The following is a 70634-nucleotide window of genomic DNA, read 5'->3' as shown; positions in this document are numbered from 1 at the left end:
AATATCAAAACTATGTCATTTTGGGATGCTTAACTGCAAATCCTCTAATGAGAAGTGGACGGAATGACCACATTTAAACAAATAGAAGTTATTGGGTTGAAAAATGAAATGAACAAATTAAAAGTTATATGAATGACTTGAATTTTGGGTAAAATTAGACATTGCAATTTATAATTTAACCAGATTTGTACTACTAATTCATAATTAAAAATAAGGGGCTTTTATATGTGGTATGCATGTATAGCACCCCAATTATTTTCTCTTGGAAATATTTAAATATTATTACATAATTACCCAACCCCTCCCCTTGGGGTTTGAACCAAAACCATCAATCCATTCCACCAAACTCACCTAGGGTGGGTACCTGGGGAGGAGTGTGGGAATCCTCTTGCAACTAGCCCCTAGCCGCCAGCTCTCTCGTGGTACTAGGGTAAGGTTTGTGGTCACCTCAGATCATAGTAGTTATGACTCAATCTAACATTCTCTAGCGGGGGGTGCCTCTATGATCATGCCCAAGGGGGTGTGTCACAATGATCGCCCCCACCCCCCCTTTTTATTCAACAAAAAAATAACTCACCTAGGGCTACCACCTTAACTATTGAACTTTCAATTTTAAATATTTAACCTTTTATTTTTGTTTTGTGATAAATAAAATATTTTGTTCTTATTATTTTTTTGGATAAACAATTAACATTTTTTATCATATATTATATACTATATACTTTTTATCATATAATAAAAATTAGGCTCAGAAGTCGCGATTGTGTAAATTCCAGCAATTTTTTTAACTAAAAAAAATTACAATAAATTTTTAGATAAAAATAATATCTTATTTGTTTTTATCAACTTTTTATTTATTCCTTTATTACTTATTTGGATAACTTTAAATTCCTATGTTGATTATAACTTAAATAAATAAATAAAGTCTATCATACATTACGTTGATGCCAATATTTTTTATTTCATTCTATCTCTATGGACATTTTTGTTTTGTTTATTGTTTTGGATAAACTTGCATCCTAAGTGAAGTAATTTTTACGTTTTGTTATTTGTTTAAATGTGACAGTTTTTTTCTCATACATATCTGTAGGGGCGGTTTTTGGGGCTCAGGCCCAACAAGCGGGTGGTTCTGGCCCAAAAGTCCCTCAACAATGAATTTGTAGAGAGTAGGTTACAGAACTAGGTCTTTGACAGATGAAACGTAGTTATGAACAAGCCATGCAACCAGTTGGACGTAGGGATATTCCTCCAAGCTTTTGGAATAACAGTCCCTGGGGCTGTATCTTCTGCTTTTTGTCTCTAACTCCTTTCTCTTTCTTCTATCTTTTTCTTCTTCCTTTTTGCGATCCCTTGGCCATGGGGATCTCCTTCTCTTATATAGCATCCTTCTTAAGGTCACGACCCTACACTTGTTAATCATCTGGGCCTCTACTTGAGTGCCTGTCCCATAGGACATCCTCCCTCTTTTCTGTGAGTTGCACTGGCCAAGATAATTCTGTGCGCCTGTCCCTTCCACATTAATGCGGCTGGAAAAGTAGCTCCTTGGCATTTAATGCGGCAATCGTGGTTGCCCCCCTCCCTGAACGTCATGCACTGTTCCTTCGTATTGGATGACTTTTCGCCATGCATAGGGTGTGAATCGGACACACACTTGGCGAGTCCGAGGAGGTACTACTCCTCGGACGCCCCTAAGCAGGCCCGGCCCAACATGGTTGGGCCGGGGTATCCTATGCCCATACCCTTTTCTTCTTGTCGTGGTTGGGCTTAGTATATGTACTATGGCCCAACGTCGGCTGACGGATTTTACCCCCATAATAGCCCCTCAAAATTCCTGCCTTTTTTCTGGGTCCGAGGAGAAAAGGCGGGATTTTGATACTCACTAGACAGTTCGTGGTGAATCACTGCTTCACACGTGTAGGGGGGGAAGCATGCCTTCACGTGCCTCATTAATGTTGAGGGCATTTAATGACCCAGGGGAAAGTAACCGCAGCTTTCGAGGTTTTACACTCGTCCAATCCAACGGTTGAAGGCCGGATCTACGGTGGACAGCGTTTCACTCGCCTTAGACGTAAGTGCGTCTGTTCAACTTCTTTCGAGTATAATAGGTTTTGAGGGCGGTTGTCCCTCACTTTTGACGAGCATTCCAATATTCAGAACGTCTCAGAGCTTTCTCCCTCAGTCCGTTCTCACTTCCGCTGCCATTCTCTTGAAGACTCCTTCGAGCTTCTTACCCGTAAGTGCGCGCTTCTTCTCCGTTATTCTTCATTAATCATACTGCCTTCAAGTTGTTTTTAGGATTAGAGGGGATGGGTAGGCTTCAGAAAATGGTAGATTCTCCGGCCGGTATGGCGGGCTTCAGGGCGAAGTATCGTATCCCACCGGAGGTAGGTTTAGAGTACTGTCATCTGGAGGACATTTTGTTCAAGCGGAGTACAGGGGAAGTCGCAATTCCAATGATAGCCTTCGTGGAAGGAGGAATGACTATTCCAATGGGGAGAATAACTAGGGATTACATACGTGGTCATAGATTGGCCCCCCATCAATGCACCGCTAATCTATTCCGGATCCTGGGGTGTGTCGAAACCCTGAACAATCAGATGAACCTCGGCCTCTCATGGCATGACGTGGTTCATCTTTATGAATGCCATAGGCTCGGCGACTCGTGCTATCTAAAGTCCAGGACTGACGAAGTGAGGTTGATATCCTACCTTCCAAAGTCCAGCAAAGGCTTGAAGGACGACCATTTGATCATCTCCGGACCATGGTATGACGGCCCTCACTGTCCGACTAGGGTGGGAACGCCAGGTGGGGTGTCGTAGAATTAGATTCCGTGGGGAGGGCTTTAGTTTCAAGCTCCTCCCCCTCCTTTTTCTTTTATTTTAAACTTGTTGTCTTGGTTGCATGTCTCCTCGGACTAACATAAACCTTTTAACGGCCTTCGCAGACAAGGAGCGAACGTCTCCTCAGCTGAGCTTGGTCAATATCCCGGCCCTAAATTACCTCCTGAGGTCCGAGATCTTCGTTAGCGAGGACGGACAACTACGGTCGGCTCCTTTGATTTTGGACTTCACTCCACTCACTCGAGCCCAGGTGGAAGCCGGACAAGCTATAAAGGCTGGCAGTCCGAGGTTGGCACGCATTGACGTTTCCATACCAGGGTTTCTCGCTGCCACAGACTTGCCTCCTATTCAGTTACCTCCCCAACGTGCCTTTCCCCCAGTAGTTATTCCAGAGGAGGAGGCTAGCTCTTCACATTCATCCTTAGAGGATCAGATAGACCAGTTTCAATTTACTGAGGAAGGGGAGGCTTCGGTCAGGGTAGTAGAGCTCTCCGACTCTGACGCTGATTTAGACCGCGCCTCAGCGGCTCCTGGTACTGGTTTGGTCATCGCCCAACCTGATATCAGCGAAGACACAGAAGAAGAAGAAGGAATGGATCTCCAGCCGAGGACTGGCCTTAGAGGTCTTCTATCTAACAGGTCCAAGGGGCAAACCTCCAAAGAAGTCTCAAAAGGACAGACCGTCCCCAAAGCTCCCGTTCCTCCTCCCCCTCCCTCACCGGATACGGCGCTGCTGCCTATGCCTAACTTAAGGCGAAAAAGGCCTGTAGAAGAGACGGAGGAGGGAGAAGTTGCCCGTGAGAAGGCCGGGCCTAAAAAGAAGGGCAAGGAAACGAAAGAGCCCCGAGAGAAAAGGACCAGGTCCACTGAAAGCCGAGATGAGGCGGCCATTCCGAGGGTACCACGAACGTGGTCTCTTCGGATCGAGTTAGACGGCGCTCCAGTCCTCTGGGATGCGACCCTATGGGAATCCCAGCGAGAGCAGGCTTCGTTCTTGGCCGAGGCGCTGCAGCAGCCTCTTCTCCTGCCCCGTGACATGGAGGGTCTCAGAAAGATTCGTCAGCCAGAACTTTTCATGTCACTGAAGAGGGACATGGCCGTGGTAAGTGGAATCTTCTATCTTGTCTTTGTACTGAGTACCCTCTTATCGTCTTGTTTTGATATCGTCTTCATTTCCGTCCGAGCGCAGGTCACTCAACAAATTTATATTGCTGAGGAGTGGGCCAGGAAGGCCTGTGAGGATATGCATAAGGAGGCTCAGTCCCGTTCTGCAGCTGAGAGGGCCGCTGGCGATCTCAAACGAGATTTTGATCGTCAGGGTAATGAACTAAAGGAGGTGAAGAAGGCCAATGCGAGTGCAGAGGCTGGCCTGAAAAATGCTGAAAAGCAAGCTGACGAGCTGCGCAAGCAGCTCCGTCACTCTGAGGAGAGACTGGCAGCGGAGCAACAGGTGGTTTCGGAGCTTAAGGCTGAGCTTGCAAGGACCAAGGAGGAAGCTCGCTTGTCCAGGGAGGTTGCCGAGAAGGCTGTGGCGGCTTCATATGAACGTGGAGTTCACGATACTGAGGAGAGATTGGCCGAGGAAGTCGCCACCGTCTGCAGGGAATACGTCACTTCGACCTGGGGAGTGGCCATGGATCGGGCAGCCGTCCCCGCAGATTCTGATCTCAGGAAAGCTGAGAACATCTTTTTCCCTGCTAAAATACGTGAGATTCCTGGCGAGGTCGCCTCCACTGAGCCTCTTCCAGCAGATTCCTCTGTTCCCGAGACTGGGGGCACGGAGCAAGCTACGCAGGGCCAGTCACCCGAGGACAGTCTTCGCATCAGCGAGATCCTTGCCCAGGCTCAGGAAATCGCCCCGGAGAACCCAGCAGCGGATGACCAGCCTGCCCCGACTCAGGGCCCTTAGGGACGTAGTATAAGAATTCGTTTGTTTTGCTTTTGTGTCTCGTTTTGTTTGATCCTCACTAATGTTTGTGAACTGAGTTACTTTGAACATTATAGGATAAAAGTTATTTCATTCCATATATCGTGGCTTTATTCTATTTTGTTTTCATCATGAATGGATATTGGTTTTGCCATTTTACTGCTCAAAATCAAGCAATAATGAATGAATACGTTAGAATGGCGATACTTTATAATTGGGCAAAAACGATTACAATGCTGACTTCTCCCAAGTCCGTGGCTTAGAATCCGCGCAGGACTTGGGCTCCCTTTAACGCTTATTGAGAATCACAATGGTTAATTTCCCCCAAGTCTGTGGTCCGAGGAGCCATACAGGACTTGGGTTCTGTTTAACACTTATGGAGAATCGTTGCGTGGTTAATTTCCCCCAGGTCTGTGGTCCGAGAAGCCATGCAGGACTTAGGTTCTGTTTAACACTTATGGAGATTCGTTGCGTGGTTAATTTCCCCCAAGTCTGTGGTCCGAGGAGCCATGCAGGACTTGGGTTTTGTTTAACACTTATGGAGAATCGTTGCGTGGTTAATTTCCCCCAAGTCTGTGGTCCGAGGAGCCATGCAGGACTTGGGTTCTGTTTAACACGTATGGAGATTCGTTGCGTGGTTAATTTCCCCCAAGTCTGTGGTCCGAGGAGCCATGCAGGACTTGGGTTCTGTTTAACACTTATGGAGATTCGTTGCGTGGATAATTTCCCCCAAGTCTGTGGTCCGAGGAGCCATACAGGACTTGGGTTCTGTTTAACACTTATGGAGAATCGTTGCGTGGTTAATTTCCCCCAAGTCTGTGGTCCGAGGAGCCATGCAGGACTTGGGTTCTGTTTAACACTTATGGAGATTCGTTGCGTGGTTAATTTCCCCAAGTCTGTGGTCCGAGGAGCCATGCAAGACTTGGGTTCTGTTTAACACTTATTGAGAATCGTTGCGTGGTTAATTTCCCCCAAGTCTGTGGTCCGAGGAGCCATGCAGGACTTGGGTTCTGTTTAACACTTATGGAGATTCGTTGCGTGGTTAATTTCCCCCAAGTCTGTGGTCCGAGGAGCCATGCAAGACTTGGGTTCTGTTTAACACTTATTGAGAATCGTTGCGTGGTTAATTTCCCCCAAGTCTGTGGTCCGAGGAGCCATGCAGGACTTGGGTTCTGTTTAACACTTATGGAGATTCGTTGCGTGGTTAATTTCCCCCAAGTTTGTGGTCCGAGGAGCCATGCAAGACTTGGGTTCTGTTTAACACTTATGGAGATTCGTTGCGTGGTTAATTTCCCCAAAGTCTGTGGTCCGAGGAGCCATGCAGGACTTGGGTTCTGTTTAACACTTATGGAGAATCGTTGCGTGGTTAATTTCCTCCAAGTCTGTGGTCCGAGGAGCCATGCAGGACTTGGGTTCTGTTTAACACTTATGGAGATTCGTTGCGTGGTTAATTTCCCCCAAGTCTGTGGTCCGAGGAGCCATGCAGGACTTGGGTTCTGTTTAACACTTATGGAGATTCGTTGCGTGGTTAATTTCCCCCAAGTTTGTGGTTCGAGGAGCCATGCAGGACTTGGGTTCTATTTAACACTTATGGAGAATCGTTGCGTGGTTAATTTCCCCCAAGTCTGTGGTCCAAGGAGCCATGCAGGACTTAGGTTCTGTTTAACACTTATGGAGATTCGTTGCGTGGTTAATTTCCCCCAAGTCTGTGGTCCGAGGAGCCATGCAGGACTTGGGTTCTGTTTAACACTTATTGCAAATAATTGTACAGTAAAACGGTATCAAGTATAGTGTTTTTCATTAATAAAAGTACCTTTTCAGGTTATTTACATTCCACGGACGTGGCACTACACGTTCGTCCAAGTCTTCCAAAAAGTACGCTCCAATGCCGGCCACCGATGTGATACGGTATGGGCCCTCCCAGTTTGGTCCAAGCTTTCCCCATGCAGGGTTCCTCGCATTGCCCAGGACTTTCCTCAGCACTAGGTCCCTGGGCGTCAAGGGTCTCGACTTCACCTTGGCGTCATAGCCCTGCTTGAGCTTTTGTTGATACTGAGCTAGATGCACCATCGCGCATTCCCTTCTCTCTTCGATGAGATCCAGGCTTTTTTCTAGAAGCCCGTTGTTAGCAATGGGGTCGAATGTAGCAGTCCTCTGGGAGGGAAAGTTTATCTCTAATGGGATGACGGCCTCGGCCCCGTAGGTCAACGAAAAGGGGGTTTCTCCCGTGGATCGGCGGGGCGTGGTGCGGTACGTCCACAAGACATGGGCGAGTTCTTCAACCCATCTCCCTTTCGCGTTGTCCAACCTCCTCTTCAGTCCATTCACTATGGTTTTGTTGATGGCCTCTGCTTGTCCGTTACTCTGCGGGTAGGCAGGTGTAGAGTATCGGTTGACAATCCCCAGTTCACTGCAATATTCCCTAAAGGCCTTGCTATCAAATTGGAGGCCATTGTCCGAGATTAGGGTGTGTGGGGTACCGAACCTGGTGACGATATTTTTCCAAATGAACTTCTTGACATCAACATCCCTAATGTTTGCCAGCGCTTCAGCCTCGACCCATTTTGTGAAGTAATCGGTGCCGACGAGAAGAAACTTCTTGTTCCCGACAGCTTTAGGGAACGGACCTACTATGTCTAGGCCCCATTGTGCGAATGGCCAAGGGTTGGACAATGGGTTAAGTACCCCACCCGGCTGATGTATATTTGGAGCAAACCTTTGGCATTGGTCACACTTCTTCACATATTCCAGAGCATCCTTATGCATGCTCGGCCACCAGTAACCCAGCGTCATAGCCCTGTGGGAGAGGGACCGGCCCCCCGTATGGCTTCCGCAAATCCCCTCATGCAACTCCTCCAGAATGAGTTCAGTAGCCCCTGGGTGTACACACAGCAATTAGGGCCCTGAGAATGAACGTCTGTAAAGCTTGGAGTCCTCGGACAACTAGAATCGAGGAGCTCTCCTCCTGATTTTGTCAGCCTCGGCTTTGTCGTCCGGTAAGGAGTCGTACTTCAAGAACCGGACAAGAGGGTCCATCCAGCTTGGTCCCTCACCGACGTTGTGTACCCGAATACCGTTAGCCTCCTCTTCCGTGGGGCGGCAAAGGTCTTCGACCAAAATAACCCGCGGAAGGGGCTGAGCCGAGGAGGTGGCCAGTGTTGCCAGAGAATCGGCGTGGGAATTCCCACTTCTGGGTATATGCGTTAAACGGAAGTCGTCGAAGTGGGCTTGTAGGCGTTTAGCTCGGGCAAGGTACCGTTGCATTCTTTCATCTTTCGCCTCCAATTCCCCGCTTACTTGCCCCACTATGAGTCTCGAATCCGAGAATATGCTCGCGCATTTCCCACCCAACCTCCGGATCATGGACATCCCCTCCAGCAGTGCCTCATACTCGGCTTCGTTATTCGTTGCTGGGAATCCCAGTCTCAACGACTTTTCCAAGGTTATACCTTCGGGAGAGATTAGAACGAGCCCCATTCCGGAGCCCTTTTGGTTTGCTGCACCATCGATGTATGCTCTCCACTTACCGTGTTCTTGCAGAGAAATCGTGCTAACCAATCTCCTATCGTCACTCGGTGATCCCGACACTTCCACCCCATCCAAGGTAGGCTCCGCAAATTCAGCTACCAGATCAGCGAGGAATTGACCCTTTATGGCGGTGCAAGGCATGTATCTAATGTCGAAGGCGCTCAAGATGGTTCCCCATTTGGCTATTCTCCCCGTGTAGTCGGCGCTACGGAGGACTGATTTCAACGGAAGCTGGGTTAGCACAACCACTGTATGTGCCTGAAAATAGTGGAGGAGCTTCTTTGTAGCTTGCACGACAGCCAATATTGCCTTTTCGAGGGGGAGGTACCGGGTCTCCGCCTCCTGTAGTGACTTGCTTACGTAATACACGGGCCGCTGCGTGCCGTTGTCCTCTCGGATTAGTACTAGGCTCACCGCATGATCGGCGACTGCGATGTATGCATACAACACCTCATCGGCCTCGGGACTGGACATGATCGGTGGTCGGGCGAGGTATTCCTTGAGCTGTTGGAATGCTAAATCACACTCTTCAGTCCACTCGAAACCCTTCCACTTGTGCAATAGGAGGAAAAAAGGTCTGCATCTGTCCGCTGAGCGGGAGATGAAACGGTTTAAAGCTGCTATCATGCCGGTAAGCTTCTGGACATCTTTGGGATTCCGAGGAGGCTGCATACTATGAATGACCCTTATTTGGTCAGGGTTGACCTCGATTCCCCGATGGGTTACCATGTAGCCAAGGAATTTCCCCGATCCCACTCCAAATGAGCATTTGGATGCGTTCAGTCGCAGCTTGTACCTTCTCAGGATTTGAAACACTTCGTCGAGGTCTCTGATGTGGTCATTCACCAATTTACTCTTTACTACCATATCGTCTATATACACCTCGACAGTTTTTCCCATCTGTTACTCAAACATCCTAGTCATCATCCTTTGGTAGGTCGACCCGGCATTCTTTAGGCCAAAAGGCATCACCTTGTAATGATAGTTGCCAATTGGGGTGACAAAAGCAGTTTTTTCCTGGTCTTCGGTGGCCAAGGATATCTGATGGTAGCCCTGGAAAGCGTCCAAAAAACTCATTCGGGGATGCCCGACAGTTGCGTCAACCAGTCGGTCTATCCGCGGCATCGGGAAAGGATCCTTCGGGCAGGCCTTGTTTAAGTCCGTGAAGTCCACGCAGACCCGCCATTTCCCGCTCTTCTTCTTCACCACGACTGTGTTCGCCAACCATTTGGGGTAGAATACTTCCTTGATAGCCCCAGCTCTCTTCAATTTTGCGACTTCCTCTCTCACAGCGTCCGCATGCTCCTTTGACGGGCGCCGGGGAGGCTGCTTCTTTGGGGTAATAGCTGGATTAACGTTAAGGTGATGACGTATTAGGTCTGAGTCAACCCCAGGGGCTTCGTAGGGATCCCAGGCGAATACGTCCTCATTTTGTCGTAGAAAATTAATTAGCGCCGACTTCTCCTGTGCTGGTAATTCCGAGCCAATCTGGAAAAATCTCTCGGGGTCTGATCCGACGAGCACTTTCTCCAACTCTTCACAGCTCACCTCCATGGCAGGTCCTTCATTACCCGTAGCTAGGACCGGGGTCCTTGATTGCTATAAGCTATTCCCGGCTGAAGTGGAGGGTCCGCTGCTTGATTGTCGAGCAATTGCCGATACCATGCATTGCCTGGCCATTCCTTGGTCCCCTACTATCTCTTTGATTCGGCCCTCTGACGGATATTTCACTTTCTGGTGCAGTGTAGACGACACAGCCCCTAGTGCATGAAGCCATGGCCGTGCCACAATAGTTGTGTAGGGGGAGTATGCGTCCACTACGATGAAGTCTACTTCCACCACTTCTGAGTCTGTTTGCACAGGCAACCTAATCATGCCTTTCGGGATGACGATTTTTCCCTCAAAGCTAAGCAGGGGTGAATCGTATGGCGATAGGTCTTCCTGCTTCAAATTCAGCCCCTTATACAAGTCTGGGTACATCACCTCCACGGCGCTACCCTGATCAACTAACACCCTCTTCACGTCATAACCTCCTATTCTGAGCGTCACGATTAGGGCATCCTCATGGGGTTGAATAGTTCCCTCCTTGTCCTCCTCCGTGAACCCAATTAATGGCAGGGCCCTCTCTCTGGCTCTCTTAGATCCCCTTTCGCCTGGCTCTGTCGGGAACCTACCCACTGACATTACTCTGAACGGGCCGGAATCGGTTCTCCCAGGTGCGGCAAGAATGACATTTATCGTGCCTATGGGTGGCCTCAAGGCGCTTTGCCTGGTATCGACATTTGACTGCTCAGGGCGGTGCAACAGATGCCTTAGCTTTCCTTCTCGGACAAGTCGATCCAAATAGTTTTTCAGGTTCCTACATTCGTCAGTGACGTGACCAGGCTCTTGGTGATACGCACAATATAGATTCTGATTGCGTTTTGAGGGGTCTCCTGCCATCCTATTCGGCCATTGAAAGAAGGGTTCGCGCTTTATCTTCTCCAGGATCTCGTGCAATGGTTCTCGGAACACAGCGTGGACTACCTGAGCCCCTGTGGATCCCGATTGTTTCGTATAATCTCTTCTCGGCTTATTACTGCTACTGAAGCGGTCCGACTTGAAGTCCCTCCTCTCCTGAGGGACAAACTTCGCCTTTCCCTTCCCAGTCTGCTGGTCCTCTTCGACCCTTTTATACTTGTCTATCCTGTCCATGAGTTGTCGCACGCTGGTGACTGGTTTCCCAGTGAGAGACTTTCTCAAGCCATGCTCTGTCGGCAGGCCCCTTTTAAAGGTACTGATGGCGACGTCATCGTGGTTTCCTTCTACCTAGTTGTACGTCTCCCAATATCTGTCCGAGTAGGCCTTCAGCGTTTCTCCTTCTCTCATGGATAAGGATAAGAGGGAATCGAGGGGCCGAGGGACTCTAGTGCTGGTGATGAAGCGGGAACCAAAAGCCTGCGTCAACTGTTTAAAGGAGTCTATGGAATTCGGTGGGAGGGCATCAAACCATCTTATGGCCAGGGGTCCCAGGCTGGATGGAAACACCTTACACATTAACGCCTCGTCCCTGAGTGGACGGCCATCCTTTGGTTGAATTGGCTCACGTGCTCCACTGGGTCAATTCGACCATTGTATAGGGTAAACGTTGGCTGATTAAACCGCCGAGGAAGCACCGCCCTCTCTATTCTACGGGTAAATGGCGACTGGGAGATTCGACCCAGGGCCTTGCTCATGGCATCATTGACCAGGCCTTGGTAAGGTGGGCTTTTGCGACCACGTTTGTGAGGCCGCTCTTCCTCATAGGAGAACGTCTCGCTCGGAGGGGTTCTCGTCCTTCGTCTGTATTCATCATCCTCACCACTGCTAGTATCCGAAATGGGCGAAGGATGTTTTTGCTGGGCTCGACGCAGCTTCTTCTTCAAATCATCAATCTCTTGCTGTAGAGCCTTCCGCTCGTTGTGCTGGTGGGATGCGTGATCCTTCCCTCTCGAGCGACTTCTACTCGTGTGAGAGGTGTTCACATTGCCCTCTCGTTGATTATCTTGGTCCTTCGCTCGTTCAAGGTTTACAAAGTTGTCCTGTCGTTGAGATTCTGCACGTCCGGTTTGGCGCGGACCTGATCCTTCCACCCCTTACTGTTTCACTTGTCGAGACACAAGTTCTCCCCACAGACGGCGCCAATTGTAGGGGCGGTTTTTGGGGCTCAGGCCCAACAGGCGGGTGGTTCTGGCCCAAAAGTCCCTCAACAATGAATTTGTAGAGAGTAGGTTACAGAACTAGGTCTTTGACAGAGGAAACGTAGTTATGAACAAGCCATGCAACTAGTTGGACGTAGGGATATTCCTCCAAGCTTTTGGAATAACAGTCCCTGGGGCTGTATCTTCTGCTTTTTGTCTCTAACTCCTTTCTCTTTCTTCTATCTTTTTCTTCTTCCTTTTTGCGATCCCTTGGCCATGGGGATCTCCTTCTCTTATATAGCATCCTTCCTAAGATCACGACCCTACACTTGTTAATCATCTGGGCCTCTACTTGAGTGCCTGTCCCATTGGACATCCTCCCTCTTTTCTGTGAGTTGCACTGGCCAAGATAATTCTGTGCGCCTGTCCCTTCCACATTAATGCGGCTGGAAAAGTAGCTCCTTGGCATTTAATGCGGCAATCATGGTTGCCCCCCTCCCTGAACGTCATGCACTGTTCCTTCGTATTGGATGACTTTTCGCCATGCATAGGGTGTGAATCGGACACACACTTGGCGAGTCCGAGGAGGTACTCCTCCTCGGACGCCCCTAAGCAGGCCCGGCCCAACATGGTTGGGCCGGGGTATCCTATGCCCATGCCCTTTTCTTCTTGTCGTGGTTGGGCTTAGTATATGTACTATGGCCCAACGTCGGCTGACGGATTTTACCCCCACAATATCTTTTTCCTAATAATTCTCATTCTCTTATAATTTCTGCAATGATTAGAAATCTAACTTCCTCATGATTGAAAATTCTCTCTATATATTCCTACCGGCAAGTTTGCAACAACTTCTTTTTCTTTTTAGGGCTTCTTCTTCTAGTTTTTTATTTTTTGGATAGAAAAACTACTTATTGTTGTAATCAATTTTTTCTCTTTCCTCAATAATTCTTCTTCTATTACAATTTCTATGTTGATTAAAAATTTAACTTTTTTTTTTGTTGGTTTCTTAAAAATAGGTAATTTGACGTTTGTGAAATCCATAGTAAAATATTATATCAAGCCTATCAAGTACCATCCATACTATTACAGGTATGTATTTATCTTCTTTATTTTTAGGTTTTTGGTTATGTTTCATTTTTTTTTTATTATTATTAGTTGTAAAGACAATTTTAAATTCATGAAATTCATTATATAAACCTTTATAGATATTTACGCTTTATGTATTTATTTGTGGGGGCCGGTTAATCAATAAATTACTAAGATCGTGTTAACTGGGCCTGTGGCCCATCTGAGGATGTAAAACTGTTCGAGGAGGCCTATATCAGGTTATAAGGGTAACCAAACGAAAGGAAGAGTAGATATCATGTGAGGTGAGTTCAGCATTCGTCCGAGGACAAAATCTTTCTTGGTAATATGAGTCCGAGGACAACCTGAACGCTAGATTATTACAAATAGACCTCAGAACTACATTACCACTAAAAGTGGGACATGGGACCAAGGGTAAGAAAGAAAAGGCAAACAAATATCTTTAACAATAGCTGCCTCCGCATTAATTGCTTCTCAACCAACTCTCTGGCCGCATTAATGTGGAGGTGATACTTGAACAGTGATGAGGCAGCCTTACAATTGCTGGTTGGAGGTTCCAGAAGGTGTTGGATGGGACAGGAAGGGATCCCCTGAACCCAACCTACACGTGTATGGTAAAGATGACACCAAGAGGGCAGTATATAACATGAAAGAATGCATTGAGAAGGGGAGATCAGAACTTCTAAACAAGGAGTACTTAGAAGAAAACCTTATGAAATGAAGAACTGAACTTGTTTCAAGGAGAAATTGATTGTTATATTAGTGCTAATCCATCTATAAACGTTAAGTTTAATCGTTTTTTTTTTGAGTTAATCTAGTTCTTTGACATCCACGCTCTATAAATTTATTGTTTGGACCTTTAACGTTCGAACCCAATACGAATTTGGGATCGTTACAAATTGATTCCTTACATTATTATTTAAGAATGATCAAATTTTGTATTTTTTCCTACAACAAGGATTTCATCGTTTTATTTTTGGGTTGTATTTGTATTTGTGTTATTTTTATATGTGCCTTATTAGACTACAAATAGTTTTTAATTATTAAATTTAGGAATTTTATTAGTTAGGAATTAATTGGTTAACAAATATGAGATTGACATTGACATTTATCTCAAAAATTTAGAGATAATATCTATATAATTTTTTTTTTCCAAAAGTTTGTAGACAAAATATAAAACCCAACACCAATGAGGAGTGGAATCATAAATTATAAGCTCCATTCACGCTTTTCGTCAGTCTCTCACCCACGAATTATTTGTCGATTTCTTTGTCAGCTTTGCCTTTGTGGGCTCCTTTTTTCCTTAGTTGGTGGCAGACAAGTCCCACTAAAGCTCTCACAAAACGACACCGTTTTCTCAATTCCCTTCTATGCTTTTCGCGCCCTTCTAAAACCCTAGCTAGGAGCTAGCACACAACACACGGGTCCACACAACTCACTGATTTCAGAGACTGAAACACACACACACACACACACAATCACAGAGAGAGAAAGAGATAGAAATGGCTCAGCTCAAAGCTATTTCTTCATGCTCACCCACCAGCCTTGCTTTTCAAGTACCAAAGCGAGGTACATGTTCTGGGCTTTTCAGTTTTTCTTTGAATTTTTTATTATTTGAGATTTACTTTCATGATTCAATCACAGGCAGTGTTTGTATGTTAATTGAAAAAAAATTTTAAAAAAAATTTCTGGGTTCAAATTGTTTTGTGAAAAAAATGATTTCTTGGCACCCAAAATTGTATCTTTTATTTTTGTTGTTTTTGTTTTCTGTGAGATTTATCTGTATGTTTCAATCACATTCTGTATTTGCATGTTGATTGAAAAAAATTTAAAAAAAAATTTCTGGGCTCAATTTGTTTTGTGAAAAAAATGATTTGTTGGCACCCAAAATTGTATCTTTTGTTATTATTATTTTTTGTTCTATGAGATTTATTTGCATGATTCAATAACACATTCTGTATTTGCATGTTATTTGCAAAACTTTTTTGTTATAATTTCCTGGCCCCCAAAGTTGTATCTTTTCCACTATTCGAATTGAAAGATTTCATTTTTTTTTTTTGGGTGAAGCTATATAGAAAATTTACTACACAGATAGGATTGTATTTTGCTGAGGAATGTTGGGATGGAGTATTTTGTGTTTCAAATAGTTTGATTGCATGTGTTATTTTTGGGATTTGTTATTTGAAATTAAGTCTCTGAAAGAGAATGGAGAAATTGAATCTCTTAGATTATGTTTGGGTTGCAATTTTTATGTTTGGGTTTTGTTATTAGAAATTGAATCTCTGGGATTATGCTGTAACTGATTCCAATCACAGAGTCATTGCAGTTTAATGACAAAGTAAGCTGCCCAAGGAAGTTGTCTTCAGCATCCGAGGTAATTGTACCTTAAAACTTAAGAGCAGTGCCGGTGTCTACCTTAAAACTTACAAAGTTGTGATTGATGCAACATCACTTTTGGCCCACTATTGACACCACTTTCTACACACTGAACGCAATATGTCACTAAAGTTTTTGTCACTAGACTTAATCTCTGCGTCTTTCTAGATAAATGTTTGTTGTATAAGTAATGTGATTAATTTGGATTTTTTTACAGTTGGTGGCTAGAACGAGTGAGCTCCATGGTCATGCTGTTGCTACTATTAGTAATGGTAGCAAAATAACTAAGTTTCGTAAAAATCAAGGTGAGGTTGTTTTGGAATACTTGTTTTTGAAATATTCTTGTTTGCTATATAGCCCACTAGATTTTCTCTTTAGAGGAGTCAATATCAGTTAATACTTTCTATTGTTGTTCATTCTTTTTCATGTAGTGTTATTGTATTGATGGCTCACTAGCTATCATGACTTAATTTGCAATGAGTTAATTAAGTGCTTAAATGTTAAAACCTTAAGTAATGAATATGCTAGCCTGTTTAGTTTGGCTTATAACTTTATTTATTTCTTTATTTTTATGTTTTGGGACATACTCAGCTTATTTGCCCTTGAGATGCAGTTATTCAAGCAGTTTTGCAGAGTAATAGAGAGATGGAAATTTCTGAAGCTACAAAAGGTTCAGGGTTGCGTGGCAAATTGAATAAGGTTGTTCTAGCTTATAGTGGTGGCTTAGACACATCAGTCATAGTCCCATGGCTAAGGTATGTCTACTGTTATATTTTTTGTAGTCCCCTGTTTTGTGGCTTGGAACATTCCCCTAATTATATTTCCATTGTAAAATTATTCAGGGTTCTTCAGTTTTAGATTGGTATGTTTGGAATACAATTGATTAAAATATGAAATTAGACTCATGCTCTCTTTGATGGCAATCCGGGACTGGTAGTTTTAAAATATTTATTTTATGAGGAGAGATAGCCAGTGAGTTTGGAGGAGATAAAACAGCAGTTTTTAGTAACTGACTAACTGTGTTAGGTAGTGGTTGGGATGACTTCATTATAAGTATTCTGCTGTTTACTCTGGTAGTGACGAACTATAGATGCTGCCTGCTTTCTGTTTTTAATATTTCATGCTTGAACATGTCTTCTTGAATTACAGATAAAACAGCAGTTTTTTTTTTTTTCTTTTTCTTGCTCTAAGTTTTTTTTATGCTTGATCATTGTAATTTCCGTTCTTGATGTAATTCTTTCCCTGTACACTCCCACTGTACTTGGAGCTTTTGATTTATGAAATATCGTTATTTATAAAAAAGAAGAAGAAGATAAAAACAGCAGTTTTTGTGCCTGATTAAATATAAGCTCCATGCTTTAACATGTCTCCTTTGCAGACTTTGTTGAATTATTACCTTACTTGAATGGATTAAATGCTGCTTGCTTTCTGTTTTTAATGTTTCATGGTGCTGGTTAATGCATTTGAATTATTTGTTTTCCCATGATTTATTTTTTAACAATCCTTTCCCTTGCAGGGAGAACTATGGCTGTGATGTTGTTTGCTTCACTGCTGATGTTGGTCAGGTATGTTAAGTAGCAACATCTACTTGCTCAAAGTTCCTTTACTTATTTAGTCTTCCTGTACAATTAGTTTTAGATGGTATCCTTCATTCCCACTTGACCAGTTGCATTCGTATTAATTGTGTGCTTATCTGAAATGCCAAATTTATAGGGTGTTGGGGAATTGGAAGGGTTGGAAGCAAAGGCTAAAGCCAGTGGGGCTTCTCAGTTAGTGGTGAAGGACTTGAAGGAGGAATTTGTACGAGATTTTATTTTTCCTTGCTTGAGAGCTGGTGCAATTTATGAGAGGAAATATTTGCTGGGAACCTCGATGGCTCGCCCTGTTATTGCAAAAGTGAGCTCCTTCTTTGAAGTTTGTTGTGTTTGGTAGGTTTAAATATGGCAAGCATGCAGATTTTTCAAGAGAAATTAATAATACGGTTTGCGGTTCTTTTAGAAGTGTTCTTGAGTTTTCTATCATCTGTTTTTATTTCCATTTGTTGTCTCTGATAGAGTTGAGTGTAGATACCCTATTGATATTATTTTTTGTTCAAGGAAGCCTTTTCGTTTCTGAGCTTCTTGTCATCAGTTGTGTTTTAATGGCATCATAAAATTTCTTTTTCCATCTGATAAATTTTAAATCTTTGTAATGATATATTTAAAAAACAGGCCATGGTGGATATTGCCAAAGAAGTAGGAGCTGATGCTGTCGCTCATGGATGCACTGGAAAAGGAAATGATCAGGCATGCCTCATGATTGAGCTCTAAATTTTATGACCCATTGTGTTCTGTTTTTTTGTCTGACACAGTCTTGCTTGCTATTTTTTGTATTCAGGTTCGCTTTGAGCTCACATTCTTTGCTCTGAATCCCAAGCTAAATGTTGTGGCTCCTTGGAGGGAATGGGATATTACAGGGAGAGAAGATGCTATTGAATACGCTAAGAAGCATAATGTACCTGTACCAGTAACAAAGAAATCCATATACAGCAGGGATAGGAACCTATGGCACCTTAGCCATGAGGTAACATTCACCTCTCCATTTCCTGTTTTGTCTTGTCAAATTTCTGCTGAAATTTCAATCTTAGTATAGCTCTTTGTTTTATACTTTTATGTCAGTTGCTCAGAAACTGTTGTAGGAAATAAGCTTATTTTTTGCTCTCATGGTCACCTTTTAATTCTCTCACTCTCTCTCATGAGTTTCATTTCCATGCCTTTATAGGGTGACATTTTGGAAGACCCAGCAAACGAACCTAAGAAGGATATGTACATGTTGACTGTGGACCCAGAAGAGGCACCTGACAAACCCGAGTAAGCTTCCTTATTGAATTTTTAGTTTAACCCCTCTGTATCATTATCTATTATTTTCTATTCCGCTTTTTTTAATTCTTTTTTTTCTATGCTTTCATTTCCTGTAGATATATTGAAATTGGGATAGAGTCGGGTCTTCCTGTTTCAGTTAATGGGAAGGTGCTTTCGCCTGCATCTCTTCTTACTGAACTCAACGAGATTGGTGGAAAGCATGGAATTGGCCGAATTGACATGGTTGAAAACCGATTAGTTGGTATGAAGAGCCGTGGAGTCTATGAAACTCCTGGTGGGACAATCCTCTTCGAGGCTGTACAGGGGTTGGAGTCTTTAACAATTGATCGAGAAAGCATGCAACTTAAAGATTCACTTGCACTCAAGTATGCTGAGCTAGTTTATGCAGGCAGATGGTTTGACCCACTTCGCGAGTCAATGGATGCATTTATGGAAAAAATCACTGAGACTACAACAGGTTCAGTTACACTCAAACTATACAAAGGTTCAGTTTCTGTAGCTAGCCGTAAGAGCCCTTATAGCCTGTATAGGCAAGATATTTCATCTTTTGAGAGCAGCCAGATTTATGATCAGGCCGATGCTGCTGGGTTTATTCGGCTTTATGGTCTTCCAATGAGGGTTCGATCAATGCTCAAGCAGGGCATGTGAGACTTGGGTGTTTGATTGTTTCTTGTCTTATTGGTGAATTATTCTCTTATATCCCTAAAGTTGAGGCCTTTGGTTTAATTGTATGACAATAAGTAGTTTTTGACATAAGATTTATGTTGCTCTTTGGTGTTTATGCTTTCTTTCTTTTTCTAAGATGTTGCTGCCAATTGTTCTGTTTCTGCTTTGCATATTTTACATTTTGCATAGTTTAAAGGTGATTTCAAATTAAACATAAAAGTTTCAAATGAAATTATATGCTTAAAAATATATTTCAATTAAACCATAAATTTGTTTTACTTAAGTGTTTTTTTTTTTTTTTTTTTTTTTTTTGGAGAAAGGATTGAAATACAATACGTTTAAAAAATCATCAATAAAATACAAGATTGAAATATGATTTACCCTAAAATAAAATAAAAATAATTTAAATTTTTTTTTTTTTTATAGTCATCAAATGAAATCACCTCGTCTTTGATCTAATTTTTTTTTATAATAAAGTAACATTTCTTTATAGTTCATGAATATTGAATAATATTCACCTAAAAAAGAAAAAGAAAAAGATTAATGAATAATATAAGATAAGAACAAGAAGGCTCTCCACCAATATATATTTTATTCCTAACTTGTCCATCTAACGAACCAAGAAACGATGGCAATTTATGTAAAAATCCCAAAATAGTAAGGTCATTTCCACACCTAGCACTCATTTCCATTTTTTCGTTATTTCTCAAATTCTCTCTCTCTCTCTCTCTCTCTCACTCACTCACTTTCGCGCCATGATCGAACTACGCCGCAGCAGCGCCACCAAAGCCGCCGCAATAACGGCGGCGCCGCTACTCTGCCGACTCACGGACTTCTTTGTGAGCCGATTCCACTCCAACTCCGCCACAGCAGCTCAGCCACAACCCGACTCCGACTCCGACGACGATTACTACTCCTCCTCCGACTCCAACTACTACTACTACAACAACCGCAAGCCGCCGCGTCGTTACGGTCCAAATCCAATGTCGTCGGACTCGGAGGCCTTTGTTCCAACCAACCCGGTCCAGTGGTCTTTCATAGGGAACCCGAGCGCTAAAAGGCACGTGTTCGCTCAAAGGATCTCGAAGCTTCTAGAAGTCCCTCGCATTTCCATTTCTACCCTCGTCTGTCAAGACCTCAACCCTCGCTCTTCTCTCTACAACAGGTCTCCTCTCATTTCAAGTTTCTTTTGCTTTCTTTCTTTCTTTTTTCTGTTTCTTGGTGTGTAGTTGTAAATTAGATTTGGGACTGAGGGTAGTTTGGTCATTTAAATTATATTTGAAAGTCACGGTTAGTTATAATACCGTTGGCGAGCTGAATCAGGATGATAAAACATCTGCCTTGCTAAATTACACAAATACCCATTTCTTGTTTTTTTAAAAAAAGTATTTTTGTGTTCTCGAATAATTTATTTTGGGGAATTAAATAAAATCTTTGGGAGGATAGATTTATATTAATATTAACCGGTGTGTTACCTGTGCATATACACAGGAACAAGTGAAAACAATCATAATTACACTGTTCAAATTATAATTTTTTTTTATACACATATATAAATATATATAATTTAGAATTTAATTTTAGACTCTTTAGTTTTTGCACCAAATAATTCATTTGCCATAAAAATTAAAAGAATTAGATGAATACATGGCACAAAATTAGACTCCAATTTGGAATTTCATTGGATTTGGACTCTTTGATTTTTACACTCAATAATTTACTTAATACAAAAATTAAAAATTAGGTGGGACGTATGTCACAAAATTGAGAATTCGATTGAAAATCTAATTGGATTTTGCTTTTAATATATATATATATATATATATATATATATTATTGTTGTATTGTATAAAATCTTTGGAAAGTGAGGATAGATTTATGAATAATTTTGTGCAAAATATCATGGCTTGTCATATTGTTATTTTATTAATTTTGTTTTTGTTGTTAAAGGTGCTTTAAAGAAATGATTGCAAGTTGGCTCCTAGATAATACAGTTCTAATTATAAAATAGGATTGATTAGTTTAGTTTAATTATGCCAAATTACGAGATATCTGTTGTGAAATTACTTACATTTGTTTTTGTAAAGATGCATGGTGCAATTTAAGAGGCAATGAATAAGTGTCTTAAGTTGGAAAAATTAGTTTTTTTATTTTTTATTTTTTTAAACAATGTAATTTATGACTATTCTAAAGTAATTATGCCATGTCAGTATTATCCATTATTATTATAAATTTGTAATTTATTTTTGAGGATTTCATAACTTCAATGAATGTAGTATAATGGGAACTACTGTGCTTATTTCTTATTAAATTAAAGCTTTGATAAACCTACAGATGCATTCAGAAAATTTTCCCAAAAAAGAAAAAAATTTGAAGTGGAATCAGCCTTTATTAGAACTGATGCAATAGCATACTCACTTGATGTTTATCTTTGTGTATTTTCCATTTTTCATCTTCTGAAAATAGATTGCAAATGCTGTCAATGGCGGAGCCATAGTACCGGAGGATATACTATTTCGGCTGTTGTCAAAGAGGTTGGAAGATGGGTATTCCCAAGGTGAAAGTGGGTTTATACTGGATGGAATTCCTCGTTCAAGAATCCAGGCTGTAAGTCTTTTGTCAGAGTTATTTCAAAAAAAAAAAAAAAAAAAAAGTCCTTTATCAGAGAAACTTGCCTTCTTTTGATGGACTTCATGCAGATTTCATTCATTGAATGTACCTGTCTTTGTTAGATTAGTTAAATGTTTTTAGGTTCCCAGAAAAATTGTTATTGTTCAACATGAAAGGGGTGTAATTATGGATTTATTTACAGACTTTATGTAATTATAGATGTGTTAGTGCTGGTTGAGATATTGTGTTCCATAGGGCATCTTTGCACCCCATAAGAAATAACCCAATTGATGATAAGTTGATAACACGACTTGACACGATGCTGCCATGAACTCTTAATTTTTGTCACAGGAGATCCTTGACCGACTTGGCAAGATTGATCTGGTTGTGAATTTCAAATCCATGGAGGATAGCTTCATGAAGCACCATGGAGGTAGTATCCCCCTTTTCCCTCCCCAAATTGAATTTCAAGAGAGAAACAAGTTTCTGATATGTCCTTGCATGTTACTCAACCAAAATCCTTAATTGTGATGCAGAGGGTACCTCAAGGGAAAGAATCGAACGGTATGCAAAGCAGGTAGTCTTCAATTCTCATATTTTGGTGCTTCCTTATATTGGTAGATTCTTCCTGATCTGTAGTACTTAATTGTGAATATCCGGCTTGGCATTATCTTGTTTTTATCTGATTACTTGGGTTGGTTCCTGCTATTTTTGGTCCAGTCACAAATTTGCACATCCCATAGTGGAATATGGAATGGGACACCAAAAACCTATCTCTACATTAGGCAGTGAGACAAATCAAAGTTCCTGTTCTCTAACAAATTTTGTAACTTCTGTTATTTTCTTTCTTAGTGTGATGCAACCATGGTAAGTGACCTCTTAGTTATCCAAAGAGAAAGAACAGATATAACTTTTGGGGATGTACAGCTTGAGTATATCGCACATCTTGAGTTTGTTTTATATCTGAATTGTAGTAACCCATCCTCGAATTTGCATGTTTTGAAATGGTTAATTTCCTTCCAGAAAGTCAATTGACTTAGGTTGTGCAATGTCATGTCTCAAATGTGATATTGATATATCAACACCTCCTGTCTGGTTTTTATTCTTCTTGATGGTCTTTTAGTTTGAACTCCTTGTTATACTCTTATTTTTCCAATTGCAATTGTTATCTTGTTGATTTCCACGTCTCTGACTGCAAGCCTTCTTGGGATGAGTTCTGATGAAGGTATTATCTTTTTCTCCCCAGAGCAAGGCACTGGAAGATTATTACAGGAAACAGCAAAAGCTTCTTGAGTTTCAAGTTGACAGTTCACCTGGGGCGAATTGGCCTAGGCTTTTGGCTGCTTTACATCTGAAACATATAGTTGCTGCCCGCACTTCACATAAACTCAATACAGGGATCGATCGGCGTTAGCTTAATACTAATATTCTGTCCATGTTTGAAGTGCTTACTGTAAATAAGTAATGTGAATCACATGATAGGCCTAGAGTTGCAGTTCTGACAACTAACTTGTAATACAGTTTTTGCAATCCAGGAAACAACCTTACTGAGCTTCTTCCAACGACTTCTTTGTTTTTCTTTCCTTACTTTGTAAAATGTAAGATTTTTGGTAAGTAAGCTCAATACAAATGAAAAGATGTTAGGATTTTGACATAAGAAAAATTGTAGGTTGGAGAATGAATGAATAGAAATGCAGTTAAAAGGCGCAAATTACTGTTCGTATTTGTGATGGATTCATTTTGCATTGGGAAAAGAAAAGGCTTCAGCAGCAAAGACTGTCACTTCATTAGTATCTAATTATTTAATGTAGTAGCCTATAGAGAATGGAAATTTGTATGCTCCTTTTTGTTAATTTTTTCTTTTTATATTGTTTCCATGGGTGCCAATTGATTTTCATTATGATGGACTCATTCATTCCCACTAGAAGCCCATGGTTGGTTGACACTGTGGTCATGGTCCGCTAGATGTATTTCTTTGGCAGGCTCGATGCTTGAATTGGCGATTATATGAGCAAATCATTCGGATTTAAAAAAAGACAATGAAACTGGTGTATGAGAAGCAAACCACTATATATGACTACTATTTTTTGCCAATTTTTTGTTTGCAATAACTGAAAATATCCTAGTTGAAGATAAATAAGCCAATCATGCAGCAAAAGAGAAGATGATGACCCAGCTGAAGCGGGGAAAGCTACATATAAGCCAATCATATGCAGAAATAATTAATTTTCACTCTACTCATCCATTTTTTAGATGGCTCCTATTTAGCTGAGTTATCTATCACTCGTGACATTTTTTAGATAAATTGCATTTCAAGCAAGAAGCAACACCACTTGTTTCAATTTGCAGGTAAGTGTGATGGGTTACATTCTGAGTAGTTTAAAGGCGATTTCAAATTAAACATAAAAGTTTCAAATGAAATTATATACTTAAAAATATATTTCAATTAAACCATAATGAAATTATATACTTAAAAATATATTTCAATTAAACCATAAATTTGTTGTACTTAAGTTGATATTGGAAAATATTTAAGTGAAATTATATACTCAAAAAATATATTTCAATTGAACCATAAATTTGTTTACCTAAGTTGACATTGGAAAATATTTAAATAAAGCGATATCGTGTGGTTTAGAGGAAAATAATGTTCATATATAATAAGCACATGTATTACTTCCAAGTAGCAAGCAAATGAAAGATTTGAACATGAAACAAACAAGGAAAGGAGGGATGTATGAAAACAATGCCAGCACATAATGTCGTTTTGTGTTTAAGCATTCCTTTTATTTATTTCTGGTTAATCAAGCATATAATATTAATCAGAAACAACCATTCTATTATAAGTGATAAGGGTAAAATTGTGAATGTGAATATTCATGAATATAGTATCATGAAGCGACGTTCAAAATAGACCCGTTGGCCTTACTTGTCATAAATGGCAGTCGAACAACTTTAGGACGTCTATAGCTTTAGGAAGACGGGGTTAACTTGTCATAAATGGAAAGCTGACACTACTAAGCTGAAGGGAGTAGTGTCAGCTGACGACCCTAATGAGGCTGACGACCCCGACGAGGGGGTAGGCGAAGCTGACGACCCTGACGAGGCTGACGACCTCGACGAGGGAGTAGGCGAAGCTGACGACCCTGACGAGGCTGACGACCCTAACAAGGGAGTAGGCGAAGCTGACAACCTTAACGAGGCTGACGACCTCGACGAGGGGGTAGGCGAAGCTGACGACCCTAACGAGGCTGACGACCTCGACAAGGGAGTAGGCGAAGCTGACGACCCCGACGAGGGGGTAGGCGAAGCTGACGACCCTGACGAGGCTGACGACCCTAACAAGGGAGTAGGCGAAGCTGACGACCTCGACGAGGGGGTAGGCGAAGCTAACGACCTCGACGAGGGGGTAGGCGAAGCTGACGACCCTAACGAGGCTGACGACCTCGACGAGGGAGTAGGCGAAGCTGACGACCCCGACGAGGGGGTAGGCGAAGCTGACGAACTTGACGAGGCTGACAACCTCGACGAGAGAGTAGGCGAAGCTGACGACCCCGACGAGGGGGTAGGCGAAGCTGACGACCCTGACGAGGCTGACGACCCTAACAAGGGAATAGGCGAAGCTGACGACCTTAACGAGGCTGACGACCTCGACGAGGGGGTAAGCGAAGCTGACGACCCTGACGAGGCTGACGACCTCGACGAAGGATTAGGCGAAGCTGACGACCCCGACGAGGGGGTAGGCGAAGCTGACGACCCTGACGAGGCTGACGACCCTAACAAGGGAGTAGGCGAAGTTGACGACCCTAACGAGGCTGACGACCCCGACGAGGGAGTAGGCGAAACTGACGACCCCGACGAGGGAGTAGGCGAAGCTAACGACCCTAATGAGGCTGACGACCCCGACGAGGGAGTAGGCGAAGCTGACGACCCCGACGAGGGGGTAGGCAAAGCTGACGACCTTGACGTGGCCTTGCTTGGTCTCCACGTTTGCATATATAAAGAAATATCTTGCGCCCCACGCTTGGTGTTAAATAAAAAGACTCCTACAAGGAAATGATCTCGAAAAATACGTCTAAAGAGACTCCTATAAGGAAAATACTTCTAATCCAATAAGGAGAGGTCAACCCTCTACCACTATAAAAACCCCAATACCCTCACCAACCAATGTACGCATAATTTACCCTCTCTAACACTTTAGAGTTGTGAGAAGTTCTAACTTGACCTTCGGAGGGTATTTGGCCGGCACCACACCGGTGCTCTCTGCGAGGTCTTCTCTTTTTGTGTTGTGCAGGCGTTGTTTCAAGCACGTGAGTGCCGTGTAGCTCACTGACGATTTTTCGGCATCATCAATAAGAATGCTCAACTTTATCAAAAGCTAACACATTTTCCATACAAAAAGTGGAAATCAATACTCTGAATAGCTCCCATTTTTGCTAAGCTATTGGTACATCAATAACTTCTCTATAAAATTAATTTGTTTTAAAATTTATAAAAGTACGTTGATTTAGTTTAAAAAATCATCAATAAAATACAAGATTGAAATATGATTTACCCTCAAATGAAATAATAATAATAATCCTTTTGTTTTTAAAATTTTTATAGTCATCAAAAGAAATCATTTCGTCCTTCATTTAATTTTTTTTATAATAAAGTAACATTTATTTATAGTTCATGAATATTGAATAATATTCACCCAAAAAAAAAAAAAAAGAGAAAAAGATTAATGAATAATAAATTAATAATATAAGATAAGAACAAGAAGGCTCTCCAAATATATTTTATTTCTAACCTTTTCCATTTAAAAAAAAAAAAGGAATTTCCAACAAGAAATGGCGCGCAAGAACCAAGAAACGATGGCATTTTATGTAAAAATCCCAAAATAGTAAGGTCATTTTCACACCTATCACTCATTTCCACTTTTTCGTTATTTCTCAAATTCTCTCTTTCTCTCTCTCACTTTCGCGCCATGATCGAACTACGCCGCAGCAGCGCCACCAAAGCCGCGGCAATAACGGCAGCGGCGCCGTCGCTACTCAGCCGACTCACTGACTTCTTTGTGAGCCGATTCTACTCCAACTCCGCCACAGCAGCTCAGCCACAACCCGACTCCGACTCCGACTCCAACTACTACTACTACAACCACAAGCTGCCGCGTCGTTACGGTCCAATTCCAATGTCGGAATCGGAGGCCTTTGTTCCAACCAACCCGGTCCAGTGGTCTTTCATAGGGAACCCGAGCGGCAAAAGGCACGCGTTCGCTCGAAGGATCTCGAAGCTTCTTCAAGTCCCTCACATTTCCATTTCTACCCTCGTCTGTCAAGACCTCAACCCTCGCTCTTCTCTCTACAAACAGGTCTACTCTCCTCTCAGTTCACATTTCTTTTGCTTTCTTTCTCTGTTTCTTTGTGTGAAGCTGTAAATTAGATTTGGGACTGAGGGTATTTTGGTCATTTAAATGTATATTTGAAAGTCGCGGTAAATAATATCATTGGCGAACTAAATCAGAATGATAAAATATGTCTTGTTAAATTACACAAATGCCCTTTTTCTTGTTATTTTTAAAGTATTTTTTGTGTTCTTGAATAATTTCTTCTGGGAAATTACATAAAAATTATAAAATCTTTGGGGTGATAGATTTATATTAATATTAATATTATCACGACTTGTTTCATTATTATTTATTATTTTTATCCTAATTTTGTTGTTGTTGTTAAAGGTGCTTTAAAGAAATGATTGCAAGTTGGCTCCTAGATAATGCAATTCTAATTAGTTTAGTTTAATTATGCCAAATTAATTATCCAAAAGTTTAGTTATGCAAAATTGCGAGGCTATGAGTTATCGGCTGTGAAATTACTTACAATTGTTTATGTAAAGATGCATTGTGCAATTTAAGATACAATGAATAAGTGAACCAAGTTGGAAAAATTAGTTTCTCTAATTTATGAATATTCTAAAGAAATTATTCCATGTTTGCATTATCATTATTATATAATTGTAAATTTTTTGAGGATTTCATACCTTCAATGAATGTTAGCATAATGGGAATTACTGTGCTTTTAAAAAAAAAAAAAAAAAAATTAAATTAAAGCTATGATGAACTCACAGATGCATTTGGAAATTTTTTCCAGAAAAAGAAATTTTTTTTTTGAAGTGGAATCAACCTTTATTGGATTTGGAACTGATGCAATAGCACACTCACTTTATGTTTCTCTATGTGTTTTTTCATCTTCTGAAAATAGATTGCAAATGCCATCAATTGCGGGGCAATTGTTCCAGAGGGTATACTATTTCGGCTGTTGTCAAAGAGGTTGGAAGATGGGTATTCCCGAGGTGAAAGTGGGTTTATACTGGATGGAATTCCTTGTTCAAGAATCCAGGCTGTAAGTCTTTTATCAGAGAAACTTGCCTTCTTTTGATGTACTTCATGCAGATTTCATTCGTTGAATGTGCCTGTCTTTGTTAGATTAGTTAAATGTTTTTAGGTTCCCAGAAAAATTGTTATTGTTCAACATGAAAGGGATGTAATTATGGATTTATTTACAGACTTTATGTATATATAGATGTGTTAGTGCTGGTCGAGATATTGTGTTTCACAGGGCATATTTGCAGCCCATAAGAATTAACCGAATTGATGATATCACAACTTGACACTAATGCTGCCATGAACTCTTAATTTTTGCCACAGGAGATCCTTGACCAACTTGGCAAGATTGATCTGGTTGTGAATTTCAAATCCATGGAGGATAGCTTCATGAAGCACCATGGAGGTAGTATCCCCCTTTTCCCTCCCCAAATTGAGTTTCAAGAGGGAAACAAGTTTCTGATATGTCCTTGCATGTTAATCAACCAAAATCCTTAATTGTGATGCAGGCGGTACCTCGAGGGAAAGAATCGAACAGTATGCAAAGCAGGTAGTCTTCAATTCTCATATTTTGGTGCTTCCTTATATTGGTATTTGGTAGATTCTTCCTGATCTGTAGTACTTAATCTTGAATATCCAGCTTGGCATTATCTTGTTTTTATCTGTATTACTTGGGATGGTTCCTGCTATTTTTGGTCCAGTCACAAATTTGCACATCCCATAGTGGAATATGAAATGGGACACCAAAAACCTATCTCTACATTAGGCAGTGAGGCAAATCAAAGTTCCTTTTCTCTAACAAATTTTGTAACTTCTGTTATTTTCTTTCTAGTGTGATGCCACTATGGTAAGTGACCTCTTATTTATCCAATGAGAAAGAACAGAAATAACTTTTGGGGATGTACAGCTTGAGTATATCGCACATCTTGAGTTTGTTTTATGTCCGAATTGTAATAACCCATCCTCGAATTTGCATGTTTTGAAATGGTTAATTTCCTTCCAGAAAGTCAATTGACTTATGTTGTGATATTGATATATCAACACTTCCTGTCTGGTTTTTGTTCTTCTTGATGGTCTTTTAGTTTGAACTACTTGTTATACTCTTATTTTTCCAATTGCAATTGTTATCTTGTTGATTTCCATGTCTCTGACTGCAAGCCTTCTTGGGATGAGGTCTGATGAAAGTATTATCTTTTTCTCCCCAGAGCAAGGCACTGGAAGATTATTACAGGAAACAGCAAAAGCTTCTTGAGTTTCAAGTTGACAGTTCACCTGGTGCGAATTGGCCTAGGCTTTTGGCTGCTTTACATCTGAAACATATAGTTGCTGCTCGCACTTCACATAAGTTCAATACAGGGATCGATCGGTGTTAGCTTAATACTAATATTCTGTCCATGTTTGAAGTGCTTACTATAAATAAGTAATGTGAATCACATGATAGGCCTAGAGTTGCAGTTCTGACAACTAACTTGTAATATAGTTTTTGCAATCTAGGAAACAACCGTACTGAGCTTCTACCAACGACTTCTTTGTTTTTCTTTCCTTACTTTGTAAAATGTAAGATTTTTGGTAAGTAAGCTCAATACAAATGAAAGGATGTCAGGATTTTGACATAAGAAAAATTGTAGGTTGAAGATTGAATGAATAGAAATGCAGTTAAAAGGCGCAAATTACTGTTGGTATTTGTGATGGATTCATTTTGCATTGGGAAAAGAAAAGGTTTCAGCAGCAAAGACTGTCACCTCATTAGTATCTAATTATTTAATGTAGTAGCCTATAGAGAATGGAAATTTGTATGCTCCTTTTTGTTAAATTTTTCTTTTTATATTGTTTCCATTTGTGCCAATTGATTTTCTTTATGATGGACTCATTCATTCCCACTAGAAGCCCATGGTTGGTTGACACTGGTCATGGTCCGCTAGATGTATTTCTTTGGCAGGCTCGATGCCTGAATTGGCGATTATATGAGCAAATTATTCGGATTTAAAAAAAGACAATGAAAATGATTTATGAGAAGCAAACTGCTGTATATGACTACTATTTTTTGCCAATTTTTCGATTGCAATAACTGAAAAGATCCTAGTTGAAGATAAATAAGCCAATCATGCAGCAAAAGAGAAGATGATGATACAGCTGAAACAGGGAAAGCTACATATAAGCCAATCATATGCAGAAATAATTAATTTTCACTCTACTCATCCACTGATGTTTTAAGTTTCTCTTCATTTATATTCATACCAAAGTTACAAAACTAGCTAACTCTAAAAGTTTCAAGCGTTGTTATAATTTCACATTCCAAGCCAGTCATTTCCAATAAGAATTATCACAAATATTACAAGGCCTGCCAATATGATGTCATTTTTTAAGAAAATGGAGAGAGACTATTACAGTCTCAAACGCAACAAAGTTTATATGGTGGACCCAAAGAAGAAGGTGAAGGTTATCAAGAGTTGTGAGAAGAAGAGGGAGAAGTTGCCGGAGAAGATGGTGAGGAAGAAGAGAACACTTAAGTAAATTAGATTGAGTCTTGTGAAGAAACCAAAACGAATGATGCTTTGTGCCTTCTGAGATCATTTGCAATTTTATTTTAGCAGACCTTGTTGGAATTTTTGAAAAGTGGTATGAAAATGGTGAATATCATCAGAGTTGATAATTTGTTTTTGATTATTTCTGTTCTTTTAATTTTGTCTTGCTAGAAATAAAGTTTTTGTCACATACGCAGTCATTGTTTTGCTTATTGCAAGCAAACTAAGCTTATTACGATTTTTAGTTCTTTTGTTGAACTATTTTTACTTCATTTGTAGAACCTACTTGAATGCACTTGAACTGCATAACCTATAGTATTTTGGGTGACTATATATGCAGTTGGCAGGAAAAAGTGATCAGTTCATGTGACTTTCGTCTTTACAGATTTACTATTTTCTGGAAGGGCTAATACTGTGTGACAGGCACTTTAGATTGCATGAATGAGTTCTTATTTATTTATTTATTTTTATCACATTAATGAAGAGTTTATTGTTACTCCCATCTGTTTTACCTTGAATTGGAAACTTGAAACTAACTAACCTCCATGACAAGTCCCAAGAGTAAGTAATGAGCCAATGTCTTGTTTGTCAACATAGGTGAGTAGCATGGTTGTGGTAGTTTCACTTTTTCACTTATGTCTTCGTTTGAACTTCATAATACAAAATTCATAGTACAATTTTGAGACAAGCATTCATTTAATGTTTTGTTCGTTTGTGTGAATGTCATATGGGAGGAAAATTTGCTGTCGACTTGCATCTCCCTTGGTATTTGCTGTTGAAAAAAAAAAAAAAAAAAAAAAAAAACAGTTCTTGCTAATTAGCTTCTGAGGTTTTGGATGTTTATCACTAGAAACATGGTAAGAATGCTAAAACCTGTCCTGTTTGATGGTAATCATATTCAACACTGAACTAATCTGAAATACCTTTGCTAAAGATTTGAGCCTAAGGTATGATCCAACCTCATACGATCAATTTGCTGTATAATAAAAGGATTAAAACCTGCACAACCTCAGAAAAGTGGAACAAGGAAATTGAATTTCTCTTTCCATACTGTCTTCTTTGTCGTCTTTTTTATTTGGTAGAATGTACTCTGTCTGTAGCATTGTTGTCTTAATAAGGGGAGAAAACATACGAAGGAAAACAAGACGAAGAACCTATCAATTTATAATGATAATTAGCCGAAAGGCAAAATATTTGTAAATCATCTTTACCAATCATTATATTCTTCATCAAAAACTTGCTGAGGGGACTCTGAGGCATTGATTTCTACAAAAGTTTATCAATGGACTACTCCATAATGGTAAGAACGCAATTTAAAATGTACTTTGAATGACCACTTATTCTAATACTACATCTTGAAGGCCATTGCTCTCAATTTATACTTATTTAATGTTTTAATCTTGTGAAGGCATAATCCCTTTTGTGACATTATTCCACTTTGACTTACCAAACGCTCTTCAAGATGAGTATGACAGCTTCTTGAATTGCAGGATTGTGTATGCAATTTTTATTTTTTACACATTTGAAATTTATATAAACACTAATCTTGCTTAATAATAAATTGAGTTCGAATTGTTACATCATTTTGCATATACAATATAGTGATGATTTTGAAAACTATGCCAACCTTTGTTTCCAAACCTTTGGAGATCGAGTTAAACATTGGACAACAATCAATGAGCCAAAGTTGGTAGGAATGAATGACAGTAGGAAGGACTCAATTGTGATCTTACTTCTTAGTCATCTAACTTTTAGCTTTTTCCTCCCCTTGATGAGTTTGATTGTTATGTTTTGCATAGTTCATTGCTTGTGGTGTTTCAAGAATAAGTATTGAGGATTTGTATCCTCTCTTTCAATTAACAGTTAATTTTCTAGATATGGTTTATGTTTTAATCTTGGAGTACACTGGTTTTATGTGTGACAGAGATCCATTTTCTTAAAGAAATCATTTGCTCCAGCCTTGCAGAATGTAGGAGGTTTTCAAAAAAAAAAATGACAATCATTTTATTTTGCAAAAAATCAGAGATAATGGCTTTCTTATTCTTCAAAAGGCTTTGGGCAGCCTCATCATAGCACATAGCACCCATGTAAGTTTCATCTATGCTTGTATAATGCAAAGAAGAAATTCCAACCTTGACACGATAGCCTATAAGTGAAAGAGGTTAATGTGGCGCTGCAGCTGTTTCCTGGGCTTTCAGCATTAGTCCAAACAATATAGTACTGAACATAATGCTAGTAGTGATTTGATGGATGAACAAAAATCTTACAAATTTATATGAAATGATTTACAAATGAGTATACTCATTGAGATTCCCAAAAGAAAAGGAAAAAAATTTACTCATTAAGATGCTTCAAAATATGCCTGTTTTGTGTTTGCACATGCACTCAGGTATGGGATACGCAATCACATCTCTATCCCTCCTGTTAGCTCTCATCTCAGGCTGCCCCTGAGATTTGCTGTGCAGTTTCCTCATGATGCTTCTGAATTCTGCATCAGAAATGGAGGTATCATCGAAAAAAGGAAGCATGGATCGCTTGTTTGGCTTTATATATTTCCTATGCCCGACATAGGCACGATGACCCTGTTAAGTAAAAAATGCAATACAGAAAGAATGAGATAAACTAACACAGATTTAGCAGTTGCACCACAGACATAAATATTATTATGACATCATGTCAGACTTCTAGTCGCCACTAATCAGATGGCAATCCAGATGCCTATCCAGATTGATGATTTGTGGGATGAAGTTACATAACAACAATATAAAATGGAAACTTTGCATTTTTTCAATTATCAGTTCTATCAAAGTATATTGAACTGTATTTAGCAATTATCATTCCATCAAACTGGATTGTACTGTCTTTTTGTTTTCTGCAATAAGGGGCTAAAGTTATAATTGGAAACTACTATTTTACCAGGGTTTCCGTGAGCTGATACTAATAGGACTTCTTCATGGAAGTAGCTAGTATTAGAAGTCTTGGTCACTTACTTGCATTGCTCGTCCCATATTTCCACCATGGGAAGGTACAAAGACATCGCTGCTCAGGGAGACAATGTAGTCAATGGCAGCCAGAGCTGAGGACTTGTTAATGTACTGTGAAAGTTCTCCATTTTGTGCCAACTTTTCCTTTGTCACAACATTTGGAAATTTTGCCACAAGTGGCTGCAAAGCCTTGTTTCCACCAAATGGCTCTCCCCCTGCAACATATACCCGTGCACTTCCGGGTGCTCCTAGAGCCTTTAAGAGCCTGCAATAACAGCACATTTAAAATTCTCTCCAGTTATAGTCTTAAAAATCTTTATCAAGGATTATACATATGCAGTTATGAGTTTCTGATTTACCTTGCCATTTCTAACGCATTTAGGGGGCATAGTCCAGCAAGTCGTCGTTGAGTGTAGGTCATGTTTAACCTTCCTGTCAGGTATTCGGGTTGAGACTCCCGAACCTTGGTGATGATGTCATCATGCTCTGTGCCCAAACCAGTGAGACATCCAGTTCTGACCCACACATCCTTCTCAAGCCGGAGATGGAGGGCAATGAAAGGGCCTTCAATCCACATTCTCCTTGCAAGCCGATTTCCAAGCTCCCTAATTGGTGCTGCATATCTTAATGCATGAAAGGCTACCTGCAATATGAAGATGAAATGGGATATAATTAGGATATAGAACTACACTGATGATTGTTTGATATGAATTTAATGGAGATTGATTTCCACGTACCTTACATCGAAGCTTCTGCAGATCATATGGAAGATTCTTTGAGAGTTTAGAATCTAAACCTTTCAACACCAGAACACCCTCTTCATTTAGCTGCATGATCCATCAAATGTATTTCAAGGGAAACTCAACTATGAATGACTTTTAGAGCCACTAGAACAACTGGCACACATGCACGCACGTATATCTAATTGATTGTTCTTTATGAAAAAAAAAAAAATTATAATGAGTGCATCTTCAATTCTGAATTCGCATTCTACCCTACTAACACTTCGTTGGTGAAATTTCTTTGAATTAATACAAAGTTAAGAAGTTATAAGTGTAAACTATATGTAATTTTTTAAAATTGCTTTCCAGTCCTAACCTCACCTTAGCAGCTAAATCATGATTAAATGCAGCAGATGGAATTTCCATCAACAAAGAATTCCTTACTTGTCTAAAGAATCTGTTCCGAATCCAGAGCGGAGAAACATCATAAGGAATCTTGTTTTCAATGGTCTGCCTTGACATCAAATGCGTGGAAGGAAGAGATGATACAACGCGTACATCAGCTTGTAAAGTCCTCTTGAAATGTTTTACATCAAATATATCCGAAAACTCACTGCAGTTATCACAAAAACAAATTGACAAATTGATTTCCATACATAATATCCTTCAATACAGGACAATTCTAATAATTAAATGTAAAAATTGTATAGACATCATGCTGAACTGGTCAAATGTGTGATAGAAGCTAGAAACATAAAAAATTTTGCTGCTTTGATGAGAAAATGAAGGATTTCATTAGGAAAAAAATTATGAACCATGAATTCCTCTAGACATTAAGAGTTGACCAATACTTTAATCTACTAATGTTACTATTCATATGTCACAATAAATGAGTGCAGGAAATATATATATTCAAAGGACTAAAGTAATAAACACATCAAATTTAGTTACATCTTTCTCCTTTACCTTTCATCGCCCCATATCAGATTAACCTGCAAGACTGGCACAACCAACGCAGCCCCAAGAATTCTTGCAATAACAACAGCATCAACAATCTGATTTCTCTGCTGGTTTAGTCCCCCAGAGGCCACCACCACCAAGAACCTCCTCTTCTCCTTTGAAATCTTCTGAGACGCTTTCCTATACCCAATACTAAAATCCAAGCATGGTTTGTACCCCTGCCCGTCTGGTTGCTCCCAGAACTCTCTCTCCTCCTCAGAAACATTATTCCTAACAACCCCATGAGGCGGTAACGGCACCATCACACTGTTTGACAGTTTTGGCTCATCCTCGTCATCCGAAGTTGTTGATAAAAGAGAGACTAAGTTGATCGGAGAGTACTCAGAAGACTTCAGAGAAGGAAATGAAAATGGTGACGAGGGAGAGCTGAGATGACATGAAGAGGAGGAAGCTTGGGAAACAAGCAAGAAGCTGAGAATGGAAAAACCCAAGAAAGTGAAGGAAAGTATGAGAGAAAGAAAGTAGAGTGAGAGGTTTTGGGGTGTACAAAGCTTGTGGTTTCTTGGACTTTTCTTTGGGGAGCTGACAAGGGAAGCCAATGGAGAAAGTGAAAGCAAGTAGTGAAAGAATGGTGATGGGTTCTCAGTTATGAAGGAGCTCTTCATGTTTCTTGCTGTGGCCATGAAAAAGCTGGCTTTGTGTTCTCTGCTACCATGAAAATTCTTTGATGAAAGCAAATGAAACCTATGTGAAAACTGGGAGTGATTGTGGAACTAAAATCTAAGGCTAACTATGAATCTTGGGTTCTTGAACTGGAGGTTAAAATCTACCCTTGGTGTTATGGAAAAAATAGCAGCGGAATTGCACTGAATATACAGAAATAATGAAATATAGCAAAGGGTGTTTTGGTCAAATAGGAAACCAACAGTTTTTTCAGTTATATAATTCGTTTCGTTTTCCCGGTAAAAAGCTAGTTCAGCTTCCCTATTAAACAAAGTGCAAATTACCGAGCTTACCCCTGAAATCTTCCAATAATTCAAAATTGGAGCAATTTTTAATGTAGTCTTTAGGCCATCATATATTTTTGGTGGAAAACATTTTTTTCCCCTCCATCGTAGAGGATTATAAGCTCACAATTTTTCACAACTTCTTAATCTGTTAACTTTTTATTAGAGCAATTTATCGCTTTCAAATTGACCTACTATTTACATAATTTTTATTTTTAATTGTGGATTATGCACAGTAGATCGTTTGTAGTTTTGGAAAAAGAAAAAAAGAAAAAAAGAAGAAGAAGTAAGAGTTTGTACGTCCCTACATTTTTTGAACACAGTCCTAAATGATAAAAAGGTAGATTAATTTCTAAAAAATTTAAATACTTTTTGCTAACAATTTTACTCACCCTAAAAAAGACTTGTGAATGCAAAATTCAAAAGGTTTAATGTATGATATTATGTTCAAAAGCTGATCATTGAAGCTTACATGTTTCACTTTTTTTTAAATGAATAGTTTAAATGTTTCACATCATATCCAATATATTAAGTTTAAATATATTTTTTCAAAAAAAAGTTTACATATATTAAAGTATATACACATTGGTTTATTTATTATAATTTATTTAAATGTAAAGCTTATATATATTGCATATTATATATATATATATATATATATATATATAAATATTTTTTTTTGAAGTCTAAACCATTGTTGCTTCGTTAATATATACTTTAGAAGTCTAGCCTACTTTCAGGCTACGACTACCTCTATATATAACACCTTGTTATCAAAGAAAAAACCAACCCCGCTACAATTCTTCATGATCCGTTTTGTTCATATTTTTTCCACGTCATTAATTATTTATTTATTTTTAGCTTTATTTTTATAAAACTCTATTAGAATCCGTTCAGCCGCAAAAGACTATTACTCTCACGCTACTATCGCGAATTACAATTGAAAACAAAATCCCAACAAATAATTGTTAATGTTATTTAATGTAACCCTAATTTAGTGTTAATTAATATAAGTATTGATTTCTTTTGAATTGTATGTACTCAGCTAATTTTTGGACCAAGCTTTGCCCTTGAAATTGGTATGCTGCAATTACCACATAATGTCTAAGGATCTCATGCGCATTGCACATGACCCTTGAATACATGTTGCTTTCTTTTTGCTTTTCCAATAAATAATTGTCGGCGTTATTTAATGTTACCTTAATTTTAGGGTAATTAATATAAGTATTGATTTCTTTTGAATTATGTACTCAGCCGATTTTTGGACCAAGCTTTGCCCTTGAAATTGGTATGCTGCAATTGCCACATAATGACTAAGGGTCTCATGTGCATTGCATATGACCCTTGGACACATGTTGCTTTCTTTTTGCTTTTCCAATAAATAATTGTTGACGTTATTTAATGTTACCCTAATTTTAGGATTAATTAATATAAGTATTGATTTCTTTTAAATTGTATGTACTCAGCCGATTTTTGGACTAAGCTTTGCCCTTGAAATTGGGTTGTTTATGTGTTTCATATTTGACAAAAATTTTAGTTGAAATTTTAGTCACAATAGGTTTGGAATAGATTGGATTATGCATTCCCAAGTAAAGTTTCTACCCATAGATATCTGATTTCGTTTAATAGGTCCTCTCTCTCTCTCTCTCTCTCTCTCTCTCTCTCTCTCTATTTAATTGGTTTTTGTATTATTTTTATTCTTTAATTTGATTGTATTTCTTTTTGCTATTATTTATAATTTATTTTTGAATAACTAACTTTGTCTTTATTTCTAATTATCTCTTTCCCTCCTTTTATCAAGTATTAATTTGATTATCATTCTGTTTTAACTAATCGTAGCATTGAAAAAGTGAATATATATTTATTTATTTAACATTTGCTAATTATTCTGTGCATTGTATTGGTTAGCGACTAGTCATAACATAAAAGGATGTTGTCCATTACATCAAATGGATTATTTTAAATGTGATATCAACAGAGTATACACACACACATATACATTATCTTAAATGTAAAATATTAATTTCACTAATTTTCTACCAATTAGGCTCCATCCTACCAAAAAAAAGTTAATTTATATTTAACTATAGAATAAATGGTACATCTATTACAAATTACAACCTTTTTTTTTGGGTAAACACAAGTACATCTTTCCCACCACACTATATGTTACAAATTACAAATATGTGGTATTTTACACTAATTAAAACTGATCGTGTATTTTCTTCACAATTTTTTTTTTGAGAATAAAAAAAAAGAAAAAACTGATTGTGTATTCTAACCCTCCTTTTAAATAAATGGGTCTTTAAAATTATACCTTAAATGCACTATAACCTCTTCGAATTGTTCCTAAATCCTTAATTTGACATTCCTTAAATAAAATGAGCTGTTACATGTGGAGTATTATTTTCTCAAATTGCTCTAATAAAAACGACGTCGTTATGGCATATACCTCTTAATTTCCTTCAATCAAAAGGACATCATTTTTTTTGGTTGTAGTCTATATAAATTTCAAAAAGTGCCCATTAATGTGCAGTAGCCCAAAAAAAAAAAAAAAAAAAAAAACACATAATAAGTGTTGTATATCAATTTTAGAATTAACAACATTACCGATCCATTGAAGTATCCATCCAAAAACCTGTTTATAATTCTTAAATGTAGTAAAATTTTCATCTCTCTCTCTCTCTCTCCTATAACATTTTGGTTTCTTAAATTCTTCATTTCTCCACTAAATTCTCAATGTGGAATCCTAAATAATTATATAGCCACATGATCCCTCTCTACGCATCTTCTCCACCTCAATTTTTCTTTGATCCCTAAACATCCCAAAGTTCAAGTCCTTCTACTTTTTTTTCCTAGGTTCTTGGTGCTCAATATGTTAAGGTTTTACATACGTTAGCTTCTCTCATCCTGATAGATAATTGAAAATAATTGGTCAATTTTGTAAACAACCACACACACATTATTTCCTTCATTTTTATGAATTTTTGAATGTAATAAAATTTTCAATTAATTGATTTGTGAAATTGTGACAAGAATTAAGTTTTATAGGAGATCCAAGTTCAATGACATCGAAGAATACTTCAAATGAAGAACACCAAACAACAACTAAGTCACCACCATTGTCAAATTTATTGAGAATTTTCAAAGTTTTTTATTTGAAATATTATTTCAATTTCTTTTCTTTTTTCCTTTGATTTATTTAAGATTTTTTTTTATTATACAATTTTCATATTAAAATTATTAATTATATCACAAATCACATAGCCATACCATTAATAACATCTGAATATACAAATATTTTAGTTTATCTTCTATTCGGTCCAGTTCGGTCTACTTCAGTCCCATTCAGTCCATTTAGGTCTACTTCGGTCCATTATGGTCTAGTTCGGTCTTATTCTGTCCATTACGGTCTAATTAAGTCCATTTAGGTCCATTTTATGTCCACTTGGTCTATTCGATCCAGTTTGGTCCACTTATGTTCGGTCCAATTTGGTCCCATTTGGTTCACTTTGGTCCATTTAGTCCACTTTTGTAAATAAATAAATAAATAAATAAATAGTGTGTGTATATATATATAATATTACTAAATAAATAAATAATTAAATAATATATATTATTAAATAATTTAATGAAATAATTAAAATTAAATTAATAAAAATCACATTCCAAAATTCTTATTTTAAGTAATTTTAGTTTTTTTGGTTTATATTTCAATTATAAATAATTGGTTACTTTGTTGTAAGAATCTCAAACCATAGTTTCCGTTCTTCTTTGGCATAAATGTGGTTTCCCTTTTGTCTTAATAATTTTTGTGGTCGTACATACAATTATGCCTATAATATTCAAATATGGTTACAAAATCATTGCAATAATTTTTGTGCAATCTATAAAACCTAGGGAAATTATTATATACTTCCGGAGTACCATAAATGCTTACTCCCTCTCCTCATATGAATGGTGGATCCCACTAATTAAATTCATGGTGGGACTCACCATTCATGTGAAAAGAGGGAGTACACATTTATGATATTCTAGGAGTACCTAATAATTTTCCTAAAACCTATTGTTTGTATTAGGCAATTAATCAAATAGTCACATAGCTAATTGAAATACTATCCAAATGTTGTGTGAAACTCAAATTGTCACCTCTAAAGACAACTAAATAATAAACCAAATTTAAGTTAAACCAAAGTAATGAAAAGAGAGAATCTGTGCTTAGGAATTATAACACAAAACTACCCAAATTTATATACCATTACAAATCTTCCATAATAAATAAAAAAATAGCCTAGTATAGAAAACAAAGAAAATTTGAGGTGAAAATTAAATAAAAATTAACAAAAAACTCATTATTCTTTGGCATAGTTTAGCTCCTCCCTCCTACTTAAAAAAAAAAAATTTCTTATTTGAAATCAAGCGAATCTTGAGAAGTACAAAATTCTTCTTTTTCCTTTTTATTTATTTTTTTGGTTCTATATTAAATAATTAGATACCAAATTATGCTTTGGTTCGATTTCTATTTATATATCTTATGGTTTATGATTTCTTTCAACTTGAACTTACTTTTTGACCACAATAGTCGAATTTGATTGGATTTAAATTAATCTTATGTATTTTATGGTTGCTTATAATGCTTTTGTTATATTTAATTTTATCAATTTTATGTCTTCTTGTAGATGTAGTATAGTTTTGTTATATCCTAATATTTAATTTATAAGAATGTTATGGACTTATGACTATTCAAAATATTAGGAAAAACTCAAAGGGAAAAAATGACTTTAATTAAGATGATCAATTGGCCGTTTATATTTCTTATTATTTTGAGTACTAATAAGAATTACACTAATTAAAATTCTAACAATAATCATGTGCTATTTTTTATATATATACATACACACTCAAAAACACAACATGAAAAAAAAAAAGTGAAATAAGCACACATTAATAAATTTTTATATGTATCACCTTGATCAATTATATGATATATCTATGGCTAAAGCTGAAGAAGAGAAAATCAAACAGTTTAATTAGAACAACATATTAGACGAGAAGATTAAAAATAAAAACTTGATATATGAAAAAGAAAATCTTGACATGTAAAACTAAAAATAATGGAGCTAATTCCCAGCTAGACTAATAATAATTCTTTTCAAGAGTACCAGTGTTCCTCAGACTCAATTCTAGAGGCCTAATATGGTTAAACCTTCCAGCGTTTGTTGCATTTGACGCAAGTGATATAGGTTGTCATGGGCTCATCGGCACTCCGTGTCTGCAACTGGTAGTAGGTGCACTTGCGCTCGCGGCACCGGCTGCACTGGAACATGTCAGTGGTGGCCTTATCTTCTTCATCAGCATCATGCACACACCTCTTCAACTTTTTCAACTTTATCTGAATGTTCTCACGCTGCCTTTTCTCGCTGGCCATCTCTTCGGCACTCATGGTTACAAGGGTCTCCGCCTTGATCTCTCCAAGAAGAACCTTTCGCCTCAAATCCGGGTTCTTTGGGTCTTTGAGATTGAACAAGACTGATCGATACTTAGCCTTCTTGATTGGGTTAGACCACCCAATTCTTTCGTACATTGCAGACTCTACTGCAGCAGCCACTTCAACTGGGTCAAAAGCTGGTGATATACTCTCATCAATTTCAGATGATACTCTTGAAAAGGCCTCTGCCAACAGTTTCCTAACGCTCTCACGATAATCAGAGTTCTTGATCGACTTGGAATCTTGATGACGATGATGATCAATCTTCTTCTTCACTATTTCTGTTTCTGTTTCTGCATTAGGAACAGTAATACCCGACTTGATTATCAGTCTCTTTCTGTTTGGAACCCCGAAGTCTTTTTCAATGCTCAGTGCCGCCATTGTCAAGTTTGATTCAGAATCTTGATGATCAAGAAGAATAAACTTCAAAATAGCAGTCTCTTTGGAACCCCAGTAATCTTGTGTCTCTGTCGAACCCTTACCCCTTGTTCTCCAAGTTGAAGAACGTATCAGAAAACAAACAGAAACTCAACAAGGTATGAATTCTAAAAGGGAGACTATGTAATTCTGTCTTGCCTTTCAAGGTTGTTTTATACTCAACAATTTTTGTTGTTTCCGACACCCTCAAGGAATACGAAGAGGTATAGGAAATTTGAAGGTCGGTGAGGTGATGAGGGCTTATTTAAATTTGGTTCTAGCCGTTGGTGCTGCTGTTTGATATTTATTTTCGAGTTTTATTGTTTTTATTTTTAAGAGAAAGATAAGCTGAGTTTTACTTTTTACTATTGAAGATTGAGAAGATTTTATTAACCGAGTGGCTTTTAAATTTTTAATGGGTCCCCTCCCTGGCCTTTAATTTTCAATTGTTCACAATAGTAGAGTAGTAATTAGTTGACAAAGCTTATAATAACAGTAGGGTACAAAGTTGTGAATATTTTTTTAGAAAATTGTATATTTTTAATCTATAGAATTACGTATGTTTCTTTGAAAAATTATATTCATTTACTGTATAGAATTGTATACGTTATTTGAAAAATTGTGTAAGTTGAGTATATAGAATTGTGTATGTTCTTTTAAAAATTATATACGTTCAATGTACAAAATTATTTACATTATATAAAAATTTGTGTACCTCAAATATACAGAGTTGTGTAAATTCTTATATAGAATCCTGTACATTCTTTGAAAAATATTGCTTAAGACTGTTTTCTCCCCATTTTTATATTGAAATAGAAACTTCTAGCTGTTTCGAGGCTGATTGATTTTCTTAAATGATTTGTGCCACACAAATATGCTTTCCCGTTAACAAGATGAATATTATTTCACTAGCAAAAGAAAAATGAATATATGTTGTTCACATTCTTCCTCAATGGACTGTACCACAACATGGATTACCCTTGTATAATTGTGACTTTGCTCATAAAACTATTTCAATTCTAATAGACAAATATTGTAATTCATATACAAGTTTGTCAAGGAAAATAGCTCTTACCTTTCATTTGGAACTAGTAATTCCCTAGTTGCTGAAAACCATTAAACTAGCATAGAAACTAATTCTGTCAATCATATTACAATTACAGTTAAATGCAAACAATTACTACGAGCTCTGCCCAGATTGAGGCACACTTATGTGTTTACATAGCCTCAGAAGTTGGCTACATCTTTCTACATCAGCAATGAAATGGAGGAGCAGCTCCATGCAGAGAGAGAGGGAGGGAAAAATCATTAAATCATTGAGGCGATGCAGCGTCAAATCTATGATCACCACTAACAGTTCCCTGGATTTGAGCTGCATACTGTAAGTTCCAAAGTACATCCTCAATAGAGGGACGGCTACATGACTCGAGAGAAATACATTTGCTCATTATGGAAAGCACAATTGATAACGATTCTTGTGAGCAAGTGGCTTGCACAATTGGGTCAATTATTCGTTTCTGGCCATCCAGGGAGTTAATAGAAGCCTGCAAAAAGAGGAATCTAGTATCAAGAAAATGTTTCTCATATACAATGCACATATATTCTGTAGTTGGTCAGAATGGCAGCACATACTATTTCATTTAGCAAGAGTGCGTCTCTTCTAGCACATACTGAAGGTCCAACAAGTGCCTCAAGTAATATGAATCCAAAGCTACAAACATCATCCTCTAAGTTTTTCATTTGCCTGAAGACATTACAATATAAACCAACAATGATCAATGTGCTAAACTTGCAGCAAGGATACATTTCATAGCATTCATGAATTTCCAAATAAATAAAAGACTATCAAAAATCTGTCTGCTCAATCTAAATAGAAGTGATCTGATTTAAAATCTTGATAGACTAATATCTAGACATTTCTAGGTAGCACTTGGATGAATTTGTTCATGGTCAATTCCTCCAGCCCACCCAAGAAGTTCCATTTCCATTTGCATTAGAAATGAAAAAAACCTCAGTATATGACATCAAGAAAATGCAGTATTAATAAAAACCTTACCATGATTTATAGCCTTCTACTTTTGCCTGAAAATGAAGGGCACAAGTCAATAACCACTAACAACGAAGAATTTAGTGCAAAGCCAATCAATCAATCAATCAATAAAAATTAGAAGCCCTACCCCACATTTGTCAGTTTCTTCTGAGATAATGGACAAACCATAGTCACTCAACTTTGCCATCCCATGCTCATTGAGCAAGATATTATTTGTCTTCAGTCGATTGTGGAAGAAACCAGGAATAATTCCAGTATGGAGGAAATGCACAGCCTTGGCAATACTGATTAGAATTGCCAATCTTTCTGACCAATTGAAAACCTTTCCATGGCTATTCTCTACAAATATAAAGCAGCCATACTTAAAATGTAATGCACAACTGTATAGTGCTGCAAACAAACATGGGAAGACCAAGTCTCATTGATGTTCTTTTCATTTAAAAACCCCTAATTTTGTTAAAACAAGTGCAATTTTATCTGTGAGGATAGTTGTTTCCTGCACTGGTTGATTGCTAAATATCTTTAAAAGAAGAAATATAAACTAATTTGAAGGATTTGTGCATAAAAAGTGAAGCTGCAAATTGAACGGCCCTGCCCAAAAATTTAAGTACCAAAAGTTTGATATTGGATATCAAGTATTGGAACTCACACACACACACACACACAAAAAGGAAAAAAGGAGGGCTGCATAAAATTGCATAAACCTAAACATCCTATTGCCTCCAGGAACATTTCTTATTAAGTCTTTAAAAGTTACCTGCAAGATGAGTACAAAAGCTCCCACTGGGAAGATATTCAGATATAAGAAGGATTTTATTCGTGCTGAAATCATCTCTTCCACCAACATCAATACAATGCCCCAAAAGGCATACCAAATGTGGGTGACGAAGCTTTGCAAGCAGGTCCAACCTGAGTTTAAGATTTCGAATTGAATATTTCTTTGACAAAGGCATACACCTAATAGCAACTAGGGCCCCATTCTCTAATCTTCCTTTGTAAAGCTGCAAGACAAAGGAGAGAGAGATTAAGAGAATCTGATATGATGGAGATCAAAGCTTTAGACAGTTGAGTAAAAGCACTCACATTCAACTTTTATAACGAGAAAAATGTGTTCAACTAAGATGGCAGCCTAACAGTAAAAGCTCACGTATTTCAAGTCCTTCCAATGAATATGATATAATGGCAATCTAGCTTGAAGTAGCAAAATACATAATAGTTATGACATATAATGTCATCAAATATTACCACAACCAAGCATATCCCACCGAATGATTTTTCGGGGTTAAATTTTTCCTTGTATGCCAGCAAATGAGTCACATATGTCATATGCCATATGTGGCTGCATAAACTTTATACCTTGGTGTTACTGCCAAAACTCAGAAGAAGGCACTCAGCAACCAAAAACAAGTGGCTATGCAATTGCAATTTTTCACAAAAGCAAAAAAAGAAAAAAAAATTGTGTATGTCACCATGAACTTTTAAGGCTACAGTAACAGTTACTTAGAACATAATTCGAATCGTAAGGCTGACAACCTTTACTCTCTTCTGAATAATAAGGAACCAAATGTCTCATCCCCTATAACCATGACTATTGTGACTTGGAGTGCATCAATTAAAGGGTACTTGAAATCTTAAGACATGTGGTTTAGCTGTCTAAATATGCACCTTCTTTAACCAGTTACCATTTAAAAGCTTGATAAAACAAAGATGACCACTGTGATATTTACCCTACATTTCATAAATACTTTTATAGCATATTAGAAGTTTTAGACGGTACCTTTCCATATGAGCCTTCTCCCATAAAGGCAGAATTATCAAAGTTGTTTGTAGCTTCTTTTAACTCTTCGAAAGTATAAGACCGACACACTGGTAGACTTGACGTGCCAAACTTTGCAGCTTCAGAAACAAATCCTAAACAAGAAAAAATATGGTTACAATTATGTTCGTCAGTTTTAAAAATCACATTCAGTTGTCCCCATACCCTAACAACACTATTTTTTGTTCCAAATTCATACATACTTTAGCAGTGTTTTCCTTAAAAAGAGAAAAAAAAAGTAATTTTACATTTTCTTTAGAGGATGACCTACTTGCACTTGCTAGAAGCTCAGAGGAGAACCCAGCTGCAGAGCTATCTTGCACTGTTTTATGCAATAAATGTTGTTCTGATATCCCTCTAGGCCAATATATTCTCCACAAAATGAGAAATCCATAAGCCAGAAGCATCATAAGTATGAAGACTCCTATAATTAAGCCCACTAAAATTCCTGCATTTTTTCTTTTGGATTGTTTCTTCATGTAGACTTCCATACAATATGATTCAACATGCTGATGCCTTGTATTAAAGGATAAGCAATTCCCATCAACCTCAACAATTCTCTTGTCTGAATTAGTGTTAAAACAAGAAGGCAATCCCCCCATTAACTTATTATTAGATATATCAATGAACTCAAGTTTGCTTCCACAGCTTAGATGATCCGGAAGTGACCCACTTATCATGTTTGACGCTATATTCAAGAAACTGATATTAGGCAAAGAGAAAACTGCAGAAGGAGGTTTGCCTCTAAGAACATTGAATGACAAGTCAAGGTGTTGAAGCTGACTTAACTGGCCATATTGCTGAGGAATCTCACCAAAGAAGGAGTTGTTGCTAAGGATAACCATGACCACTCCTTTAGGCATTTTGGGTAGCACAGAATCTAACTTGTTGGCACTCAAATCCAACACATGTAAGCTAGTTAAGCTACTAAGATGTGGTAATTTCCCAGACATGCCATTTCTAGACATAATAAGATCAGTGAGAGTGGTGATACTTAGAATTGAAGATGGAAATTGACCTTTCAACTGGTTGTTCCTCAAGCTTAGAATTGTCAGATTGGACATTGAATCAAACCAATTGGGGACAGTATCATTAAAAAAGTTGTCATCTAGTTTTAGAGTTTGAAGCTCCACCATTGTAGATATCTTAGGAGGAACTGAACCAAAAAGAAAATTTGAACTCAAATCCAGATATTCAAGTGAAGAAAGTCTATGAATTTTGTCTGGAAGTGGACCCCAAATGCCCAAAGATACCAAACTAAGAACTCTCAAATTGGTTAGCCTTGCCAGGGTGGCCACAAAAGAATCCATAAAGAAGTTTTCTGATAAAGTTTGTTTTGGAATTGCAAACCCATGAAAGTCACTAACTTTGGCAGTCTTGTCACCTACAATTCTGAGTTCTGTGACAAAGTTGTCTTGGCATGTGATATTTACTTGTGGAAATGAAGATAAATAACAAAAATCTATGCTACGATTATTCCAAATCTCCAATTGATTTGGGTACTCCAAGTGCTTTCTAAGCTGCTGAAGTACTTGGGTTTGAGAAGACTGTAATGGATAAGTACCAAGAACAAAGAAACTCCATGTAAAACAGAAAAGCAAAAACAAGCAACACCACCCCATTGAACTCTCTTTCTTGTCAATGCTTCATGGACCAATAGCTGTCATTTAATAGCACAAAACAAGGCAAAAATTTATCAGTGAAACAGAGATTGACCTTATAAATATCAAGCAGAGGCGGCTGATATTCAAAATTGATCTATTCCATGCTTTAAAGGAAAATCCATTAAAGCAGTACACATAGAGAAGTTGCCAACTTTACCTTTAAATTAGTCAAAGTTGAATCCTTGAGCAAGTTCCAGTGCTAACCAAAAACAAAGAGCAAGTTTTGCAGAGTTGATGAAGGAGAAACGGGTGAAAACAGATATTGAAGTTTCAGATTGATAAACAAAACTAATCAAATGAGATACATGTTGAATGCTCCAAGGAAGGTAAGGAAAACCCACGAAGGAAAACATGTATTATGTATAACGAACATACATGGAAATGATTTGGGGAAGTGATCCTATACTAAGTGAACAAATGCAGAGTGCCAACAACCAGGAATACTAACAGTAACTCCATGTTTTTTTGATGTAAAATTTGTGATTTGAGAGGTGGGGTTACCTGATTGGTTTTAATGCATTTAGTGCTTCCACATGGTGCTGTATCTTGGAGATTGCGTGCTCTCTCTCTCTCTCTCTCTTTGGCAGTAAGGCATCTGGGTCTTCATTGGTAGCAGTAGCACTATTACAAGTGTAAATTCTCACTCTCATGGAGCAGTGAACAAAGCAAAGTGACAAGCTAGTGGGTTATATAAAAGCAGTTAAAATGACAACTGAAAAACGTAGTCAAGCAGTTACTTTGCTTGTTTGTTTGTCCTAGACTTTAACAGTTCGTCTAGGAGAAAGTTGAATTTTCTGATACAAAGCTTAGTCACACGACAAATTTTATAATTCTTTTCTTAGTTATTGACGAGCCATGTTGTGATTGGTTGGTGAATGTTGTGATTGGTAGGTGAATGTGAAAGTAATTTTACTTTAATTGTAATTATTATTATTATTATTATTATTATTATTATTTTATATAAAAATGTGGATATGATAGAATTTCATTTGCTTTATTGTAGGTAAGGTTGAAACTTTAAATCTTTTTTTTGATAACAAGAAATTTATTAATTGAGTTAACTAAAATTCACACTTTAATCGCAATTTATTAACTTACTACTTAATAAGTTAGGATAATTATTGTGGAAAAATAAATAAATTTTGACTCATAAGTCATAACATTACTTTTCTCTTTCTATTCTTGCCTGTAAAATGTACTATTGTACTGATCTTTTGTAATGACCTTGCCCCAACTGTGTAGATATTGTCCGCTTTATCTTTTGTAATGACCTTGCCCCAACTGTGTAGATATTGTCCGCTTTGGGGCTCATGCCTCTCACAGTTTTGTTCTCCCTCAAAGCACACAACAGTGGGGGAAAATGCCTCTACATATTAAAGGGAGGTCATTCCTTATGAACACATTCCCATGTACTTCCTTAGGCGATGTGGGATTCCATGGAATGCAAGACCCAAAAGGTGAGTCTTGCATTCAATAGAATCCCACATCGCCTAGGGAAGCACATGAGAATGTGTTCATAAGGAATGACCTCCCTTTAATGTGTAGAAGTCTTTTTCCCCACTGCTGTGTGCTTTGAGGGAGAACAAAACCGTGAGGGGCATGAGCCCCAAAGCGGATAATATCTACACAGTTGGGGTGGGGTCATTATAGATGGTATCAGAGCTGGCCCGGTAATCTTGTGTGGGCTCAGAGACACTACCTCACAAAGAGGGCCCTAACGAGGAGGTTAGAGATTTAAGTGAGGGAGATTGTAAAATCCCAATTTGATTGATTGTGTGATGTGTATGGGTATATGATGAATCCCACATCGGGTATTTACTTAGTTGAACTGGGCTTTATTAATAACTACAAGGAGCCTTAATTGTGATTAGTCCTTTTGAGGTATAGCGCAGATGTGGCTAGCATTTTTCCTTGGGTCGTTACTTATGGTATCAGAGCCATGCCCTAACCAAAACTGTCGGCCTCACACGCGAGGACTCATGTGCTCGTAAGGGGGGTGGATTGTAGTGACCCAAAAATGGAGGTCTTGCATTTCATGGAATCCCACATCGCCTAGGGAAGCACATGAGAATGTGTTTATAACTTATAAGGAATGACCTCTCTTCAATGTGTAGAGTCTTTTTTCCCCCACTATTGTGTACTTTGAGGGAGAATAAAACCGTGAGTGGCATGGGCTCCAAAGCGGATAATATCTACACAGTTGGGGCGGGGTTATTACATTTTTGGTCATGTCTAACTTTTCAAAAATACCAAAATGGCTTTGAGAGTTCTTTTTATTTTTATTTTATAACTATAGGTTAGATTTGAGAGTTCTATTTGGAAAATGATATTTACCGGATTACTCAAGGCTCCCTGGCCTGTGCTGTGCATGCATGTGCCTATATGATGTTACATTACATGAGAGAGACACTGAAGTTTTGTTTGCTTTTGTGAGGCTTCCTAAAATGGATCTCAAGAGGCATCAAATATTATGGTTCCATGTATTGTAAATTTGTAAGTTTGTACTTTTGGGAACATTTGTATCCTGAATTCTTGCCCCTAAATTGGATCCTCTAGTAATCCTCTTCATCTCCATTAGGAAGTTTGTCTAACGACCACTGTGGAGAGCATGGGAGGTGATTGGACAGTTCTAGTGCCTCAAAGATGAAACTTAATAAATTTTGTTAGTATCACATTGAATCCCAAACTTTTAAGATTGTATCAATTTAAATCTTAATTTAAAAAAAAAATTTAATTTGGGGGTTTGGTTTCTAAGTTTGATTGGAGGTTTAACTTGATAGTACAATTTAAAAAAAGCGGTAGATTCAACTTGAACTGAACTAAACTATAGGTTGAATTTGTATCCCTCTTAACCTTTACTATTTAATCTAAAACTTTTGAAATTATAGAATTTGTTGAAAAATATTGTGTTAGTAAAATATAATTTGCTCCCAAAAACATAATCCAATCATTGAAATCATAACCAAATGAAGGACAGATTGGTAATTACAATGCATGTCCTTGGAATTTGGGGTTCCTCCTAGTTGCCATAACTTGACAGGCTGTCTATAATATGATATCAGCAAATCTCATTTGCCCATACTATTCTGTTTCGATAACATTTGGGCCATACAATTAGACTTTTAATATTGAATCAGTAATAAGTCACTATCTCTAATCAGTGAAACCTTCATTATTTGCAGTTTTGAGGTGAGAGGATAAGGCTTTCGGCATGGGCAGCATGTCATTTGCTGGTCAGGTTTCTACCGTACTGGCATTTATTAAGGTCAAAATGGATGGACCAAGTCAAACTGCTCTAAACATCATGATTCAAAACTCAACCTGTCCTATCCAAAAAAAAAAAAAAAAAAAACTCAACCTGTCAATGAGTAATGTTTGACAAAGATTTTTTTCAGAATGATTTTTCATAATTTGTTAAGATAGTAAATAATAACAAGTTTACCACTGTTAAGGTTTTACGTACGTTAGCTTCTCTCACCTTGATAGGTAATTGAAAATAATTGGTCAATTTTGTAAACACCCACACACACATTATTTCCTTCATGTTAATGAATTTTTGATTGTAATAAAATTTTCAATTAATTGGTTTGTGAAATTGTGAGAAGATTTAAGTTTTAGAGGAGATCCAAGAGCAATGACATCGAAGAATACTTCAAATGAAGAACACCAAACAACAACTAAGTCACCACCGTTGTCATATTCATTGAGAATTTTCAAGTTTTTTTTAGTTGAAATATTATATCAAATTCTTTTCTTTTTTCCTTTGATTTATTTAAGGTTTTTTTATATACAATTTTCATATTAAAATTATTAATTATATCACAAATCACATAGCCATATAATTAATAACATCTGAATATACAAATATTTTAGTTTATCTTCTATTCGGTCCAGTTCGGTCCCTTTCGGTTTCGGTCTACTTCGGTCCATTACGGTCTATTTACTTAATACGGTCTAGTTCGGTCTTAATAGGTCTATTTTGGTCTAATTCAGTCTATTCGGTCTACTTTGGTCACATTCCGTCCATTTCGGTCTATTTTTGTCCATTTGGTCCATTCGTCCACTTTAGTCCATTTAGTCCACTCTCGTAAATATATAAATAAATAGTAGTGTGGGGCCGGAGAATTTGTGGCCTCGGCCCACTTTACATTAGGACCCAAGGCCTAAGCCGAGGAGAGCTATTGCCGAGGACGCATAATGAAAGCCCAAAAAAGGCCCAAGGATATGGCCGAGAACGATCTTATGTTCAGCATCCCATAGAACGCCTAAAGGAAGGGACGAACTCAGTGCAGGAGCAGGCTAAGTGAAAAAGCTGCCAATATCACAATAAAGAACTCTGCATCTGACAGGTCCATGCTTTTCACCATGCTATTCAGCTTTTACAACCACTCCCAACCACTCCAAGTATGGGCTGATAGGACAAGTCTCAACCCCAAAAAGTGGAGCTTACACGTGAACGCTCGAAGGGGGGGGGGTAAATGCTAGTATAAAAGAGAAGGAGAATCAATGGAGAGGGGGCCATGAAGTCTGAGAAGAGGAGAATAATAGCATTAAGCTCCTCGGACGAGGTCTAAAGACCGGAACCATTCATGTCGCCACCAGAAGAAGGTCTCGCTAAACTCGTCAGGTTCACCTTCATGCAAATTTCCATAGACACCATGGCTGGCTATTGTTTGGTGACCCGGACCTAGCCTTTCAAGCCCACGCTCTACAAATGATATTGTTAGGGCCCTTAAATGTATGAACCCAATATCTTTTTTGGGTCGCTACAAATTGTGTCCTTACAAGTATATATATATATATATATAATATTACTAAATAAATAAGTATATATTAAATAATTTAATGAAATAATTAAAATTAAATTAATAAAAATCACATTCCAAAATTCTTATTTTAAGTAATTTTAGTTTTTCGGTTTATATTTCAATTATAAATAATTGGTTACTTTGTTGTAAGAATCTCAAACCATAGTTTCCATTCTTCTTTGGCGTAAATGTGGTTTCCCTTTTGTCTTAATAATTGTTGTGTTGTGGTCTTATAAAAAAAAAATTGTTGTGGTCATACATGCATACAATTATGCCTATAATATTCAAATATGATTACAAAATCATTGCAAAAATTTTTGTGCAATCTATAAAACCTATTGTTTGTATTAGGCAATTAATCAAATAGTCACATAGCTCATTGAAATACTATCCAAATGTTGTGTGAAACTCAAATTGTCACCTCTAAAAACAACTAAATAGTAAACCAAATTTAATTTAAACCAAAGGATGAAAAGAGAGAGCCTGTGCTTAGTAATTATAACACAAAACTACCCAAATTTATATAACATTATAAATCTTCCATAATAAAGAAAAAAAAAGCCTAGAATAGAAAACAAAGAAAATTTGAGGTGAAAATTAAATAAAAATTAACAAAAAACTCATTATTCTTTGGCATAGTTTAGCGCCCCCCCCCCCCCCCCTCTCTTACTTTTAAAAAAAAAAGTTTTCTTATTTGAAGTCAAGTGAATTTGAGAAGTACAGAAGTCTTTTTTTTTTTTTTTCCTTTTTATTTATTTTTTGGTTCTATATTAAATAATTAGATACCAATTTATGCTTTGGTTCGATTTCTATTTATGTATCTTATGGTTTATGATTTCTTTCAACTTGAATTTACTTTTTGACCACAATAGTCAAATTTGATTGAATTTAAATTAATCTTATTTATTTTATGGTTGCTTATAATGCTTTTGTTATATTTAATTTATCAATTTTATGTCTTCTTGTAAATGTAGTATAGTTTTGTCATGTCCTAATATTTAATTTATAAGAATGTTATTTATTTATTTATTTTTTGATGAGATTATAAGAATGTTATGTACTTGTGACTATTCAGAATATTAGGAAAATCTCAAAGGGAAAGTATGACTTTAATTAAGATGTTTAATTGGCCGTTTGTATTTCTTATTATTTTGAGTGCTAATAAGAACTACACTAATTAAAATCTATATCTATATATTACTAAAAGCTGAAGCGTAGCATTTAATGTTACTACGCTCTCGTTGAGCCACATCAGCAGCCATGTCATCATCTTTTTTCTTTTCAATTTTTCATATAATTTTTTAACATTTAAAGTGAATTAATAACTTCATTATATTAAAATCAAAATATCATATTAATCTTATTTTTAATTATTCTTATTTATTATTACACTTTCTTCAACTTTTCTCATTCCATTTTAACTTTTCATATCCCCACTACTCTCTAACTTAATATCACTATTCCCTTACCCCTTTATCTTCCTTTATTTTTTACTCTTCTTATTCTTAACCTCTTACTATAAATTTGTTGTTCTCTCAATCATTCCATGCATGATTTTCTATTTTTCCACACACAAAAAGCTCTCTCTCTCTCTCTCTCTCTTCTCTCTCTCTCTCAGTTTTTGGTGTATTTTTTAATTTTGAACTTTTTTATTCTTTACAATTCTACTTTGAATTGATATGATTTAGTTTTGTGTTTTCTGCTATTATCTTTTTAATTCTTATTTGATTGTAAAATATTATCTTATTGTAAAAAAAAAAAAAAATAGTATATAATCATCATTGCAAGGAAGACATGCATTTTTTATTATTGGTTCAAAACAGGATAGGTAATTCTTTTCATCATTGTCATAAATCAGGTTGACCCCAAACTTCTTCACTTGGAAACCACTGCTTATTATGTATTATTGAATACTCCATTTCATCTCCGGCTTCCAATAGAGTGCAACCACAGATATTCCTAACATGGTATTACACGACAATTCTTTTGTTGATATTGCCATGTGATTTTCTTGGTATAATTTTTTAATTCATAGATTATAGTGAATCCATTCATATCATGAAAGCTTCTTGCACATATCGCACATAAAGACCATCCTCGAATCTTTTGCTTTACTAGCATGGGCACAATAAAATATAAAATTGATCCCTTACTCTACTCAAGCCAGTTTGGAAGCTCACCCAAAGGAAGGAAAACACTAAAACTGTCGGTTGCAATCAATTCCTAATAAATTAAATCATGAGCAACAAATTATCATCCAAATTGAAAGTTTAAAACCCACAGTCAAATTAGGAGAGAGAGATAGTGGAGATAGTCTCTTGCATTTTATTTTATTCAACATTTAAATTCAGCAACATCCTCCATAATCCATATCATTAAATTATTTATATTTTGTCTCATTTAAAAAAAATTAAACATTTAATATTTTACTTAAATAAAAATTGTTCTTATAAAGTCTTCCCATGAAATCTTACAATGGAAAAATGAAATGCAAAACAAATACCAATTTAGAAACACTAAATTAAAAAAAAAATAATAATAATAGAATTTCAAACCAAACATAACTGAAAAAAAACTAATAGTGATGGCTATACTAATTTAATGGCAGCAAAATGGAATGAAAATAAATAAATAAATAAACATTACAATGCATATTTAGTACATTAGAATTATTATCAAATTTGGGAAAACAATGGGATGCCAACGAATAAACAACAAGAGAGAGATTTATAGGTAATAAAGTGTAGAGAGAGAAAGAAAAATAAAAGAAATTAAACGTCAATTTGTAACTGTTATTTAGAAAATAAAGAGGCCAACAAGTAAGTGATGGGAGGAGTAAAAAAAAAAAATAGAGATGACCTTACGGAGGACATTAAAAACTTTATAGTGTAATAAAATTAATTGTTGCATTTATTTTTACTATGCTCCATTGTAGTCACGTGACCATGTTATTATCCTTTTTCTTTCCAAATTTTCCTATAATTTTTTTAATGTTTAAAGTGAATTAAAAAATCTATTATATTACAATCAAAATATCATTTTTTTTTAAACTATTCTTCTTATTATTAAATTCTAAACTTATTTTTACACTTTCTCTAACCTTTCTCATTCCTTTTACTTTTTCATCTCTCCACTATTCTCTACCTTAATATCACTATTCATCTTGCCATTTATCTACATTTATTTTGCCTTTGTTTTTATTCCCTCTCCCATTCTATGCATAATTCTCTCTCTCTCTTTCTCTTTCTCTCCCCCCCCCCTCTCACACACACACACACACACACACACACACACATATATATATATATATATATATATATATATATATATATATATTTTTAGTTTTTGTGGATTTTTTTTCTTGCATCTCTACTTTAGGTTAATGGATTTTTGTATTTTTCAGAATTCTAAGGGGTTGATATAATTTATTTTTGTGTTTCAAGTTGTTATCTTTTTTTGTATTCTTCAGAATAATTTGGTGTTTATTGATATACATTTCATTTTTACTATTTTTCTTTTCATCTTATTTTATTCAAAATTTAAATTCAGCCATATCCTTCATATTATTAAATTATTTATATTTTCTATCATTTTTTTATTTTAAAAAATTAAACATAAAATATTTTACTTAAATTCAAATAGATAAAAATTGTTCTCATAATGTCTTCCCATGAAATGCTACAATGCATCAATAGAAGAATGGAATACAAAACACATGCTATTTTAGAAACACTAAATTTATAATAACAACAACAACAACAGAACATCATACCAAACATATCATAAACAAACTAATAGTTATGGATTACACTAAGTTAATGGCAGTAAATTGGAATGAAAAAAATAAAATAAAAATAAACATTACAATGCATATTTAGTACATTAGAATTATCATCAAGAAATCAAATGTCAGTTAGTAACTGTTACTTGGAAAACAAAGAGCTTGATAGGAGTAAAAAATTAATTAAAGATGATCTTACGAATGTCAATAAAATCAATTGTTACATTCACTTAATTAAATCATAAAATTAAATACAATCATACAAAATTTAAATATAAAACTAATCAAACTCTAATATGGAAAACCATATTTCTTATCAAAACTAAAAAGAAGATATTCTTCAATAATAATAGAAATATATAAAAAATAAAGATGGAAATTTTCAAAATCCTATTTTTGACATTTCATTTAACATTATTGAGGCAACATTAAGACAAGATATAAGAATTTTAGTTTTTAACTTCCATAGAATCAAATGTTTCCCACATTATTTCAACCTTATGGAAAATAGGGTTTACATGTAGCATGCAAAATGTGTATAATTGACTTAGAGATGTACAAATTAGTCAACCAACTATGGTAGAATTAAGGTTTCAAAATTTAAATAAAACAATTCTACAATAATAAAAAATTATTTTGCGATGAACATGATTATGAAATGCATTACTCTTCATTAAGTTAGTTCAAATTACAAAATAATGATAACAATGAGACCTCCCTTAAAAAAATAATCACGCACAATGTGCGGGTCCGCGACTAGTTTCTAATAATAATCATGTGCTATTTTTTATATACATACACACACTCAAACACACAAACATGAAAAAATGTGAAATAATTAAGCACACATTAATAAACTTCTATATGTATCACCCTGATCAATCATATGATATATCTATGGCTAAAGCTGAAGAAGAGAAAATCAAACAGTTTAATTAGAACAACATATCAGGCGAGAAGATTAAAAATAAAAACTTGATATATGAGAAAGAAAATCTTGACATATAAAACTAAAAATCTTGACTAATAATAATTCTTTTCAAGGGTACTAGTGTTCCTCAAAATCAATTCTAGAGGCCTAAAGTTAGACCTTCCAGCGTTTGTTGCATTTGACGCAAGTGATATAAGTTGTCATGGGCTCATCGGCACTCCGGGTCTGCAACTGGTAGTAGGTGCACTTGCGCTCGCGGCACCGGCTGCACTGAAACATGTCAGTGGTGGCCTTATCTTCTTCATCAGCATCATGCACACATCTCTTCAACTTTTTCAACTTTATCTGAATGTTCTCACGCTGCCTTTTCTCGCTGGCCATCTCTTCGGCACTCATGGTTACAAGGGTCTCCGCCTTGATCTCTCCAAGAACAACCTTTCGCCTCAAATCCGGGTTCTTTGGGTCTTTGAGATTGAACAAGACTGATCGATACTTAGCTTTCTTGATTGGGTTAGACCACCCAATTCTTTCGTACATTGCAGACTCTACTGAAGCAGCCACTTCAACTGGGTCAAAAGCTGGTGATATGCTCTCATCAGTTTCAGATGATACTCTTGAAAAGGCCTCTGCCAACAGTTTCCTAACGCTCTCTCGATAATCAGAGTTCTTGATCGACCTGGAATCTTGAAGATGATGATGATCAATCTTCTTCTTCACTGTTACCTTGAGTGTTTCGGTTTCTGTTTCTGCATTAGTAACAGTAATACCCGACTTGATTATCAGTCTCTTTCTGTTTGGAACCCCGAAGTCTTTTTCAATGCTCAGTGCCGCCATTGTCAAGTTTGATTCAGAATCTTGATGATCAAGAAGAATAAACTTCAAACTATCAGTCTCTTTGGAACCCCAGTAATCTTGTGTCTCCGTTAAACCCTTACCCCTTGTTCTCCAAATTGAAGAACGTATCAGAAAACAAACAGAAACTCAACAAGGTATGAATTCTAAAAGGGAGACTATGTAATTCTGTCTTGCCTTTCAAGGTTGTTTTATACTCAACAAAGGTTGTTGTTTCCGACACTCTCAAGGAATACGAATAGGTATAGGAAATTTGAAGGTCGGTGAGGTGATGAGGGCTTATTTAAATTTGGTTCTAGCCGTTGGTGCTGCTGTTTGGTATTTATTTTTGAGTTTTATTGTTTTTATTTTTAATTATTTTCGAGTTTTATTGTTTTTATTTTTAAGAGAAAGATAAGCTGAGTTTTAATTTTTACTATTGAAGATTGAGAAGATTTTATTTACTGAGTGGCTTTTAAATTTTTAATGGGTCCCCTCCCTTGCAAATACAATCACTTATTAGCATCTAATATCTCTATTCTGCATTCTCAGCCAAAAAAAAAAATATATATCTCTATTATGAGATTTGTGATTAAATCATGTCCTCGTATTTCATGAGTACCTAAATTTTAATTTTCAATTTTTCATAATAGTAGAGTAGTAATTAGTTGACAAAGCTTATAATAACAGTAGGGTACAAAATTGTGAATATTCTTTTAGAAAATTGTATATTTTGAATCTATAAAATTGTGTACCTTTCTTTGAAAAATTATATCCGTTTACCGTATAGAATTGTGTTCATTATTTGAGAAATACTGTAAGTTCTTTTTTATTATTTTTTAAAAATTTAAATTGTGTATGTTTTTTAAAAAATTGTGTATGTTCAATGTACAAAATTGTATACATTATATAAAAAATTGTGTACGCCGAACATACAAAGTTGTGTACATTTTTTTTGAGAAAATGTGTATATTGAGAAATTGTGTACGCTGAATATTTAGAATTGTATACCTTCTTTAAGAAAATATGACTTAAGACTGTTTTCCATTTTTCTGTTGGAAAAGAAACTTCTAAGCTGTTTCAAGGCTGTGATTTTCTTAAATGATTTGTGCCACGCAAATATGCTTTCCTTTTAACTAGATGGATTTTATTTCACTAGCAAAAGAAAAATGAATATATGTTGTTCACATTCTTCCTCAATGGACCATACCACAACATGGATTGCCCTTGTATAATTGTGACTTTGCTCAGAAAACTATTTCAATTCTAATAGACAAATATTGTAATTCATATACAAGTTTGTCAAGGAAAGCAGCTCTACTTTTCATTTGGAACTCGTAATTCCCTAGTTGCTGAAACCATTAAATTAGCATAGCAACTAGTTCTGTCAATCACATTACAATTATTATGAGCTCTGCCCAGATTGAGGCACACTCATGTGTTTACATAGCCTCAGAAGTTGGCTACATCTTTCTACATCAGCAATGAAATGGAGGAGCAGCTCCATGCAGAGAGAGAGGGAGGGAAAAATCATTGAGGCGATGCAGTGTCAAATCTATGATCACCACTAACAGTTCCCTGGATTTGAGCTGCATACTGTAAGTTCCAAAGTACATCCTCAATAGAGGGACGGCTACATGACTCGAGAGAAATACATTTGCTCATTATGGAAAGCACAATTGATAAAGATTCTTGTGAGCAAGTGGCTTGCACAATTGGGTCAATTATTCGTTTCTGGCCATCCAGGGAGTTAATAGAAGCCTGCAAAATGAGGAATCTAGTATCAAGAAAATGTTTCTCATATACAATGCACATATATTCTGTAGTTGGTCAGAATGGCAGCACATACTATTTCATTTAGCAAGAGTGCGTCTCTTCTAGCACATACTGAAGGTCCAACAAGTGCCTCAAGTAATATGAATCCAAAGCAACAAACATCATCCTCTAAGTTTTTCATTTGCCTGAAGACATTACAATATAAACCAACAATGATCAATGTGCTAAACTTGCAGCAAGGATACATTTCATAGCATTCATGAATTTCCAAATAAATAAAAGACTATAAAAAATTTGTCTGCTCAATGTAAATAGAAATGATCAGAGTTAAAATCTTGATAGACTAATATCTAGACATTTCTAGGTAGCACTTGGATGAATTTGTTCATGGTCAATTCCTCCAGCCCATCCAAGAAGTTCCATTTCCATTTGCATTAGAAATTGAAAAAAATCAGTATATTACATCAAGAAAATGGAGTGATTAATAAAAACCTTACCATGATTTATAGCCTTCTACTTTTGCCTGAAAATGAAGGGCACAAGTCAATAACCATTAACAACGAATAATTTAGTGCAAAGCCAATCAATCAATAAAAATTAGAAGCCCTACCCCACATTTGTCAGTTTCTTCTGAGATAATGGACAATCCATAGTCACTCAACTTTGCCATCCCATGCTCATTGAGCAGGATATTATTTGTCTTCAGTCGATTGTGGAAGAAGCCAGGAATAATTCCAGTATGGAGGAAATGCACAGCCTTGGCAATACTGATTAGAATTGCCAATCTTTCTGACCAATTGAAAACCTTTCCATGGCTATTCTCTACAAATATAAAGCAGCTATACTTAGAATGTAATGCACAACTGTATAGTGCTGCAAACAAACATGGGAAGACCAAGTCCCATGGATGTTCTATTCATCTAAAAACCCCTATGTTAGTTAAAACAAGTGCAATTTTATCTGTGAGGATGGTTGTTTCCTGCACTAGTTGATTGCTAAATATTTTTAAACGAAGAATATAAACTAATTTGACGGATTTGTGCATAAAAAGTGAAGCTGCAAATTGAACAGCCCTGCCTAAAGATTAAAGTACCAAAAGTTTGATATTGGATATCAAGTATTGGAACTCACACACAGACAGACACAAAAAAGAAAAAGGAGGGCTGCATAAAATTGCATAAACCTAAACATCCTATTGCCTCCAGGAACATTTCTTATTAAGTCTTTAAAAATTACCTGCAAGATGAGTACAAAAGCTCCCACTGGGAAGATATTCAGATATAAGAAAGATTTTATTCGTGCTGAAATCATCTCTTCCACCAACATCAACACAATGCCCCAAAAGGCATACCAAATGTGGGTGACGAAGCTTTGCAAGCAGGTCCAACCTGAGTTTAAGATTTCGAATTGAATATTTCTTTGACAAAGGCATACACCTAATAGCAACTAGGGCCCCATTCTCTAATCTTCCTTTGTAAAGCTGCAAGACAAAGGAGAGAAAAATTAAGAGAATCTGATATGATGGAAAACAAAGTTTAGACAGTTGAGTAAAAGCACTCACATTCAACTTTCATAATGAGAAAAATGTGCTCAACTAAGATGGCAGCCTAACAGTAAAAGCTCACCTATTTCAAGTCCTTCCAATGAATTTGATATAATCGCAATCTAGCTTGAAGTAGCAAAATACATAATAGTTATGACATATAATGTCATCAAATATTACCACAACCAAGCATATCCCACTGAATGATTTTGGGGTTAAATTTTACCTTTTATGCCACCAAATGAGTCACATATGTCATATGCCAAATGTGGCTGCATAAACTTTGTACCTTGGTGTTACTACCAAAATTCAGAAGAAGGCACTCAGCAACCAAAAACAAGTGGCTATGAAATTGCAATTGTTCATAAAATCCAAAAAAAAAAAAAAATTGTGTATGTCACCATGAACTTTTAAGGCTACAGTAACAGTTACTTAGAACATAATTCAAATCGTAAGGCTGACAACCTTTACTCTCTTCTGAATAATAAGGAACCAAATGTCTCATCCCCTATAACCATGACTATTGTGACTTGGAGTGCATCAATTAAAGGGTACTTGAAATCTTAAGACATGGGGTATAGCTGTCTAAATATGCACCTTCTTTAACCAGTTACCATTTAAAAGCTTGATAAAACAAAGATGACCACTGTGATATTTACCCTACATTTCATAAATTCTTTTATAGCATATTAGAAGTTTTAGACAGTACCTTTCCATATGAGCCTTCTCCCATAAAGGCAGAATTATCAAAGTTGTTTGTAGCTTCTTTTAACTCTTCGAAAGTATAAGACCGACACACTGGAAGACTTGACGTGCCGAACTTTGCAGCTTCAGAAAGAAATCCTAAACAAGAAAAAATGTGGTTACAATTATGTTCATCAGTTTTAAAAATCACATTCAGTTTCCCCATACCCTAACAACACAATTTTTTGTTCCGAATTCATACATACTTTAGCAATGTTTTCCTTACAAAGAGAAAAAAAGTAATTTTACATTTTCTTTAGAGGATGACCTACTTGCACTTGCTAGAAGCTCAGAGGAGAACCCAGCTGCAGAGCTATCTTGCACTGTTTTATGCAATAAATGTTGTTCTGATATCCCTCTAGGCCAATATATTCTCCACAAAATGAGAAATCCATAAGCCAGAAGCATCATAAGTATGAAGACTCCTATAATTAAGCCCGCTAAAATTCCTTTATTTTTGCCTTTGGATTGTTTCTTCATGTAGACTTCCATACAGTATGATTCAACATGCTGATGCCTTGTATTAAAGGATAAGCAATTCCCATCAACCTCAACAATTCTCTTGTCTGAATTAGTGCTAAAACAAGAAGGCAATCCCCCCATTAACTTATTATTAGATATATCAATGAACTCAAGTTTGCTTCCACAGCTTAGATGGTCCGGAAGTGACCCACTTAACATGTTTGATGCTATATTCAAGAAATTGATATTGGGCAAAGAGAAAACTGCATAAGGAGGTTTGCCTCTAAGTACATTGAATGACAAGTCAAGGTGTTGAAGCTGACTTAATTGGCCATATTGCTGAGGAATCTCACCAAAGAAGGAGTTGTTGCTAAGGATAACCATGACCACTCCTTTAGGCATTTTTGGTAGCACAGAATCTAACTTGTTGGCACTCAAATCCAACACATGTAAGCTAGTTAAGCTACTAAGATGTGGTAATTTCCCAGACATGCCATTGCTAGACATAATAAGATCAGTGAGAGTGGTGATACTTAGAATTGAAGATGGAAATTGACCTTTCAACTGGTTGTTCCTCAAGCTTAGAATTGTCAGATTGGACAATGAATCAAACCAATTGGGGACAGTATCATTAAAAAAGTTGTCATCTAGTTTAAGAGTTTGAAGCTTCACCATTGTAGATATCTTAGGAGGAACTGAACCAAAAAGAAAATTTGAACTCAAATCCAGATATTCAAGTGAAGAAAGTCTATGAATTTTGTCTGGAAGTGGACCCCAAATGCCCAAAGATACCAAACTAAGAACTCTCAAATTGGTTAGCCTTGCCATGGTGGCCACAAAAGAATCCAAAGAGAAGTTTTCTGATAAAGTTTGTTTTGGAATTGCAAACCCATGAAAGTCACTAACTTTGGCAGTCTTGTCACCTACAATTCTGAGTTCTGTGACAAAGTTGTCTTGGCATGTGATATTTACTTGTGGAAATGAAGATAAATAGCAAAAATCTATGCTACGATTATTCCAAATCTCCAATTGATTTGGGTACTCCAAGTGCTTTCTAAGCTGCTGAAGTACTTGGGTTTGAGAAGACTGTAATGGATAAGTACCAAGAACAAAGAAACTCCATGTAAAACAGAAAAGCAAAAACAAGCAACACCACCCCATTGAACTCTCTTTCTTGTCAATGCTTCATGGACCAATAGCTGTCATTTAATAGCACAAAACAAGGCAAAAATTTATCAGTGAAACAGAGATTGACCTTGTAAATATCAAGCAGAGGCGGCTGATATTCAAAATTTATCTATTCCATGCTTTAAAGGAAAATCCATTAAAGCAGTACACATAGAGAAGTTGCCAACTTTACCTTTAAATTAGTCAAAGTTGAATCCTTGAGCAAGTTCCACAGTGCTAACCAAAAACAAAGAGCAAGTTTTGCAGAGTTTATGAAGGAGAAACAGGTGAAAACAGATATTGAAGTTTCAGATTGAAAAACAAAACTAATCAAATGAGATATATGTTGAATGCTTCAAGGAAGGTAAGGAAAACCCATGAAGGAAAACATGTATTATGTATAACGAACATACATGAAAATGATTTGTGGAAGTGATCCTATACTAAGTGAACAAATGCAAAGTGCCAACAACCAGGGAATACTAACAGTAACTCCATGTTTTTTTGATGTAAAATTTGTGATTTGAGAGGTGGGGTACCTGGTTGGTTTTAATGCATTTAGTGCTTCCATATGGTGCCATATCTTGGAGATTGCGTGCTCTCTCTATTTCTCTCTCTCTCTCTCTTTAGCAGTAAGGCATCTGGGTCTTCATTGGTAGCACTATTGCAAGTGTAAATTCTCACTCTCATTGAGCAGTGAACAAAGCAAAGTGACAAGCTAGTGCGTTATATAGAAGCAGTAAAATGACAACTGAAAAACGTAGTCAAGCAGTTACTTTGCTTGTTTGTTTGTCCTAGACTTTGACAGTTCGCCTAGGAGAAAGTTGAATTTTCTGATACAAAGCTTAGTCACACGACAAATTTTATAATTCTTTTCATAGTTATTGATGAGGCATGTTGTGATCGGTAGGTAAATGTGAAAGTGATTTTATCATTATTATTTTCTTTAATGTAGAATTGTAGATATGATAGAATTTCATCTGCTTTGGTGTAGGTAAGATTCAAACCTTAAATTTTTTTTCAACAACAAAAATTTTATTAATTGAGCTAACTAAAATCTACACTTTAATAGTAACTTATTAACTTACTACTTAATAAGTTAGGATAATTATTGTGGAAAAATAAATTAATTTTGATTCATAAGTCATAACATTACTCTTCTCTTTCTATTCTTGCCTGTGTTATGTACTATTGTACTGATCTTTGGTCATGTCTAACTTTTCAAAAATACCAAAATGGCTTTGAGAGTTATTTTTATTTTTATTTTATAACTATAAGTTAGATTTGAGAGTTCTATTTGGAAAATGATATTTACCGGATTACTCAAGGCTCCCTGGCCTGTGCTGTGCATGCATGTGCCTATATGATGTTACATTACATGAGAGAGACAGTGAAGTTTTGTTTGCTTTTGAGGCTTCCCAAAATGGATCTCAAGAGGCATCAAATATTATGGTTCCATGTATTGTAAATTTGTAAGTTTGTACTTTTGGGAACATTTGTATCCTGAATTCTTGCCCCTAAATTGGATTCTCTAGTAATCCTCTTCATCTCCATTATAGGAAGTTTGTTTAACGACCACTGTGGAGAGCATGGGAGGTGATTGGACAGTTCTAGTGCCTCAAAGCTCAAACCTATAAGTATATGAAACTTAATAAATTTTGTTAGTATCACATTGAATCCCAAACTTTTAAGATTGTATCAATTTAAATCTTAATTTTTAAAAAATTTAATTTGGGGGTTTGGTTTGTAAGTTTGATTGGAGGTTTAACTTGATAGTACAATTTTAAAAATGCAGTAGATTCAATTTGAACTAAATTATACTATAGGTTGAATTTGTATCCCTCTTAACCTTTACTCTTTAATCTAAAATTTTTGAAATTATAGGATTTGTTGGAAAATATTGTGTTAGTAAAATATAATTTGCTCCCAAAAACAAAATCCAATCATTGAAATCATAACCAAATGAAGGACAGATTGGTAATTACAATGCATGTCCTTGGAATTTGTGGTTCCTCCTAGTTGCCATAACTTGACAGGCTGTCTATAATATGATATCAGCAAATCTCATTTGCCCATACTATTCTGTTTTGATAACATTTGGGCCGTACAATTAGACTTTTAATATTGAATCAGTAATAAGTCACTATCTGATCAGTGAAACCTTCATTATTTGCAGTTTTGAGGTGAGAGGATAAGGCTTTTGGCATGGGCAGCATGTCACTTACTGCTCAGGTTTTTACAGTATGGCATTTATTAATGTCAAAATGGATGGACCAAGTCAAACTGCTCTAAACATCATGATTCAAAACTCAACCTTTCAATGAGTAATGTTTGATAAAGATTTTTTTCAGAATGATTTTTCATAATTTGTTAAGATAGTATATAATAACAATTTTACCACTGTAATTATTTTATTTTACAGCAATTATAAAATGTCACGTCAACAATTATTATGTGTTTTTTAAAGAATTTGTGTCCTTAGACCTGATATTAAGAGCATCACAATAGATTTTGTGTCTATGCTGTTGATCTTGTTCTATTTCTACACATGGGATCTCATATTCTCATATTAAGAGCATCACAACAGATTGTGTCTATGCTGTTGATCTTGTTCTACTTCTACACATGGGACCCCAAACATTAGAGATAATAATATGGGGTTGAAATGAATAAGATGCTCTAAGAGAATAGGGCTAAGACTTGAACTATATGGAAAAGCTCAAAATCGAAAGCAATGCCCAGAACTTGCAATAATGATTAATCTTCAAATGAAATTCTCCCACATTGATCCTTTTATCTTTGCTTTAAAGACATTACGTGTGTAAATACATTACTTTAAAAGAGATATGTGGTGCATTCTAGCGTCAAAGCACAGTCCAGAATTCATCCCAAGTGGTCCTGTATAAGCTTTAAAGGTCCTCTAGCGGTCCATCCTTTATCATATGTGGGGTAAATTTTACAAAAGTATTTTTCATTTTTCACCAAAATTGAGCTCCTGGGAAGTCAAGGACATATTGATTATATGAACCAATGAACCAAAAGACAGGTCTTTTGGCCCTTTGGGACATAGGAGAGGTGCCAACCTCCTCTCACTCTAGTTGGCTGAAAGCCTCAAATCATTTCTTACAGAGACTGATTTAAGAAAGGAGAGGTGAAAGACAGGGAAAGAAAAAAAACACATGTCTTTTCATTGAATTCAAAAAGGACTATGATATGTCAACAATTAGCATCCAAATTCCTGAGCAAGAAATGATTTGAATCATGAACTTAGCTAAAATGAGACCATAATAATAGCAAGTAGCAACACATGCTTTTGCTTCTGCCGCTATAGTAGGTGCAATACCAAGCTTTGTTTCACCCTCACCCTATAAAATAACAGTTTATGTGAGCACATGCCATAATAAAGTCTGTTTTGTGACATACAGTCACATTACGTAGCACTCATATTATTTGTACATGATTGGCTGCTCAACAGATTGATTCCAAGGACCAAGCTCCAACTTTGAAAAAAGATTAATTGTTGGTTGAGAATCAAAGAGTGAGAAAAGGAAATTAAAGCACCCAATATACAAAGGAAATAATTGGGTAGGCCAGGCCATGAGGGCTCCCAAGAAACAACAATGAAAGGACGAGAGACTTAACAATACCTATTATCACAATGACCCCACTCTCCCTGATATGTATCCATGATTTTAGGGCATTTAGACTTGCAGACCAAGATTAGGTGTACAGAGGGAAAGAAAATTTAAGACGAAATAAATAAGGAATGAGATAAGTTTGAAGAAAGACCTGTATTGGGTTGTAAAGTGGTCATAGAGTCGTGTCAAAGACTCAAAATAGATTCTCACATCCAAGTGCCCTACTGCCTCTTTCTTTAGTACAAAGATGGGGCCAGCAATTTTATGATTTCAGCAATTAGCCTTTGATATCATGGTATGTCGTTATCAAATAATTCATTCAATGTAGATACTGACATATTGTAACACAATATCATAGAGAGAGGATGGTAAATATGCCTTTACTTTTTATCATTATGGCATCAGATAAAAAAGCAAAGTTTTAACATTGAGATTGATTGTCATTAAAAAGTATTCTGCATAGGGCCAATTACTTAGTTTTTCACAAATAAAAAATATATATAATGTTACGTCATTTTAAGAAAACAAATAGAAAGGATATATACTACTCACAACAATGGTGAAAAGCATACTTTTTAACCAAAAAGAAAAAAAGAAAAGAAAAGCATACTTTTTTAACCAAAAAAGAAAAAAAGAAAAGAAAAGCATACTTCCACTCCTCTCAATATTACTAGCTTAAAGTTTAAAACAGTACATTTTTATCACATGGACAGAATCTAAGAGTGTTAACATAAAGATGTTCTCTTTTCTTTTAAATATAACTACTAAGTTGATCACAATTTTGGCACATCAGCATAGAATTTACAATTTTTGATCCAGAAGGAATTGTACTCGCTAAAAACCAAAAAGTATCACCAATCTCACTCAACTCTCAACCCGATACAAGAGATAAAATCGTTAAAATAGTGAGAAAACAAATAATTGTAAGGATGAAATAATTTCCAAACATGTTCCCAGTCCATGTTATAATAGTAAGCAGTGAAAAGAATCCTTTCTGCTAGTGCTGATAGAAAGAGTAGGCTTCTGCTAGTGCAGTAAACTTAATGAAGAAATATCCACATGTAGTTTTTTGTCAAGTTATCCATCTGAATAGCAATTTGGCAAAGTAGATAACAATAAAAATAGCATCTTGAGGACCTAACAGTTAATTTTAACAGAAGAAAACATATAGATACACAAAATACAGCATTAGTACTGCCTTGTACAAGGCATTTTTTGGAGGACAGAGGTACATCATTCCTCATTCACAGGTATTTCGAAATTTATGCTCCATCTCAAAGCCTGGTACATAAGTTATTGAAACAAAACTTGAACTCTTATAACAACTTTTCCAACCCAAGTAGTGGCAGATTGTATATTGTCCTTCCTGTCCTTGCTACTAAACTAAGCTGCAAAGATTAGTTTAATCAAATTTTTTACCTCAGTGTGAGAAGAAACATTTGGAGTTCATTGGCATGTAAGGTATTGTAGCCCAACTATAAGACTTTAGGCTCCAAAAGCAGGGCATGATGTAAAATTGCCATCTTATCAAACCCAGGGAAGTGGCCCAACAGGCTTTAACAATTTGAGATTTCTCTCAACTCATTTTAAAACCAATAAAATACTTTTTGTGTGTGTGTGTGTGTGTGTGTGTTGGGGGGGGGGGGGGGGGGGGGGGGGAGGTTATAAGGTACAAAAGTTGAAAAATAAATTGTGGTCTGTACTGTCTAGAAATCCTAAGAATTTCAATTTGGAGTTCTCCAAAGTTGAGGAGCTAGTCAAATCTTATGAAAAATGGACGTGGTACAATCAGCTTTCCGGGGTTATTAAATGATCTTTTTCCTTTGATGGAGAATAGCATTGTTTATTAATGGATAAAACTTAGGTACAAATACAATTACTTAGGTGTTGTACCTTAAGTTCAACTACATGTTATTTATATCTTTATCTCACCAAAAAAAGAAAAAAGAAATCAATTACGTGTTGCATTGAAGATTGATCAATGTAGTACAAACAATGTTATCTTTTCCAATGACAATTCAATTCAACCATGTGATTTATTGGCCGATACAATCATATGGTTGCATTTGACTAGGATACCTAAAGGTACAACATTTGAGGAACTCTACCTAGGTTTTACCCATTGGAAATCTAGTGATTCCACTCAAACTTAGTGTGGCGTTTTGCTTTTGTAGTTATCTTGAAACTCTTTATTATTGCAGAATTGGAGCTTTTACTTATTGTAGAATCATCAGGTAGAGAAATTTGAGGCATCAAAAACACCACATTAAAGGGCCCACCCAGAACCCTGCATATGACCAACCTTTATAGTTTATTTGTTTTGTGTTCAGCAACTATGCTTAGCTATACAAAACAAAAGGAAGAATAGACCAAATGCAAGTATGCCTATATATATATATACACTCCCCCTCCCTCCCCCTCAATCCAAATAAGCCATTAATAAAAGCACGAAGGAAGCCAATAATTGTGCTTCATCTGCAAGAGATTTCATGACCACCTTGGAATCACCTTGCAAAATACCTTGGTTAATACCAACTTCAGGGAAAACTCCAAGGCTCAAGTAGTAGCTATTGCTTCCACCTAGTTAGGTTCTAAGGAATTAGGAACTAATATATTAGAACTCTATTTTGTAATGTTGGCAAACCATGATCAAAATGTTTTAGTTTTGTTTAGACTTGCTCAAAGTATATATTTTTTATGTAAAGTTGGAATTGAGTTGTTGCAGGATTTACTGTGTAAATCTGCCTGGCTCGATCGATTGAGAATTAGACTCAATCGATTGAAACTTGGGCAAAACGTTTTTATGCATAATTTTCCAATTCAGCCCAAACCCGTTTGACGTGTAGGGTTTTATGTTTTACCCTAGGTATAAAAGGGAAAACCCTAGCCACGTTTTAGGTTGCTCCTTATGCTGTGTGTGTGAATCTTTTGTGAGATCAAGAGGTAGTTGTCTTCACACATACTTAGGGTTATCAAGAACTAGATTATGTCAAGAGCTTGATGATTGTTTCAGTTGCAGGTTCAAGAGCTTAAAGATACACAAGCGGGAGTGCTTGTACTTGCTGGGAATCCAAAAAAGAAGTAGTTCATGGACATGGAGCTGTCACGTGGTTGTGGTAGTTTTTTTACTCAAGGTAGCAATAGGATGTTAGTGGTCTAAGTCGCTATTGTGTACACTTCAATTCTTTCATAGTGGATTCAGTTTTACCTTGAGGATAGCTAGGTTAAATCCTCCCTAGGTTTTTTACCGGTTTGGTTTTCCTGGGTTGTCATATCGTTGTATTTTTTATTTTCTGCACTTTACAATGATATGATATATTTGTGTTAACCTAGATTTGGATAATTTGACTAAGTAATCACTTAGCTAATTAACTAGGTTAATCTGATTGTGTTTTAAGGGGTC

General features: G+C 36.8%; 6 protein-coding genes across 10 annotated transcripts; 3 read left to right on the top strand and 3 right to left on the bottom strand.

Moving 5' to 3' along the window:
* The first annotated feature begins 14439 nt into the window (after positions 1 to 14439).
* Positions 14440 to 19056, top strand: LOC126701748 (argininosuccinate synthase, chloroplastic). Of its 2 annotated transcripts, none has more exons than XM_050400094.1 (10): positions 14440 to 14609; positions 15356 to 15414; positions 15634 to 15721; positions 16030 to 16171; positions 16933 to 16981; positions 17130 to 17312; positions 17627 to 17701; positions 17793 to 17978; positions 18177 to 18265; positions 18373 to 19056. In XM_050400094.1, exons 1-10 carry the CDS (start codon positions 14543 to 14545, stop codon positions 18923 to 18925), a joined length of 1491 nt encoding a protein of 496 aa, XP_050256051.1. In that variant the 5' UTR covers positions 14440 to 14542; the 3' UTR covers positions 18926 to 19056. The 2 variants fall into 2 exon arrangements, with proteins under 2 accessions (XP_050256051.1, XP_050256052.1); XM_050400095.1 differs by having other exon boundaries at positions 14460 to 14609; positions 15367 to 15414.
* Positions 19057 to 19698: 642 nt separating this feature from the next.
* LOC126704330 (probable adenylate kinase 7, mitochondrial) lies at positions 19699 to 23267 on the top strand. Its single transcript, XM_050403323.1, has 6 exons — positions 19699 to 19950; positions 20004 to 20108; positions 21410 to 21550; positions 21905 to 21986; positions 22090 to 22130; positions 22800 to 23267. Exons 1-6 carry the CDS (start codon positions 19699 to 19701, stop codon positions 22965 to 22967), a joined length of 789 nt encoding a protein of 262 aa, XP_050259280.1. The 3' UTR covers positions 22968 to 23267.
* Positions 23268 to 26473: 3206 nt separating this feature from the next.
* On the top strand, positions 26474 to 29557 carry LOC126703141 (probable adenylate kinase 7, mitochondrial). Its single transcript, XM_050402061.1, has 5 exons — positions 26474 to 26909; positions 27796 to 27936; positions 28242 to 28323; positions 28427 to 28467; positions 29123 to 29557. Exons 1-5 carry the CDS (start codon positions 26523 to 26525, stop codon positions 29288 to 29290), a joined length of 819 nt encoding a protein of 272 aa, XP_050258018.1. The 5' UTR covers positions 26474 to 26522; the 3' UTR covers positions 29291 to 29557.
* A 2946-nt stretch (positions 29558 to 32503) lies between these two features.
* Positions 32504 to 36232, bottom strand: LOC126703504 (O-fucosyltransferase 37). The gene is made up of 6 exons (XM_050402461.1): positions 35115 to 36232; positions 34593 to 34761; positions 34164 to 34253; positions 33786 to 34069; positions 33433 to 33691; positions 32504 to 33024 (listed from the first exon to the last, which is right to left on the bottom strand). Exons 1-6 carry the CDS (start codon positions 35789 to 35791, stop codon positions 32794 to 32796), a joined length of 1710 nt encoding a protein of 569 aa, XP_050258418.1. The 5' UTR covers positions 35792 to 36232; the 3' UTR covers positions 32504 to 32793.
* A 5083-nt stretch (positions 36233 to 41315) lies between these two features.
* Positions 41316 to 41984, bottom strand: LOC126704329 (transcription elongation factor TFIIS-like). Its single transcript, XM_050403322.1, has 2 exons — positions 41918 to 41984; positions 41316 to 41788 (listed from the first exon to the last, which is right to left on the bottom strand). Exons 1-2 carry the CDS (start codon positions 41982 to 41984, stop codon positions 41316 to 41318), a joined length of 540 nt encoding a protein of 179 aa, XP_050259279.1.
* A 1010-nt stretch (positions 41985 to 42994) lies between these two features.
* Positions 42995 to 64367, bottom strand: LOC126703524 (probable inactive leucine-rich repeat receptor-like protein kinase At3g03770). 4 transcript variants are annotated; one of them, XM_050402482.1, is made up of 9 exons: positions 48052 to 48232; positions 47708 to 47749; positions 46158 to 47546; positions 45848 to 45981; positions 44828 to 45071; positions 44198 to 44409; positions 44077 to 44102; positions 43653 to 43764; positions 42995 to 43564 (listed from the first exon to the last, which is right to left on the bottom strand). In XM_050402482.1, exons 3-9 carry the CDS (start codon positions 47506 to 47508, stop codon positions 43334 to 43336), a joined length of 2310 nt encoding a protein of 769 aa, XP_050258439.1. In that variant the 5' UTR covers positions 47509 to 47546; positions 47708 to 47749; positions 48052 to 48232; the 3' UTR covers positions 42995 to 43333. The 4 variants fall into 4 exon arrangements, with proteins under 4 accessions (XP_050258439.1, XP_050258438.1, XP_050258436.1 ...); XM_050402480.1 differs by lacking the exons at positions 42995 to 43564; positions 43653 to 43764; positions 44077 to 44102; ... (4 more) ...; positions 47708 to 47749; positions 48052 to 48232 and adding exons at positions 59144 to 59662; positions 59751 to 59862; positions 60175 to 60200; ... (4 more) ...; positions 63787 to 63830; positions 64133 to 64336; XM_050402481.1 differs by lacking the exons at positions 47708 to 47749; positions 48052 to 48232 and adding an exon at positions 63787 to 64367.
* Positions 64368 to 70634: the final 6267 nt, after the last annotated feature.

Source organism: Quercus robur, chromosome 10 (genome assembly GCF_932294415.1).
Source record: "Quercus robur chromosome 10, dhQueRobu3.1, whole genome shotgun sequence".
Taxonomy (NCBI): Eukaryota; Viridiplantae; Streptophyta; class Magnoliopsida; order Fagales; family Fagaceae; genus Quercus; species Quercus robur.
The sequence above is the reverse complement of the archived record's forward strand: the minus strand, read 5'-3'. Positions and strand labels throughout refer to the sequence as shown.

Coding starts and splice junctions, on each gene's coding strand:
- LOC126701748 (XM_050400094.1), top strand. CDS start 14,543: ATGGCTCAGCTCAAAGCTATTTCTTCATGCTCACCCACCAGCCTTGCT. Junction 15,722..16,029: donor TAAGTTTCGTAAAAATCAAG/GTGAGGTTGTTT, acceptor CTTGAGATGCAG/TTATTCAAGCAGTTTTGCAG. Junction 17,702..17,792: donor CTGGAAAAGGAAATGATCAG/GCATGCCTCATG, acceptor TTTTGTATTCAG/GTTCGCTTTGAGCTCACATT.
- LOC126704330 (XM_050403323.1), top strand. CDS start 19,699: ATGATCGAACTACGCCGCAGCAGCGCCACCAAAGCCGCCGCAATAACG. Junction 20,109..21,409: donor CGCTCTTCTCTCTACAACAG/GTCTCCTCTCAT, acceptor TTCTGAAAATAG/ATTGCAAATGCTGTCAATGG. Junction 22,131..22,799: donor TCGAACGGTATGCAAAGCAG/GTAGTCTTCAAT, acceptor TTTTCTCCCCAG/AGCAAGGCACTGGAAGATTA.
- LOC126703141 (XM_050402061.1), top strand. CDS start 26,523: ATGATCGAACTACGCCGCAGCAGCGCCACCAAAGCCGCGGCAATAACG. Junction 26,910..27,795: donor GCTCTTCTCTCTACAAACAG/GTCTACTCTCCT, acceptor TTCTGAAAATAG/ATTGCAAATGCCATCAATTG. Junction 28,324..28,426: donor CTTCATGAAGCACCATGGAG/GTAGTATCCCCC, acceptor ATTGTGATGCAG/GCGGTACCTCGAGGGAAAGA.
- LOC126703504 (XM_050402461.1), bottom strand. CDS start 35,791: ATGGCCACAGCAAGAAACATGAAGAGCTCCTTCATAACTGAGAACCCA. Junction 34,762..35,114: donor CTGATATGGGGCGATGAAAG/GTAAAGGAGAAA, acceptor TGATAACTGCAG/TGAGTTTTCGGATATATTTG. Junction 34,070..34,163: donor TGCAGAAGCTTCGATGTAAG/GTACGTGGAAAT, acceptor TTCATATTGCAG/GTAGCCTTTCATGCATTAAG.
- LOC126704329 (XM_050403322.1), bottom strand. CDS start 41,984: ATGGCGGCACTGAGCATTGAAAAAGACTTCGGGGTTCCAAACAGAAAG. Junction 41,789..41,917: donor GAGACTGATAATCAAGTCGG/GTATTACTGTTC, acceptor AACTGTTGGCAG/AGGCCTTTTCAAGAGTATCA.
- LOC126703524 (XM_050402481.1), bottom strand. CDS start 47,508: ATGGGGTGGTGTTGCTTGTTTTTGCTTTTCTGTTTTACATGGAGTTTC. Junction 45,982..46,157: donor TGAGCTTCTAGCAAGTGCAA/GTAGGTCATCCT, acceptor TTTCTTGTTTAG/GATTTGTTTCTGAAGCTGCA. Junction 45,072..45,847: donor GAGAAGGCTCATATGGAAAG/GTACCGTCTAAA, acceptor TTTGTCTTGCAG/CTTTACAAAGGAAGATTAGA.